Source organism: Sarcophilus harrisii, chromosome 4, assembly GCF_902635505.1.
Source record: "Sarcophilus harrisii chromosome 4, mSarHar1.11, whole genome shotgun sequence".
NCBI lineage: Eukaryota > Metazoa > Chordata > Mammalia > Dasyuromorphia > Dasyuridae > Sarcophilus > Sarcophilus harrisii.
The window spans coordinates 284,687,017-284,759,105 of record NC_045429.1 but is presented as its reverse complement, the minus strand read 5'-3'; the positions used below and the strand labels follow the sequence as shown (position 1 = coordinate 284,759,105).

Below are 72,089 nucleotides of genomic sequence, written 5' to 3'. Positions count from 1 at the left end.
TGGGATTAATTCATTAACATGTTTAAATCATCTCAAAGTTATTAGGACCTTTTTGATATTTTGCTGGTCTAGAACTGAGGAGGTTTGGATTTTTGGTGGACTTTATCATTGGATCAGAAACCTTGATAAGCAGTGCTTAGATTGCTTTCCCTGATTCACCATGTATTAATCAGGGTATGAATTTTGGTTAATAGATGATACAGTTTGTAAATTATGCTCCTTTGATCTTTGGGATGTTTTGTACATGACATTCAGGCTCCCCTTTGCAATCTTATTTCCTGCTATTACCCCTTTATACTAATAATACTTATAAACCAGACTATATTAGTCTGCCGGGGACCAGAACAGGATATAATTTTAACATGGCTCTTCTGTCTTACACCATGTAGTTCTTTTTTTCCCCCTGAGGCAATTGGGGTTAAGTGACTTGCCCAAGGTCACACAGCTAGGAAGTATTAAGTGTCTGAGACCAGATTTGAACTCAGGTGCTCCTGACTTCAGGGCAGGTGCTGTATCTACTGTGCCATCTAGCTGCTTCACACTGTAGTTCTTTACACAGCCTTCAGGTCGCTATACCTCCTAGATAACTTGTGTTGGTATTCTTCATTGTTACTTTCTATCACGGTACCTCTGCTGTTCTCTGAAGTTTTCATCAGTTTTCCAGCAGATGATATTGATCCTGTTCTGTGGCTTTCAGCCAAAAATGTCCATTGCCATCATTTCTGCAGTTTTCAGCTAATCAGAGGCCACTTCCTTAGCACCAGGGTATGATAACGCCAGAGCTGTCTTGTCTTGGCCAGAGACCCTCTGTCCTTTTGTGTCCAGTTTTAATGCAGTATCAAATGAGTAGTCATATTTTTGGATTTCTCTCTTGAGGTACACAGTATCTGCTGCCTTGGGAAGGTCCCCACTGGTGGGGAATATTCTCCCCTTCTCAATTTCCAAATAGGTAGCTCTTCATAATACCAGATTCCAAATGAATTTTATAATTTAGCATTCTCTTTCCTCCAGCTCCTGTGTACCTCACAAGCATTGCCCAAGGGTGCAAAGGCTTGATATGAAACCCTGATTTCATAGGAAAATATGGGAAAGGCAAAAGTGGGGGTGTTTATGTGTCTCTCACTCTTACAGTCCTTCCCTTTTCATCTCATGAGGTCTTCTGGAGAGGGCGGGAGGGTTGGACCAAGCATGAAATCTTTGCAGGGAGCTTTTAAAATGACTTGTTCTCATATATATATATATATATATATATATATATATATATATATTTTTTTTTTTTTTTTTTTTTTTTTTTCCCCCTAAACAGGCTCCAGTGGTACCTTCAGGATAGTCACCAGCTAGGATCCCATGACCATGTCCTCTTCCTATATTTCCTTTCTACAATAACTCTGCTTTCTGGAACTTCATCTCTCTCTTAGTGAATGGTTTCCCCCCCACCCCCACCCCCCCATTTGCCTGATGACAGATTTCTTGTTCCCATTTTGAGGCTTGAAGTAGCTATTCATCTGTCCCCTTTCTGACATTACCTGCATATCATTTCCCCATGCTGTGACTTTATCCCTATTTTCTCAGTACCTGTCCTCTATCATTGAAGTGACCCTATATCCTTCCTTGTGTTATCTCCCCCCCACTCCCTGAAACAACTTTTGGCCTCTGGTATCAGTCATTCATCAAGTCCCTCCCCCTCTTTCTTGCTCTAGCTAACTCTCTCTTTCTCTCCCCTCTTTATCAGTCTCTCAGTCTCTTTGTTTCTCTCTCATTGCCTGCAGCTCCCAGGACTTTAGCTCTGGTTTTCAGCTTCTCTTTATACATTAATCGATCTTTGAATTAATCAACAAGCAATTTTTGTAACTCACAAGTTTCAGATTCTCTAGGTTATAGTTATAACCTAGTTCTGTATAACAGTATATATAGTTCAATATAACTATACTGAAGAACCTCTGAGATTGTTTTTCTTATTTCCTATATCCATAGCTGTAGGAACAAAGGCTGAGAAACTGGGTGGGTGGGTAGAAGGAACTGAATGGAGAATGTTTAATTGTATTTGGAGCTATGATCTTTTTTCCCTCAAAATCAGAACACTATTCCATTTTTCTGAACAAGGCACAAAAATGCTTTTCTCTTAAAAACAAAAACAAAAACATCAAAAAACTATATAAATGATTGTTTTTCATATTTTCCTGTCTTCTCTTACTAGATTTCTTTTATATCTCCCTCTCTTAATGCTGAATGCCCAGTACCCCATGCTTAATAAATGATTTCTGTCCTAACACATGAATATTTGAGGCATGTTTTTCTACTCTAATCACCTTATGATCTTTATCAGACTGACAGAGGGAATATAGTGTGGTGAACAAAGAGCTGGACTTAAAATTAAGATGACCTAAATTCAAATCCTGCCTCTGATGCTCATTAGCTATGTGATCATGAGCACTTAACCTTGCTAAGCCTCAGTTTCCTCATTTGTAAAATGAAGCTGTTGGACCTGATGACCTCTAAGATCCCTTCCAGCTCTAAATCTATAATTCTAAGTTTCTCAAAACAGAAGAGATGAGCTTTGGGAAAATGGAGACTGAGAAGTGTAAAAGGGCGGGCTTCAGTTACAAAATCTTAAATTACTGCTTGACTTAAAACAGAAAACCAAAAAATCTTCCTGTCTGAGGACAAGCTTGAGGGAGTGAGGCTACAGAGTAACTGAGATTGGGGACTGAGATTAAAGAGATGCTTCCCTCAGAGAAGCGGGTAAGTCACTTTATGTTTTTGGGCCTCATTTCTCGTATCCATTAAATAAGGGCATTCAACTAGACACTCTCTTAAGATTCCTTTCATCTCTGGCATCCCCTTGTTCTCAGTTGCTGAAATTCCTTCTACTTTTGTGGCAGGAGGCCCAACACATTCTTCTTCAGCATGTCAGCTTCTTAAAATCTGGCAGCCATAGGAGGGCAGCGGAAGCATACAGAGAAACTGTGCAAATCAGCATTATTCACTAGAAGGGTGTTGTGTGTTCAGGCATTTGTCCCCTTGGACTTTTCATGATGCCATTCTCAGTTTTCTTAGCAAAAATACTGGAATGTTTGCTATTTCCTACTCCAGCTCATATGAAGAAATTGAGGCAAACAGGGTGAAGTAGTTTGCCCAGGGTTGGTTTTGAATTCAGAACGATGAGTCTTCCTGACTAGGCTCAGCACTATGTCCACTGTGCCACTTAGTTGTTCTATAATAAGCATTACACAAATGCAGAGCTATTATTGTTAGTCATAGTAATTAATCAGTCTCTTTTAAATTGATAAGATGGCTCCACAAAGATTCCAAGCAAAGGGAATGATTCTAAAGTGCTTTAATCATTATGCTATTTCAGAAAATTCTCATTTCTTCCTGACTGAATAATATGGACTTAAACTCATAAAGCAGACATTTGGAACCCAAGGTTTATGACTAAGAGAACTAAAAAGATAAAATCTCTGCAGGACTTTTAATAATAATAATAATTTAATAATAAGAATGTTCTTATTCTGTATTCTAATGGAAGTGGATATTTTCGACAAAGAGAAGATCTAACTCAGTTCCAATTGATCAATGATGGACAGAATCAGATACATCCAGAGAAGGAATACTGGGAATGAATGTAAACTGTTTGCATTTTTGTTTTTCTTCCTGGGTTATTTTTACCTTCTGAATACAATTCTCCCTGTGCAACGAGAGAACTGTTCGATTCTACACGCATATATTGTATCTAGAATATACTATAACATATTTAACATGTATAGGACTGCTTGTCACCAGAGGAGGGGGTGAAGGGAGGGAAGGGAAAAGTTGGAACAGAAGTGAGTGCAAGGGATAATGTTGTAAAAAATTACCCAGGCATATGTTCTATCAATAAAAAGTTATTAAAAAAAAAAAAGAATGTTCTTATCCTAATTGATTACTGGGAGAAGAAACAATGATGAGGAGTTTGTAGTAACACTTGCTTTCTCTTTAATTAATTTACCCCATTAATCCCCCTTTCCCTCGCCCTCCCCCCTCCAATTAGGATTAAGTGACTAGCCCAGCCTCACACAGCTAGGAAGTGTTAAGTGTCTAAGACCACATTTGAACTCAGATCCTCCTGACTTCAGGGCTGGTGTTCTATCCACTGTGCCACCTTAGCTGCCTCCCCTTCCCCCATTAGTTCTTTAAAAAAATTCTTCACTTTTACTTTTAATCTTCAGGTACCTCTCAGCCTTCCCATCTTTCTGTTTATCCTACAACCCCTCTTTTCCCCAAGTCTTTCCCTCTGTCCTTGATCTTTGATTTCTTGTCTTCTTCCTCTTTTTTATTCTCTTTTTTCATCCTTCAAAAGAGATTTGATTTCCTCCTTGTCCATTTTAACTAGTCCATTTTCCCTTTCTTTGCCTTTAAAAAGAACTTTATTTCTTTCCTCATTCTTGAACAGCTTTTTCTCAGTTTTTTTTTTTTCTCTGCTGGCTTTTTTCCCCCTTTCTTGAAAATCTTCCTCTTCAGTACAGTGGATTTTTCCTACCCCTAAGTCAATGCGTTCTTCAGTTGTTCCTTGTACCCAGATGTCTCTTTGCATTATAATTTGGGTTCTTCCAGTCAAATAACTTGCAAATATAATAAAGAAAATAATTCAGGTATGAAATATTTCTTTTCTCCTTCCATTTTTTTGGGTGAAATTGAATCCTCATACTTCTGTCTTATTCCTGAGATTAGCTAGTGGCACAATGTATATAGAGTGTTGGGCATGGAGTCAGAAAGACCTGAATTCAAATGTGGATTCAGATATTTTCTGTGACACTTTGGGCAAATCACTTAATATGTTTACCTCAGTTTTCTTAACTATAAAATGGGTATCATAATTACATTTAACCTCACAATGCTGTGAGGATCAGATGAGGTAATTAAAAAAGTTCTTAGCTCAGTGCCAGGCACAAAATAGGCACTATACATATATTCATTCCCTTTTCCCTTTCAGTACTATAAGACCCAGTTTTTCTAGGTCAAAAGACTTGTTGAAAGTAGCCTGTGCTCTCATAATCTTCTTGTTCTTGGACTTTAGTCCTCATCTTGTTATGCAAGTTTTGCCTTTTCTGAACAAACATTATTGACTGAGAAAATGAGGGAGAGAGACAGAAACATAGAGACAGACAGGAAGACAAAAAGAGACAGAGACCCAGAGAGACAGTGACACACACATACACACACATGCAGAGAAAGAGATATAGGGAGAGAGACAGACAGAGAGAAGAAATCCTTTTAACTCCTGAACTAGGGGCCACGAAAACAATAAATCTAATATTAAGATAAAGAACCTGAATTTGCCATTTAAAAAACAACTCTCCTCCCCATAAAACAAGACCTCAGATAAAATAGGTAGCCACAGAGAAATCAGAAATGGTCGCTGTATATAAGAACAACATAATTCCTAGTGAAAATTTAAGGGGGAAAGCATTAAGAAATGGGAATGTCTGTTAACGCTAAACTTCCCTCCCTCCCACCACCACTCTAGGACTGCAGTGAGGTGAAGACATTTCACATGGTTAGTGTGTGGGACAGGTGGGTTGACTCCCTTTCCTAATTAACTAATCAGAGATATCTTCAGGTACAAAGAGAAAGCATTTATTTAATCCCCGCAGGGAGAGGCCCAGACACACCCGCCACATGCTCCTGGAACCTGGCCAGCTTCCGCCTTGTCCAGGGTTTAAAAGCAAAAGACCTGAGCCTTCTCCATAGATAGACTAAAAGGACATAACCATCCTTGACCAATGGTCACCAATGTTGGCTGCCTCCCACAGGTCACATCGCTTCCTGCAACTTTCTGTATCTCCAGCTTCAAAGTTCATTCCTCCAGAAATCAATGACCTCCCAAGGTCCCAGTTCTGGTAACAAGGATCATGTGACTCAATATTGAGAAATACTTCATCAATCAGTCCCATTCATTAGCTTTGAAGGGGCAGCTCTGCATTGTAGGGTGACATTAGAGGCTTCTTATTCCAACTCATCTGAAAAGGGTACGGTAGAGGTTACTGTGTCCTTTCCCTTTCTGCAGCTATTTCCTAAGAATTGAGTATATTGAGTGTAAGGGGAATCATCCTGGTGAAAAGCATACTGATTTGATGTCAGAAACTCCCTCTATTCAAACTCACCTAAATATTTTATTTCCTGTGTGACTTTTGGATAAGTTGCTCAAATGCCCTCTCCCTCTGGTGCCTTAGTTTCTTCATCTGTAAAAGCTGTGAAATTGGATTAGATAAATTTATCTAAGGTCATTTAAATCTATAAACCCAAGATTTCATTTTAACTAAATTCCATTATTGTGTTTCATCTCATCCCTCTTGTTTGTCTCCCTCCTCTTCCTCTTTATTTGTTTCAGAATATTTTCCATTTACCTATCTACCTATTTATTTAAATTTTTCTAACAGACCTCCTTATAATGAATGAAATTCATAAGGCCATTAGAGGCATCCTAGGGTAGGATTGTTCCAAGGGTCTTTCTTCATGGTAATCACATAATTCACAGAATCAATAATTTAGGGCAATCTTATATTAAAGAGAGACAAGAGAAGCTGAGGCTTAAGCCCTGAACCTCAGAAAAGAAAAACAAGAAGGACAGAAAAAAGATCCATAGAAAGACCTAAAGACATGTAACGGACAAATAAGAAAAGGAACTTACCTGAGGAATTCAGTTAAAAGACAAATACATAGAGAGAAATCAGTGGGGGTTGTTTGGCTCAAAGAAAACAGAACTACCAGAAATAACTTTTCAGGGAAGTATATGTAGTGTAGCATTCAAAGCAAGGAACAAAGAGTCGAGGATCACTGGATGACAGAATCTGTGGAAGGGAGTAAAGTATAAGAAGCCTGGAAAAATTAGACTTTAAAGCTAAAGAAAGAATTTTATATTTGATCTTGGAGGTAATAGGGAGCACGAGTTTATTGTGTAAGGAAGATGTGTGTATATATTTATGAGTGTCGAGGTTAGACCTCTGCTTTAAGAATATCATTTTGGGGGTGCCTGGATATCCGTTAGTCCAGGCTAGTGGTGGATGAACAGAGTGGCTGTTGCTGAGTCAGCACTCATTGTTGTTTCCCTCTCCCCTTTTCCTATTTCCTTCCTCTCTCCTACCTGGCTTGGCTCCAAGGGCAATCAGAAGTCTCCTGGTGGCACAGGTGATATTTATCTGTCAAAATTAGGAAGAGAAAAACAACTTTTAGAGTAATAAAGATACTTTTTAAATTCAAGAGCCTCCTAAATGATGATATCACTGGTTCTGTGAAAAGATTTCTTCTTTCTGGAAAAAGATTTAGATGAAGAAGACAATATTTTTTTTTTCCCCAAGGGGCCTATCTGGACCAAAATTTGGACCTTGGAATGACAAAACTAGGTGTGTACAAAATTAGATGGATGAAGTATTTAATATTATTTAAAACAAGAAAGAGACTGGATGAGCTACAAGACAAATCATAGCTTTGTATATCAGCTATTGCAACAGCTTTTAGCAACAGATCTAAACTGCTTTTTATTATTTTTTATTATAGTAACTTTTTATTGATAGAATCCATGCCAGGGTAATTTTTTTTTACAACATTGTCCCTTGCACTCACTTCTGTTCCGATTTTTCCCTCCCACCTTCCACTCCCTCCCCTAGATGGCAAGTAGTCCTATATATGTTGAATATGTCCTAGTATATCCTAGATACAATGTATGTGTGCAGATCCAAACAGTTTTCTTGTTGCACAGGGAGAATTGGATTCAGAAGGTAAAAATAACCCGGGAAGAAAAACAAAAATGCAAACAGTTTACATTCATTTCCTAGTGTTTTTTCTTTGGGTGTAGCTGCTTCTGTCCATCATTGATCAATTGAAACTGAATTAGGTCTCTTTGTCAAAGAAATCCACTTCCATCAGATTACATCTTCATACAGTATCGTTGTTGACGTATATAATGATCTCTTGGTTCTGCTCATTTCACTTAGCATCAGTTCATGTAAGTCTCTCCAAGCCTCTCTGTATTCATCCTGCTGGTCATTTCTTACAGAACAATAATATTCCATAACATTCATATACCACAATTTACCAACCATTCTCCAATTGATGGGCATCCACTCAGTTTCCAGCTTCTAGCCACTACAAACAGGGCTGCCACAAACATTTTGGCACATACTGGTCCCTTTCCCTTCTTTAGTATCTCCTTGGAGTATAAGCCCAGTAGAAACACTGCTGGATCAAAGGGTATGCACAGTTTGATAACTTTTTGGGCATAATTCCAGATTACTCTCCAGAATGGTTGGATTCGTTCACAGCTCCACCAACAATGTATCAGTGTCCCAGTTTTCCCGTATCCCCTCCAACAATCATTATTTTTTCCTGTCATCTTAGCCAATCTGACAGGTGTGTAGTAGTATCTCAGAGTTGTCTTAATTTGCATTTCTCTGATTAATAATGATTTGGAACACTCTTTCATATGAGTGGTAATAATTTCAATTTCATCATCTGAAAATTGTCTATTCATATCCTTTGACCATTTATCAATTGGAGAATGGCTTGGTTTCTTATAAATTAGAGTCAGTTCTCTATATATTTTGGAAATGAGGCCTTTATCAGAACCTTTAACTGTGAAGATGTTTTCCCAGTTTGTTGCTTCCCTTCTAATCTTGTTTACATTAGTTTTGTTTGTACAGAAGCTTTTGAATTTGATGTAATCAAAATTTTCTATTTTGTGATCAATAATGGTCTCTAGTTCGTCTTTAGTCACAAATTTCTTCCTCCTCCACAAGTCTGAGAGATAAACTATCCTATGTTCCTCCAATTTGTTTATAATCTCGTTCTTTATGTCTAAATCATGGACCCATTTTGATCTTATCTTGGTATACGGTGTTAAGTATGGTAAACTGCTTTATAGACAAATGTGGGGGCATAGATAAAAAATGAAGACCATCATTTACACTTTTACTGGTGATTATCATTTCTATTGTCATGAAATATTAGACTTGATTCAGCAAACAGAGACAGTTCTGGGACAAAAAGAAAATGGAAGATTTCTGTATAATTTAATGATACATGTGTAAGTGAATATATATATGTGTATATATATGAGACTTTCAGAAGTGTTTTTTCTCAAGAAGAGGCAAGTGTTCAGTTCAAATTGGAACATTGACAAGTTCTCAATTAGCTTCTTTCACTTCACCAAAATGTTTTCTTTAATTTATTTTTAAAAGAGAAACGTCTATTTTATCATCTTCTAGGAGCCTAATTTGAAACTAAATACCTGCCAATACAGTATTTGTATATAGAATTAAACATGGATGATGTTATTTATAATTATCACAGTTTCCTATTATAAACTAGAGAGGTAGGGATTTATTGCATTAAGTTCAGGAAATGGTAAGGTATGAGTAAGGATGAGAAGTAAGAAGTACATGTAGAGAGATGAAACATTATGTAAAAAGAGCTGGTAACCATTTGATTAATGATTACAAAATATATAATTTTTCTCATGTAAAAAAATTAGGTTTTGGAAATTGCTTTCTTATATTTAAAGAGAAACTAATATTTTCAGTACTGCTACTTTCAGCTGTGACTAACGATATTCCAGTAAGCCTATTTTTTCTTGTAGTAGATTTGTGACAATATATTTTTTTAAACTTTGGGGCTATACTAGTGTACTTTCATCAATCCTAAAGCATGGTCTGGAACATTTAAGGCAGGAAATGAAATCAAAGGAAAGGAGAGCATCTATTGTTTGGGAATGATGGCTCCTACATGTGGGCACATTGCAATGTGAAACTTTCATTTCCTTCCAGTAATAGGTGAATAATGGAAATCCATAGATACTCAATTTGTTCCAGTATTTTGTCCTCAATAAAATCTCTTTTCAGAGCTACTAACTAGTAACAAAAATCACTAGTTTTGAGTTTGACAGCCTTTCTCTGCTTACCATTTAGCCTCTTGGTAGAAGTGATAATTTGCCATTAGATGGACAATAAACAATCAGCAGAACATAGAAGAAGTTCCTAGGAGCCCAAGAAATCCACAAATGGGATTATCAATACCTGAAAAATCACATGCAGCTAATGTTGAAAGTTTAACATTTTTCTTGATCTATTTTAAGTTAATGAATAATTAAAGGGAAAAATGATCCCTTTGTTCAATGAATCTAGAATGAGAAAATATTTGAGCCAGATGGGCTAGTCAACAGGTTATTGCAAAAATCTAGGTTCAAGATAATCAAGGCCTATACTAAGATGGTGGCAATGTCAGAAGAGAGAAGGAGGTATATTCGAAAGATATTTTGAAGGTAGAATCATAAGAACTTGGCAGCAATTTGGGTATGGGAGTGAGAGGGAATGAGAAGTTAAAGCTGACATATAGTTGGTGAGCCTGGATGACTGGGAGGATGGTGGTCCATGACTGTAATAGTGAAGTTAGGAAGGAGGGGTAGGCTTTTAGGGAAAGATAATAATCAATTTTAGACATGTTGAGTTAAAATATCTATGGACAAACAGCTCAAAATGTTCGAGTTGATATGTGAGACTAGAGATTAGGAGAGAGATTATGGCTGGATAAATAGATTTGAGAATCACTAGCATAGAGATAAATTAATTTATGGGAGCTAATAAGTTCCCTAAACTAAATAATATAGAAGGAGAAAAGAAGGCATCTAGGTGGTGAAGTGGATAGAGCACTGGGCTGGAAATCAGGAAGACATTTTCATGAATGCAAATCTAGCCTCGGACACTTACTAGCTGAGTGGTCCTGGACAAATCAGTTCTCCCTGTTTGTTTTAATTCTTTGTTTGTAAAATGAGCTAGAGATGGAAATGGCAAACCTTTGCCAAGGAAACTCCTAGAAGGGGTATCAAAGAGTTGGACACAACTGAAATGACAACAAAAATCCTTCATAATCAATCCAAAAACCTTTATCTTAGGGGACAGCTAGATAGTGCAATGGATAGAGTGTCAGGCCTGGAATTGGGAAGAATCATTTTCATGAGTTCAAATCTGGCCTCAGATAGTAGTTGTGTGACTCTGGGCAAGTTATGCAACCCTATTTGCCTCAGTTTCCTCATCTGTAAAGTAGGGTGGAGAAGGAAACCACTCTAGTATCTTAGCAAAAAACTCTCCAAAAGGATCATGAAAAATTGGACACAACTGAAAATGATGGGAAAAGAAGAGAAGAGGTCTCAGAACTTTGGGGCAATACCCACATAAAGTAGGGGAGATCTGGATGAAGATCTAGCAAAAAAGACTGAGAAGGATCAACTGAACACTTGGAAGGAGAGCTAAAAAAAAGAAAAGTGTCACAAAAACTTAGGAGAAGAAGTTGATCAACAATGTCAAAAATTGTAGAGAGATCAGGAAGAATGAGGACTTAGAAAAAGCCACCATATTTGGTAATTTGGAGAGAGCATTTTAGTTGAATGATAAGTTTGGAAGCCAGATTGTAAAGAATTAAAAAAAGAATAAGAAAGCAGAAAATGGAAGCACCTATTATATGCCTTTTCAAGGAGTATAACCAATTTAGGAAGGATGGACATTTTCAAGTGAGGTATTTTTGAGGATGTGGAGGCATATATATGTTTGTAGCCAGTAGACAGGGATAAATTGGAGATTAGTGAGACTGTAGGGTAGATAGGTAATCTGCTGGGACAAATGGAGTAACTTGTGCTCTTGGGGTTTCCCTTGGCAAAAAGGACCACTTCATGTGAGACAAGAAGGAAGGAGATAGTAGCAGAAAGCTTGAAGATGTATACATATAGATACGTACAAATAGATTTATTAGTTCTTTCTTCTTTATGTTAATAAATGGAGTTTCCATTTCCCCCCCCCCCCCCACAGAATCTGCAGTAACTGTATGTAATGCTGAACCTTGAATTCTTACATAGTCTGCAAATAGAAATATGAATATATGAAATAGAAATATGCTGTGAGGATAACAAAGAAAAGGCAGACAAATAACTTACCCATGACTTCCTGAGGAATAGCTAAAATATAAAACAGAGAAATAAGTGAAGAATTGCCACCCTGAAAGCAGGAACTGTCTTTTGCCTCTTTTTTGTATCCCCAGTATTTTTGTGCAGTACCTGGGACAAAATAGGAGCTTAAAAATGTTTATTGGTTGATTAGTTGGTAATATAGTAGAGTACTGGGCACTGAGTCAGATAAATCTGAATTCAAATTTGTCCTTAGGCATTTACTCTAGTAAGACTCTATGCAAGTCATTTAACCTCTGTTTGCCTCAATTTCCTCAACTGTAAAATGAGGGTTAGAATAATGCTTTCTTCCCAGGGTTGTGAGGATCAAAAGAGATAAACACTTAGCACAGTGTCTGGCACATAATAGGCACTAGATAAATATGTATTCCCTTCCCTTTCCCTGGTGAAAAGAGGACACAGCCCTCACTCATATATTGAAAAATATCAGAAATTATACTCCCAGTAGCACTAAGCATTCTGAATTAGCTGCAGTGCAGTGGGTGGAAGGCTAAATATCTCCTGATAAAATGATGCAGCTCTGGGAAGTAGGCCTACTTCAGAGGTCTCTGAGCCTAGAGAAAATGAAGAGTGAGAGCCAGCCTGGGCTAGAGGTCTCTGGCTCCCTGCTTTCCCTTTTCTCTTCCTCTCTTCCCCCCAATTCCAGTTCACTGAAACAGAGGAAAACTCTTGAGGGCAGTTTATTGAGAAGTTACTCTTGCTGCCTCTATTTTCAAATCTTATTCAGGCCTCCTGTTTTTATTCACCCTTTCAGTTCCTTTTGTTATTTTAGAACATTTTTATAGTTTGTTGATAAGGCTTCTTAATCAGCACCAAGAAATATTCCACTGTTCTTTCTTCTATATGTTAATCAAAAAGGTTTCCATTTTTGGTAGACTCAGCAATATTTTTAGGCAAGACTGGGCAATAGGGAAGATGGAGAAAGTGAGCCTCCGAGCTAATTTATCACTTGGAAACAGAAATACGCATAGTAGAGAAAGGTCCCTCTGATGCTATATTGGAGTAGAAAAGAGAGGGAAATAACTTACCAATGGCTCCGTGAGGAATATCTAAAAATGAAAACAAAACAACAACAAAAAATCCCACCTAGAAATCAATGAAAAAAACACATTTCTACCTAAAATATTTTCAAGTGAAAAATATCAGAATGGCACGTCTAATAACTCCCAAGACCTCTATATCAACTACAGTATGGAGGGTGGGGCTTAAGTGCTTATGATAATGCAGCTCTGGCACTTTCAAATCCCTTTCAGTCCAGTGCATCTGGTCATATGGGATCATTCTTTACTTTCTTCTATTGGACAAAATGAATTGAAATCATTGTGACCTATCAAAGCCTAGTATGGCTAACTGACATTTCTGTCTTTATTTCGTTCGTTCTTCCTGTTTTTAGTGTCCCTTTCTCACTTTCTATTATTTTAGAATATCCCTCATATTTACTATCAAAAAGAAATTTACCTTTTTTATTTTTATTTTTTTGGTAACTGTCTTTTTGATCCTCATCAAATGACTGACCTACAGCGAAGGAAGATGTATTTTCTTTTGGAAACGGAACTTCCACTAATGCCAATCCCTTTGTATTAGCATAGTGCAGGGTAGATGGGTGGGTTAACTATCCCCATTGATGATACAGTTGTGAGCAGAAAGGTACAATAGGCTTGAAAGCAAGGTAGGAAGGAACTACTAAGAAAACTATACTCCCACAAAAGGAAGGAGAATGAATTGCTGAGAAAGAAAACTATGCTTGCTCGAAAAGCAGTATGGGAGTTCCTTCCTAGCATGTGATTTACAGCTTAGTATGCCTTGCTTTATAGTGCCATCTGATGGTTATATTTCTTTGTCTTAAGCATTAGGGTTTTTATTTTCCTTTAGCACTCTGAGTCATGTGGAAACAGGAATTGGCAGAGCAAAGAAAGGTTCCCTGTTAACCCTAACCCTCCCCCCCCTCAAAAAAAAAACCTGAAAAAATTTATGAAAGATTATTTGTCAAGAGGATACAATTCCTAGTCATATGCTTCCTATAAAGGAATATTTAAAATAAGATTTTCAGTAACTCCTGAACTCTCTGAATCAGCTACAATTCATGGTAGTGTGTGGGACGGGAAGACCCCTACCCAAAATGACTACTCAGAGATCACTCAAAGAAGAAAGTAGAAAGTTGCTTATTGTAGCTTCTCATGAGAGGTGGGCAATCCAGCTATGAGAGATAAAAGAAAGTGAAAGTTCTCACAGCAGGAGGACCAAAAAATCAGTGAATATACACAGCATTTATAGATTTTGTTAGAAGAGATTACATCACAAGTAAGAGAACATTGAGGGGGGTGGGGGGGCATCTAATTGGTTGTTGCTATCCAGAGAGATTGGAATGGAAGGTTTCTGGCTTAGGCCTTCAGACTTTAGATAATTGAGCCGACAGTGGTCAAGCTAACAGACTAAATAAATATCGATAAATGTCAAAACACTGATAAATATCTTCAACTTAGGTTAAGTAAATATGTTGTAAGTAACTAAGGTTTAAGTAAATATACACCTGCACATACTGTACTTATGCAGGAATAATGAAAATAAAGAAAAAGAATTCACACATTACTGTAAGTTCTTCATCTTTCCATTCCACACAGTAGTAGTAGATTAAGCACCACCTGTTAAAAAGATATAGTAGGGTTATTATAAAGCCCTTCTAATTTAATGAATCTGAAAAAAGTAAGATTACAGCCAAGCCTAGAGACTTCTATCCTCTTTGTTCTCTTTCCTCTATTCACTGAGAAAAGATAGACTTTCTTGATGACATTATTGAGATTTTACTTCTGAAAACATCTCATTGCTGATTTCATCTCTCATATATTCTCATTTAGTCCTTTTTTCATTCCCTGTTATTTCAGGATATTCTTGTGGGTTGTTGACAAGCCAGCTAAATTATTACCAGGACTTATATTCATAAGTTTTTCCTTTTTTGTCAATTAACAGATTTTCCATTTAAAAAAAAATCAACAGTAAGTTAGGCTAAGACTGGGTAAGGGAGGAAGCTAGAGAAACTGAACCTCATACCCTCATGTCACCTGGAATCAGAAACAGAGTATTTATTACATTGTAAGGACACTGGAAAAACTGAATAAAAGATATAACTTCCCTAAAGTAGAGCCAAATAAATGAAGTCCTTAAGAGATTGTCTGGTAGGAGAGTATAGTTTTTATTGATATACTTTTCATAAAAGAATGGAATCCCCAGTAAATGCTCAACTTTTGTGTTAATTACAGAGCAGAGTGGGTAAGGATGATCAGTGCTGACAGAAAGGTCATTTGAAACTCCCTCTCAGACCAGTGAAATTGAAATGCATTGGGTATAATTTAGGATTGGAGTAATTTGGTTCTCCTTATTTGTGAAAAAAATTTGATGTTCTTGAGGGCAGCATTAATATCTCATTGCATGTAAACCTGCCTTTATTTCTTTCATTCTTATTTATCAGGCTAATAAGTCTAGAACTCAAAGGGACCTCAAAGACATCATCTTACAACCCTTTCATTTTACCAAGGGAGAAACTGAGGACCAGAAAGGTTAAGTAATTTGCTCAAGTTTTATTCCGTTTTCCTCTTTTTATTTTATTTCAGAACACCCTTGTTAGCTATTGATAAATTATCATTGCCACTGCCACAAGGATATGCCATTCACCTTTCTTCGTGTTAATCAAAAGGGTTTCCATTTTCTACACTCACTAATAATTAGAGAAAAGCTGTGTAATAGGGAAGCAGGAGAAATTGAGTTTAAATCCCCTGTATTGCCTGGAAACAGGAATAGGTATGGCAGAAAAGGGTCTCTTTTGTGTTGTAAAAATATCAAAGGAGAGAAAGACAAAAAATAATTTACCAATGGCTCCATGAGGAGAAGAACTAAAAAACAAAGAAACAAAAAACAGTTAAGAAATGTCCTTTCTGATAGAAGATAATCTCCACTAACATGCTTTTTTATAGCAGAATATTGAAAATGGAACCCTCAGTAACCTTAAGCCTTGACATGATATAGAAAGGTCCTCTTGACACTAATGATTATCATAATAATGAAGAAAAAGAAATAACTTACTCATTGTTCCTTGAGAAATAACTAAAAAACCCTAAACAAATCACTGAGGGATTGTTGAGCAGAAAGGCAATATGGTTCCCACTAACTTTTAGCTTTACCTTTAGCAACACTGAGCCTTCAGTATCAATTCTGTGCAAAGGGTGGGGGAGGAAGCATCCTTTGCAACAAGGATGTAGCCCTAGGCCAATTATAATATTGCTTCATGATCTTCTCAAATCAGGGAACCAGAAAAGGGTAGATTTAGCCCAGGCCAAAGGCTTTTCTTTCTTCCCTTTTTATAATACTTTAAAAAGGAATAAAATTCTTGAAGGCCCTTTCAAAATTAGCTAAATCTCTTTTCTGCCTCTGTTTCTCTCATCCCACTTGCTTTTATTCACTGCTGTTCCCAATCTTTCCTACTGTTTTTATTGGTTGTTGACAAGTCATCAACCATTGACAGAGATATTTTTGAAAGAAAAAAGTTCTTTATGTTATTCAGTGAAGTTTCCATTCTCCATAGATTCAACAATAATTTGGATAAGTGCTCATGGTATATTTTACATGTAGCATAGGAATGTTGTATGGCTTGAAGAGAGGGAGAAAAGACATCTCAATTCTCTTTCCTCTCTCCTACTCTTTAAGAGAAAATTTATTTCCTTCCAGGAGAGGAAGCAGAAGATAGGGGCCAAATTGATATTGGGGCTACTTTCCTCTAGGCTGGAATTTATTCCTTTAAATATTAGTTTAGGGGATGAATTTTTCAGGTTCAAGTTAAATCTCTGATTCTTTTCTTTCTTTCTCTTGCAATTGGGATTAAGTGACTTGTTCAGGGTCACACAGCTAGGAAGTATAAAGTGTCTGAGGTCAAATTTGAACTCAGGTCCTCCTGACTTCAGGGCTGGTACTTTATCCACTATGCCACCTAGCTGCTGCTGATCATTCTTTCTCAGTGGGGAAAGGGGAACCCAAACTTTATATCCAAGATCTGGCTTCCTTACTGCTGAATACAAATTCCACAATGAACACATGTAAATAGTAGCAAAAAAACCCATTTATATAAGTGGATAGCAAAACAAGAACCAGAGTAAATAAAGATCAAAGAATGGAAAAGATGATTCTCTTCCATTGAGAGCAAGAAAATTCTGCTTAACCAAGAACCTTGTAGCTCCCCCGCAAAAGGGGGAGTTTTTTTCAAAATTTCTAATGTAGCAAACTGAAGCAGGGACATCATGGGGACTGCCAGTTCTTCTGTTAGCTTCTTCCCATAGTCTTTTCCTTCAGCAACCTAGAGTGCAATTGGCATCTTCTATTTTCTCTCTTGAAACTAGAAGACAGAACCTCCTGAAGCTTTGAAACCTAAAGCCTGAAGAGCTCAAAGAAGCTGAAGAGATTTGAGAGCTTGTTCCTCATGCAGGTATAGGATAAGCCTTCACATGGGGCTTATCTCTAGTATCATTACCTAGATAACATTCATGGCTTTTATCTTCAGGTTTATGTGTAACATGATTTAGTCTAGTGTCTGGTCTAATAGGACGAATTCTCCCGTCACTGACAGATCTTTCCACTTCTATGCCAGAACTAGTAGTTGGTATGGACTGACCATCAAGATCATTATAGACGTACTTGTTTACACCTGACTCTTAATATGTTCAAGCTCTGTGGCTGAATCTGACCCTAAGAATCTCTGTCACGGTTTTGGGCAGGAATGGAATTGCCTCTAGATTCAGTTCTACTGCCCTGTAGTAACAAACACATTTTTCTTCACTGATGCATCACTTTCAGTGCCCACATATCAAAGTATCTTTTTCTAAGCCTTTTCCTAGACTTTTTTTAGTCCATCAGTTATCCCTACCTGTTTATTAGAAAGTCCAACTAACTCTTCTATGGGTATTGAGTGGTTGCACTCAACAGCTCTGATATGGCTCCCTCTATTCTCTGGGGCTATTTTAGAAAATAAGCAAGTTGCTTAGTCTCTCATTTACTTTGTACAATTAGCTTTTCACTGGTTGTCTAGTGAGTGCCTTGAATGCCAAATTATCTTAATTGAATTCTGTTTCCGTGTTGAAGATCTTGACACCATACCCTGATATCATAATGTGTTTTGTTTTTGTCACAGAGGTTCTGAGCTTTGTGACTAGCTGGAAGATTATCTCTCAGTTTTTCCTTGAGTAGATGCATCCCTTCCTTCATCTGAGGTACCAACACAAGCAGTGATGAGGTGCAAATGATGAGGTTATGATGAGCTAGAATTGGGGTGGGAGATCCCCTCTGGTCAGAGGCAAAGGTCCTATGTGAAAGAATTCACAAACCCGAAATCTGTGTGGCAAAAGGGATTTATTGGCATTGAGAAGCCAGCTTGCTAGGAAGACAGATTTCTTGGTGGCAAGGTCCTGTTAGGAAGATAGCAAAGGTTAACACTGAGAAGAGAATATCTTCATCAGTGGGAAAAAATCTTGGAAGGACAGCTTGCTAAGAAGACAGTTTCCTTGGCAAGCATAATCCTGTTTAGGATTTCTGCAAAGATATATGGGCATGTAGCCCTAGATATATTGGGGCTTGCTTTGATCTTTGCCCGAAGATAGGTGCCAACTCCTGAGAGACTGATTTTCAATTTGATTTAAAATTGAATGAAATTATTTAACTGGGAGTTTGAGCTACTCAATAGAGGACTATCAATTGAGATCTCCAATTGAATGAGACCACTTAACCTGGAAAGAGTGTAGTCTGGGAAACATGTGCTTTTCCCAGGGGAGAGACTGAGACCCCAAATCACCTTTTTTTCACAGATTAAAGGGGACACAGTTTCAGGGCCTCCCCCAAGGTTAAGGGGGACACAATTTACATCAACAGGGTATTTTTGGCCCACTGGGAAATGGTTTCTTCTCAGTGTAATAAACCCAATTTTTGCCACAAACCTCATCTATCAGGACTGCGAATTCTTTTGCAAGAACCTGCAACATCACACCAACCCGGGGATCTCTCACCCTCATTTCTCACATCTCAACATATTGTCTTCTTCCCATAGTCTTTTTCTTAGCAACTTCAAGTGGTGCTTCCATATATTCTCTTGAATTTAGAAGCCAGAAGTACCTGAAGCTATTGCAATGCTCAAAGCAACTTCAGTGTCCAGAGTCTGAAGAGATTCAAAGAGCCTCTCTTCTCTCCTGCTCTCACCAATCCTGTCCCCTTCTCCCACCCCCAGGTGTGGGGCATTGATCTTCACCAATAAGGAAGAAGTCCTATACAATGGGCTTTAGAACTTGGGTTATCTGGGATAAAGAGAAAACAATAGAAATTGAACCTTAAATCCCTATTTCACTTAGAGAAAGAAGCAGAAAAGATAGGGAAATATATTAACTTAGCAACAGCATTCCAAAAGCATTTAATGATGAAACTGGAAGGGGAAAAATAAACAGATAAAAGATGGAAAAATGTATAAAGATTTTTATGGCAAACTTTTTCCACAGACAGTATAGTGGATTCTAGTATTACCATCCCAGATATGCTTACAAAAGAGCTAGAAATAACTCTGAAAAGAGAAAATGTGGAAGAATTAGATGGATTAGATTAAATATACACAAAAGAGGCTTGAATTGGAGGTTACATAAATGTGAAGGCATCGAGGTATTGAGTCTCATGGCAGTTAAAAGAAAAGTAACCCAAGGCAATGAAATAAAACCTCACATTTATCCCTGCAAGATGCCTGAGAACACTAACTCCTGATTATAATGACTATTTTTTCCCTCTATATAAATTCTTTATGAAAACACTCAATCTATGCTTTAAGGGGTTTTGATCATCTTGGCTAAATTAGAAGAGAACTGATAAAATTTAAAAAGTGAAGTTCCAAAGTCAAACATAATATTCATCATAGAATTAACTGAAGTATATGAGAATTTGAGATCTCACTATATTGGTTTGTTCCCTATACAAAAACATTTAATTTGATCAACCTCTTTGAATACATTTGTCCCACAAAATAGTCTCATGTATATATCAAAATTATTCAAGAATTTTTGAAAAAAATAACAAAGCTTTGCTAAAAGGAGGGAGAATGGCTGAGCTGGGAAGTGGTAAAGTTTAACTTAAGATTTCACTGGGGAAGTGAGAAATACATTTCTCCCGAATCATGAAAAACAGACAAGAATAACTAAAAAAAAAAAAACTATGAGTTGGGAGCTATGAGCTGCAAATGAATTGGAGACAAAGAGGCAACTATGAATGAAGAGCAATTTGTAAACATTGACTTAAATGACAAAAACATTTGCAGTATTTGTAAATTTTAAACAGATAAAGAAACACTTTCCTTATGCCATTTTTGTTTTGAGCTAAATATTAAGAGTACCAAGATCTGATCTCTTTCATACCAGATCATTAAGGGGCCACAAAGAGTGTTTTGAAAAATTTCATTTGATTGATAGCAAACCAGGATTGTCCTCTACCTAAATTCTGCAAAAGCACTTATAAAGAAGTCAAAACTATATTTAGTAAAAAGATCATATGGCATGCCCAAATAAAGATGTAGAGTCTAATCCTGATCTCAGCACCCATTTTTAAATTTTAGACATGAGTCAGATACAAAATAATTACCACACTTTGATTCCCAAGTACCAAAATATTTTGCAAAATGGATAGTTGGAACAACAGTAAACATCTCAAACCATGTACAAACAATTTTGGAGCAAATTGTTTGGAGCAAATTTAGAATCTGCAAGTTTGGGGCTTGATATGTTGCAAGATCCAAGTGCCCCTTTCTGCTATAATGGTGTTTTATGGTCTTATCAGCAGCAGATTCAGAGGAAAGGAAAGAAAGCTTCTGTTTCAGACAGTAGTAACCAGAGCCAACACATTTATTATACAAGAGAACAATTGAGTTCAGTGAGTCTTGGTAGATAGAACAGCTGAATGAAAAGCTTTGCCAACAATTCTAAGAAACTTTTGAACAGCTGACATACCAACTACAAGAAAAGGATTCTTTGACTTCAGAACTCCATGTCTGACACATTGCCACCAAACAGCTAGCTACTTAGGAATTATTCCAAATTGCCATGTCTTCAAGCAGGGAAATAAGGAATGAAGTGCAACATTTTCATAAGTAGTTGAACAAGACTTAAAATATAATTAATTTGATCATATATGTACAAACTTCTAATAAATATGTTGGGAAATTGTGGTATCCCTTTGAAAACATTTGGAATCTTTTCAACAGCATTCAGTCTATTTTAAGTACAATTTTTAAAATATATTATATCCATGAAAACTAAACTAAAAACACAAACATAGTTATTATAACTTTTCTGTGTGCTTAGTGTCCATAGTTGCTAGCCATACTGAAATTGATGAGGTGCAAAGCTGAGCTTGCAGAAGGAGGAAAATAAAGAAAAATAGAGAGTGAGGCCAAGTCCAAGTGACAAGAATTCAGGAACTGAGTTATCTGTGGCAAAGAGTAGAAAAGTTTATTTCTGAATTTCACTAAGAAAAGACTCCCTTAGTGGACAAAAGTCCCTAGTACAATCAGGAGGTTTTGTGAAGGGGTTTGTTGATGGTACTTAGTTTTATAGGCAGATCCTAGAGTTTGAGACAATTGAAACTGGGCTGGATCTTCGATTTGAATAGAGATTTTTGGAATTGAATGAATGTCTCTGGACTAATCTTTATAGATTATAGATCATCTCTATAGAGAGCTTAATCAGTAGTGAGTGTTATCAATGGGGGTGGTGCCCATCTCTCAGGATAACAGAATATATATAGCTGTTTCCCTCCAGTGGGGTCCCCTCTTCAATTTCAGACTCCCCTCGTCAAAGTGAGTCAAGGAAACAACAAAAGATGAATATAGGTATCTATTATTATTTGCATTCATAGTAGCCACAGTAGAGGGAAAAGAGGATATTTTATATTTGATACATTTTCTTGGGGACTGTATCAGAGACTCCTCAAGATATATCAAGTGTTTTTCAATAACCTCTAGTACTACACTATGTTGCTGTATTCAATCAATCAACCTTTTTTTTTTTATTTTTTATTTTTTTAAGATCTTTCATGTGGAAATGATCAGCAGGATGAATACAGAGAGGCTTGGAGACACTTACATGAAGTGATGCTAAGTGAAATGAGCAGAACCAGGAGATCATTATACATTTCAACAACGATACTGTATGAGGATGTATTCTGATGGAAGTGGATTTTTTTGACAAAGAGAAGATCTAACTAAGTTTCAATTGATCAATGATGGACAGAAGCAGCTACACCCAAAGAAAGAACACTGGGAAATGAATGTAAACTGCTTGCATTTTTGTTTTTCTTCCCGGTTGTTTTTGCCTTCTGAATCCAATTCTCCCTGTGCAATAAGAGAACTGTTCGGTTCTGCTCACATATATTGTATCTAGGATATACTGTGACATATTTAACATGTATAGGACTGCTTGCCATCTTGGGGAGGGGGTGGAGGGAGGGAGGGGAAAAGTCGGAACAAAAGTGAGTGCAAGGGATAATGTTGTAAAAAAATTACCCTGGCATGGGTTCTGTCAATAAAAAGTTATAATTATTTAAAAAAAAAAGTGGTCAAATGTATATGCTTAGACATTTATTGTGATACTTTATAATTACAAATAATGGACTTGAGAAAGTGTTTTATCTAATAAAGGATTAGTGACCTGTAAAAAAAAAAAATTAACCAAAAGATCTTACATGTGCCAGTATTGTGGTAGGCACTTGGAATACATATTCAAAAAATGAATCTCTACTCTAAAAAAGCCTATTTTCTAAGATGTTTATTGTATTCATCAGAAAATAGCTTTAAATTTTCTTGCTTAAAGCTTAGCTCTCTGCTTCCAACACCAAAAACTTCCAAATTTCAGTCTCTTTCTATAATTTGCTGCTAGCTTTAATTTGCCTCTAAAGATGGGGATCTACTGATTATTACTGTATCCCTCCCCCGACTTATAAGTAATTATCTTTGTTAGGTAAGAAAACTTATTCATTGAATCTATCAAAACAACATATAACTAGGGCATGCATGCATATCTCCCCAAAACAATAAAAGTTGTATAAAAGACTTGTTCACACCCAGAGGAATTTGAATAAAAGGAGCTACCTTAGAACCAGATAGATATTCCTAAGGCCCAGAAATGAAACAGGATGGGAAATCATACAGAGTTGAGCCAAGAATTGACAGCCTTGGAGCAACCAGTGAAAGGAAAAAGAGAAAGCAAGACTGAAAATTGAGGCAAGAGAATGGGTTTGGCTTTGTAGGCTTGACTTGTGGGAAATTTCAAGAAAAGGTCACTTTCTCCCCCAACATTATGGATGACTCAATGTTCCCGAGAAATTCCCTTGAGTTGCTCATTGGAACTGTATTTATGCTACTTCTCTGAGAGTGGGATTGTGGGATATCTCCCAGCATGCTCTCTGAAATCTCCCAAACATGTGAACTCCATTGAGTACTTAGATACCTATGAGTTCTCTAAAGGAGTGAACACAAGCATTGTTTCTATCAGTATTAGCAACTTATCACCTTGTAAGGATTCACTCTAAGGTGTGAACCAATAAGCATTGTATCAAGTCTATTGAGTTAACACCAGGATTCTGACATCACCCTTGAGTTTTCACCTTGTTTCAAGTTGATTTGACACTAGGATTCCAACAATTATCTATTATCCTTTAGCAAGATATAGTCTCCTTCCTTATCTCATTTAATTATATCTACTTTTGCTTTTGCTTGATCTGAGATCATGATTGGTACCACTGCTTTTTTAGCTTCACCTGAAGCATAATAGATTCTGCTCCAGCCTTTTATCTTTACTCTGTATGTATCTCTCTGTTTTAAATGTATTTCTTGTAGACAACATATTGTAGGTTTCTGGTTTTTAATCGATAAAAGTTATTTGTTTCTGTTTTTCCATTCACATTAACAGTTAAAATAACTAATTCTGTATTTCCTGCCATCTTATTTATCCCAAGTTTTGGTTTTTTTCTTTCCTTTCCCCATTCCCTCCTCCCCAGCATTTTGCTTCTGATCACCAGCTCTCTCAAACGTTCCTCCCCCTTTAGAGCTCCTTGCACTTCATTATAAGATTAGACAAGGTTCTCTGTGAAACCAAATATGTCTGGTATTCTCTCTTTGAGCCAAATCTGATGAGAGTAAGAGTCATACAGCATTCATTTCCCCTTCCTTCTTTCCCTCAATTGTAATAGATCTTCTTTGTTTCTTTGTGAGATGTAATTTCCCTTATTTTACCTCCATTTTCCTTTTTTTTCTAGTATAATTCCCTTCTTTTTCATATTATCATAATAAAATCAAATTACACCTGCCCTCTGTAAGTATACTCATAACATAGTTCTAAAGAATTCTTTCCTTTTTACCTTTTTATGCTTCTCTTGAATTCTGTATTTGGAGATCAAATTTTTTTGTTCAGCTCTGGTCTTTTCATCAGAAATAAATGAAATTCACCTGTATCATTGAATGTCCATCTTTTCCCCTGAAAGATAATGCTCAATTTAGCTGAATAATTTATTCTTGGCTGTCGTCCAAGTTGCTTTGCCTTTAAGAATATCAGATTTCAGGCCCTTTTATCCTTTAAGCTACTAGGTCCTGGGTAATCTTCATTGTGGTTCCTCAGTATTTGAATTGTTTCTTTCTGGCTGCTTTCATTATTTTTCCCTTGGTCCAATAGTTGTGCAATGTAGCTATGATATTATTTTGAGTTTTAATTTTGGGATCTCTTTCAGGAGGTGATTGGTGAATTCTTTCAGTGGCTATTTTACTTTCTGATTCTAGGACATCAGGGCAGTTTTCCTTTATGATTTTCTGAAAGATAATGTCTAGGCTCTTTTTTTCATCATGGCTTTCAGAAAGTCCGATAAATCCTTCAATTATCTCTCCTGGATCTATTTTCCAGGTCAGTTGTTTTTTCTAGGAGGTATTTCTTTCTTTCTTTCTTTTTGGTTTTGTTTGACTGATTCTTAAAGTCTTATTGAGTCATTCACTTCCATTTGTTCAGTTCTAATTTTTATTGTATTATTTTCTTCAGTTACCTTTTTAAGCTCCTTTTGTATTTGGCCAATTGAATTGTTTTGTTCATTGTGGGTTTTTTTCCTTTTCATAAATTCTGTTTTTCAACAAATTGGTATCTTTTCCATATCTATTTTATAAGGAGTTATATGCTTTTCCCATTTCATCAAATCTATTTTTAAGCAGCTTTCTTCAGATAATTTCTGTTTTTCCTTTTCCATACCTTCTTGGAAAGATCTCGTTTCCTTTCCCCATTTTTCTTCTAACTCTCTTTTAAGATCCTTTTTGAAATCTTCCAAGAAAGTCTTGTGAAATGGGGACCAGCTCATATCTTCCTTTGGGGCTTCACCTGGAGTTGATTTGCCTTAGGAACATCAGGGTTTGCGGTCTGTTCTCTCTCTCCATAAAAGTTCCCTTCAGTAAGAGTTCTTTTTGTTTTTTTGCTCTTTTTTTTTAAAGGGTTGAAGTCTGCTCTTAAGGCAAAGGGGTGATAGCCTCTTTAGTTTTCCCTGGGGCCGGTGTTTCTGACTGAATTCTGGTTCTGGGTAATCGTGGTCAGGCCTCGAGTTCTTCTGAGACTCTGTGGCTTACAATTTGCTTTTTGTATTTGCTTTTGAGTGTTTTACAACAAATCTGCTAAATCAGCCTCTTGCAACCAGGACAGAGTAGCCTTAGAAGCTCACAGAAGATTCCCTGGTGTGGGACCTGCAAAGCTCTGACTTTCCACCTCACTTCTTTGTCCTGGGCTTTCTATCTTGTGGCCTTGGCTCAACCAACTTGCCCTGCCCGATTGAAACAGATCTGTTTTGAAGTTCTTCCAAAGTATCTTTTTCTGGAAATGTGTTGTACTCCAAATATTTGTGGTTTCAGAAACTTCTGCTGTTGGTTTGAGAGAAGGTCAGAGGAGGTGACAGAAAGCCATATCTGCTCTCCGCCTTCTTAGCTCTGCCTCCGAGCAAAATTTGGAAGCAAAAAAACCTTGGATTTTCTTAAAAGCTAATTTCATTAATCTATAGATGAAGGTGGAGCCATGATGGCAGAGAGTAAACAGGTATTTCTCTAAGCTTTTTCTGGCTTCCCTCAGAATCAACAACAGATCAAGTCTCTGAATGAGTTTTGGAGTGACAGAACCCATAAATATTTGAAGCAAAATAAATTTCCAGCAGAAGATCTTTTGGCAGAGCCTCAGGAAAGGTCTTTCTCAATCAGGCAGGGGTAGGGAGGAGGCAGCTAAAATAAACTCAAGGATATTAACATAAATATTTTATGAAAAGCAATTACATTTTCCAAACCAAAACATTTTTGAGTGATATTGTTTAACATATTTTTGCAAATTTCTTTAATGTCTGATTTAATAAAAGACAGCTAGATTTTCATATCTGCTTCTACATTCAATCTATTGCAATATGCTATTTTGGTTGAAGAAAACAGGATTTCACACAGATATGAAGTTGGAAAATAGGGGATTATTTGAATAAACAAATTTTATCTTAATATTATTATAAATTTAATTTTGACTTTTAGGGCTTTTGAAAGAATCTCAGGGACCAGACAGGAGTCATCAACCACATTTTGAGAACTGTTGTTTATGGGGGGGAAAATGAAGTCATGGTATTGAGGTATTGGGTATGTGTCCTAGTGTCACTGAAAGAATTCAGATTCAGACAGTCTCCTACCCAAGCAAAAACATTTTAGAAAATATTTCTTTCTTTCTTTTTCCTGAGGCAGTTGGGGTTAAGTGACTTGCCCAGGGTCACACAGCTAGGAAGTGGTAAGTGTCTGAGGTCAGATTTGAACTCAGGTCCTCCTGACTTCAGGGCCAGCACTCTATCCACTGTGCCATCTAGCTGCCCCAAACAAAAGCATTTTAATGAGATTTATGCGTTTCTTGGGTGGGCCAAGCTCCCTGAAAGAGTCAGAAAAGAAAGACAAGGATTTTTATAGAATAAATAGTGCTAATTATATCATAACATATATAAATTCTGAAGTTATAGGAGGAATTTGCTAACATGAGGAGATCCTGAAGTCTTGGTGGAATTGTGCATATGCTTACCTAGAATGCATACAGAAAAACCCAGTTAGGGGGTATTAATGTATGACAATGATATTATAACTAGCATAGGTTCGATCAAGGACAGCAAAGAAGGGAAAATGTGCAGGTGCTATGCTGGAGAAAAGAACTATTGAGGTTTGCCATCCAGTTTACCATTCTGCATCTTGTTGGTGCTAGTTTTTTTTTGGCTGATTTTTATTGTTATGTTTTATGGCAATCCTCATGATGATGTGGTTACAGAAAATGCTGGCCTGCTCATTGTTCTAGTAAAACCTATGATTAATGATTTCTGTGGAGCTTGGGGGTGGGGGCAAGTTTGGGCTGGGAGCAATAATCATATCAATGGGTTTGTTGTACTTGTTGGTAGAGTTAAAGAATTATTCATAAAACTGAAGAATAGCTCTTCAAACTAAAACAATTTCTAGTCATATAAAAGTTGCTCTGAATCACTATTGATCAGAGAAATGCGAAGTAAGACAACTCTGAGATACCACTGCACACCTCTCATGATGAAAAGATAATGATGAATGTTGGAGGGGATGTGGGAAAACTGGGACATTAATATCATTGGTGGAATTGTGAATGGATCCAACCATTCTGGAGAGCAATTGGGAACTATGCTCAAAAAGTTATCAAACTGTACATACTCTTTGATCCAACAGTGTTTTCACTGGGCTTGTGTTCGAAAAAAATCTTAGAGGAGGGAAAGGGACCCATATGTAAAAATGTTTGTGGCAGCCCTTTTTGTAGTTTTTGTAGTCCAATTCCAAGAAATTGGAAACTGAATGGATGCCCATCAGTTGGACAATGTCTGAATAAGTTATGATATATGAATGTTATGGAATATTATTGTTCTAAAGAAATGATCAGCAGGATAACTTTAGAGAGGCCTGGAGAGATGTTAAGTGAAATGAGAAGAACTAGGAGATCATTGTACATGGCAACAACAATATTATATGACGATCAATTCTGATGGACATAACTCCAATAATGAGATAATTGAGGCCAGTTTCAATGATCTTGTGATGAAGAAAGTCATCTGCACCCAAGAGAGAGGACTGTGGGAACTGAGTGCAGACCACAATATAGCATTTTCACTCTTTTTTTTGTTGTTTTTTATTTGTTTTCTTTTTTCCTTTTTGATCTGATTTTTCTTGTGCAGCAAAATAATTGTACAAATATGTTTACATTTATTGAATTTGGCATATTTTACCATGTATAACATATATTGGATTACTTGCCATCTAGGGAAAGGATTGGGGGGAAGTTGGGGAAAATTTGGAACAGAAGATTTTGCAAGGTTCAATATTGAAAAATGTATATGTTTTAAAAATAAAAAGCTTTAATTAAAAAAAAATAGCTCTTCAAATCCTCAGAGGACATATAGACCTCCAAAGCTAAAGGGGATAACTTCTTTATTGTGGATCCTGTGATTTACCAAACCAAACACCCCATATTCTCAGACCACATATTTCTAGAATTCTGGAAAGAAAGGTAAGACTGGGAGTCACTGTCTAATTCAGTAAAAAGAAAACAAAACAGGAGGGGAGAGGAAGAGTTATGTTACTTGCATGTCATCAAATTGCCATCTAATGGTCAAACTATATAACAACAATTCCCACTTCTGCCTCCTTTGCCCTCCAAAGCAGAACAAACAGAAAGTGACATGTAATTATATTCCAGTATTCCAACATTATGTGTATATCTAACACCTTTCTCCCCCACCCTTCCCCAACCTGAAATTGGATGATACATAAGATAGAACACGGGACCTGATGAAAAGAAGTCCTGACACCTAATTGAATTTCAGACATTTATTGTATGACCTCAGACAGATCACTATTTAGCTTGATTTCCTCAACTGTAAAATAGGGATAAAATAATACTTATAACACAATTCCAGGATGATTGTAAGGATAGGATGAGGTGAATTTGTTAAATGTTTGATACATAATAGGTGCTATATAAATGTTAATTAACATTGTTGAATAGAGAACAGAATTTAACATAAAGAATGCCTATCTTAGAATATTCTTGATTGCATTTCATAGAATTTCACATTTCAAAAGTTGGAACAGAACTACCTAACTGTATCTCACATTTCAGTTTTGAAAGGTTTTCAATTCTTAAATAAAAGCTGCAAGTCACTAATTAAATATAATAAATATATTTAATATATAATTATATGTAAATAATATATACACAATAGAATATTGTATATATATTGTATGTAATACATACTATTTATTATATATAACATGTGTTAATGATATATATTTAAATCTAGGATTTCTTCTCACAGTCATTAAAAGAATAAAGATGATAAAGTAAAGAAATGCTGTTGGAAGATAAGCTTCCACAGGGATAAAAGCTACTGGTGAAATTGAATTGCTTCAACTGTGTTATATTTCCTCTTTTTTTTTTTTTTCTTTTTTGCTGAGGCAATTAGGATTAAGTGACTTGCCCAGGGTCACACAGCTAGGAAATGTTAAGTGTCGAAAACCAGATTTGAACTCAGGTCCTTCTAACTTCAGGGCTGGTGTGCTATTCATTGCACCATCTAGCTGTCCCTTCAACTGTGCTATAAATAAGCCATTTTGAAATTATACAAGTAAAGTGATTAAAGTATTCATACTCTTTGACTCACTTATATATTAAATGTACCTCAAGAAGTCAAAGATTTATCCTGGAACCTTGTAAGGAACCCTAGCTTTAGAGTTCAGTGACCTGGGTTCTAGTGATTACTCAGTCTTCTTGTCTATAAAATGAGGGAAATGGAATAAAGTCTTGGAATTCTTTTCAAACTCTAGGTCTATGATTCCATGACAGAAAAAATAAAAAGGTTTCATGTATGCTAAACTACTGGCAGTGGCACATTTTATAATAATAACTTAAACCAATTAGATGCCAAATGAATACCCATCCATTGATTGAACAAATAACTGTATCTGAATGAAATGGATTTTGTCATGAAAATGACAACTTTGAGGAGCTTAAAGAAACATTAGAAAATTTGTATAAATTAATGAAGAGCAGTGTAAGCAGAACCAACATAACAATATATGTAATCAGAACAATATTTTTCAAAAATACTGAAAAGCAGAGAATTCTCATTAATAATTAAAATGATCAGGGCTGGAGTCAAGATGGTGGAACAACAGGAAAAAATGTAACTGAACTCTTATTCACAAAACTCCTCTCAATGGATCTACAATTTACATTTGAATAAATCCTGATGGGAAAATCCAGAAAAAAAAAATCACAGTGAGTCCTTTGTCTGACCAAGTCAGTATAGGGAGACATACAGAGAGGTCTGCTGAGGTTGGGACTGGGTTGGGACAGGAATACACACTATCTACACACTGTGCACTAGATCAAAAGGAGCTCCCTGATACATCCCAAGTCATTCTCAGACTTTTACTGGGGCACTGCAATGTGGACATGTGCCCTAAACTGGAAGCTTCATCACAATTCTGTCATCAATTTAGGGTACACTGTGCTGCAAGAAATTGATAAAGAGGATAGTTTCAGAGAAACCTAGGAAGACTTGTACAAACTGACGCAGAATGAAGTGAACAGAATCAGAACAATTTATGAAATTACAGCAATATGGTAAAGGCAAACAACTTTGAAAGAATTAGAATTAACCAGTGTAATGACCAAGAACAATTTCAAAATACTAATGATGAAACATTCCCAGCCATCTCCTAGAGACAGGTAAAGGACTCAAAGCATAGAATGAGACAATTTTAAAAAATTTGGCCAACATGTATAATTTTTTAAATTGGTGGCTATATACATGGTTATAACAGATTTTATTTTATTTTATTTTTTAGTTCCCAGTGATAGGAGCTAGGATAGGAGAATGAGAAGGCAGATTTGTAATGATTTAAAAATATATAATTAAAAATAATTTAAATGATTAATTTTATTTTTGTAACAGGTAATCAAGCCATTTCTATAGTGGAAATTTCTCCGCTCATAGTGGAGAAATAGGGGACTTGAAATTTGCATATGCTTTTAGAAACCCTAGTTGCTTTCTTTAACTTTTTTCTTTGATGCAAGGATGCTAGTAAAGTGCCATGTAAGGAAATTAATTGATATCTTTTAAAGCAACAATAAAACTTTTTTTAAAAAACTGCTGGCCGCAGTGTTACTACTGGGATTATATCCCAAAGAGATTATAAAGAAGGGAAAGGGACCTGTATGTGCACGAATGTTTGTGGCAGCCCTTTTTGTAGTGGCTAGAAACTGGAAACTGAATGGATGTCCATCAGTTGGAGAATGGCTGAATAAATTGTGGTATATGAAAATTATGGAATATTACTGTTCTGTAAGAAATGACCAACAGGATGATTTCAGAAAGGCCTGGAGAGACTTACACGAACTGATGCTGAGTGAAATGAGCAGGACCAGGAGATCATTATATACTTCTACAACAATACTAGATGATGACCAGTTCTGATGGATCAGGCCATCCTCAGCAACGAGATCAACCAAATCATTTCTAATGGAGCAGTAATGAACTGAACTAGCTATACCCAGAAAAAGAACTCTGGGAGATGACTAAAAACCATTACATTGAATTCCCAATCCCTATATTTATGCACACCTGCATTTTTGATTTCCTTCACAAGCTAATTGTACAATAATTCAGAGTCTGATTCTTTTTGTACAGCAAAATAATGTTTTGGTCATGTATACTTATTGTGTATCTAAGTTATATTTTAATATATTTAACATCTACTGGTCATCCTGACATTTAGGGGAGGGGGTGGGGGGGTAAGAGGTGAAAAATTGGAACAAGAGGTTTGGCAATTGTTAATGCTGTAAAGTTACCCATGTATATATCCTGTAAATAAAAGGCTATTAAATTAAAAAAATAAAAATAAAAAAACTGCTGGCCCATCTCTCTCTCTCTCTCTTTTTTTTTTTTAAAGGCTAGTTATCTTGTTGGTTAAAGAACATCCAGGACCTGACATAAATTAGAATTGATGTCCTTTCATGAGCCATGTCATGCTAAAATATTATTTATTATCTAGGTCAAAACTACTGACTAGAAAATCCTGAGGATGAGATTAATGTCTAAAAAAGATCCACTGAACTTCTTATTTAAAAGAATTAGCTTGCTGATTGACTCTAAATAGCATCATAAACTCCAAGCAATAGTGAAGTCCTAGAAGGCTTAGATGCCTAGGCTTTTTATCTGTAGATCCAGGTAATCAGGAATACTTACTTATTTCCCACTCAGCTACACTCATTCTGAACTTTTCTGACTTCTCCACCAGGCCGCAGGAATCTTGTCACTGGAAAATTTCATTCTGTAAGATCAGGTCTTAGTATTCATTGTTATTGTTCAGTTATTTCCAATTATTCATGACCCCATTTGGCAAATGATATTTTTTTGGCAAAGATATTGGAATGGTTGTCATTTTCTTTTCCAACTAATTTTATAGATGAAGAAACCGAGGCAAAGAGTTATGACTTGCTCATCTGATGCTGGATTTGAACTTATGAAAATGGGCTTTCTGATTTTGTCCTGGTGCTCTGTCCATTGAATCACTTAACTGCCACCTTGGTTTCATACCTCTTCAGTAATTTCTGTCCATCTGATGGGAGGGCAGAACCATGAACTCCTCAACCTCCATTTAAGGAAGGGAGCACATAATGAAAATCTCTTTATTCCTCATCCCAGGGATCAGGAAGGATGGGAGGGACAAGTAGATTCCAGGAATGTTGGGAGGCAGAATTTGAAGAAATTATACTGAATAGGATAAGTTAAAGTACATAACCCTTTGTAGAAGTGAGAAGTCTGTAAATGTGGTTTATTGCCCACATTTTTCAATCTTTTTATTATAGCTTTTTATTTACAAAGCATATGCATGGGTAATTTTTCAACATTAACCCTTGCAAAACTTTCTGTTCCAAACTTTTTCCTTCTTCTGCCCTCCCTCCCCCCCCCCCATGGCAGGTAGTCCAATACATGTCAAATATGTTAAAATATATGTTAAATCCAATATATGTATACATATTTATACAGTTATCTTGCTGCACAAGAAAAATCAGGATCTAGAAAGAAAAGAAAAAAAAAACCTGAGAAGGAAAACAAAAATGCAAGCCAACAATAACAGAAAGAGTAAAAATGCTATGTTATGGTCCACACTTAGTTCCCATAGTCCTCTCTCTGAGTGTAGATGACTCTCTTCAATACTGAACAATTGGAACTGGTTTGAAGAGAGCCATATCTATCAGAATTGATTATCATATCTTGTTGTTTCCATGTATAAAGATCTCCTAGTTCTGTTCATTTCACTCAGCATCAGTTCATGTGAGTCTCTCCAGGCCTTTCTGAAATCATCCTACTGGTCATTTTTATAGAATAATAATATTCCATAATATTCATATATCACAATTTATTCAGCCATTCTCCAATTGATGGGCATCCACTCTGTTTCCAGTTTCTAGCCACTACGAAAAGGGCTGCCACCATCATTGTTGTGCATTGTTGCCCTTTCCTTCCTTTAAGATCTCTTTGGGATATAAGCTCAGTAGTAACACTGCTGGATCAAAGGAAGGATACACACAGTTTGATAACTTTTTGAGCATAGTTACAAATTGCTCTCCAGAATGGTTGGATCTGTTCACAGTTGCACCAACAATGTATCAGTGTCCCAGTTTTCCCACATCCCCTCTACCATTTTTCATTATCTTTTCATTATGAAGAGGTGTGCAATGGTATCTCAGAGTTGTCTTAATTTGCATTCTCTGATCAATAGTGATTTAGAGTATCTTTCCATATGACTAGAAATAGCTTCAATTGCTTTGTTTGAAAATTGTCTGTTCATATCCTTTGACCATTTATCAATTGGAGAATGGCTTGATTTCTTATAAATTAGAGTCAATTCTCTATATATTTTGGAAATGAGGCTTATCAAAATTATGGACCAAAGCTTTCACACCTGAGAATCCTTTGCTCATTATCTATACAAATGGGAGACCATTGAAAAAGTTGGTAGACACAGATGTAGATAGTACAGCTATTAGAGGTGCCAGCTGGTCTAGTAATTGATTAAAGACCACAGCAAATACTTTTATGTCTGGCATAAAAGGATCTATAATAGCTAAAATTAGTGCTACCTCTTGGAAATGGGAATTTAAAGATAAGACATAAGTCTTTATTTATTTTACAGTTGAAAGATCCCCCATTAATCAGTGGGGAAGAGATTTCTTACAAAGTGAAAAAATTCAGACTTCATTAGACATAGGGCAGGAACAACTTAACCAAGGACATTTACAAGCTTCTCTAAGTCCTTGGAATTCCCCTGAATTTGTTATAAAAGAAATTTGGGGAATGGAGAATGTTTATTGATTCGAAAAAAATAAATGGACAGGTGGAGACAATGGAAGCTCTTCAGCTTGGGCTTCCATCTCTTCAATTGCTTAAGGTCTTTTTGGATTAAGAATTCTATCCCTCTAGATAAGGAGGATATGAAGTAATTTATCTTTTCAGTGCCCAGCATTAATTTAGCTGAGCCTTATAAAGGATTTGAATGGATAGCTTTGCCACAGGGTATAAAGAACAGCCCTTCTTTGTGTCAAATGCATGTGGCTGCTGACCTTTTGGAGAAAAGTATCTACAAAAATTATGTTGTTACCACCTTTAAGAGGAGACAATGCTTTAGACTCACAATGCCAACTTACAAAAGAAGTTCTAGAGGCTCTAAAAGAGATTGAATTGGCTTTATCTAATATGGCTGAAAAAATAACTCAAAAAATATTGGAAATATCAAATTTTGTTACAAAAAAGCTATCCTTCATCAAAGAGACAGTATGATGAAGTGGGTGAACCTCCCAGCACAATCAGATAAAAATTTTATTTTTTACCCAGTGCTTGTGGCTAGAATTTTAATAAAAACTATTGAGAGAGTAGTAAAATTATCTGGGACAAGATCTGGCAAAATATACACCTCTCATACCAATGCACAAATTGATGTATGTTGTGAAACCATCCCAGAGTGGAAAAATTTATTGGCTATAGCTCCAAGTCTTGCACATGGGTATGTAAAAATAATTTTTGATTCGGCTTATTCAGTAGATGTGGTACAAAGAATTGTCACAGCCCAAATAAAATATGTAGTTTTATATATATATATATATATATATATATATATATGTGTGTGTGTGTGTGTGTGTGTGTATGTATATATATATATATATATATATATATATAAACAGCTCTTTAAAGAACTTTGAGAGCCAGTGAGAGAGCACTCAGGTAAGTATTATATCCTGCATGTCCATTTTTATATGGACTTTCAAATCATATCTTTTATAATCAGGCTGCTAGAGCCTTACCTTTACAAATTGTGATAACTAAAAAGGAAGCTAGGAGCATAGCAAAAGGCTATACAGCTTACCTTTCTTTTCACTCTCCTCTGCTCCCTCCAGGACAAAACCCTTGTGGTTTGAGATTAAATGCTTTAAGGCAAATGGACATCACTCATTTTAAGAGGCAGAGCATCCATGTAAGTGTGAATATACATTCTCAATTCTTTATGGCTTCATTCCAATCTGGAGAAGCAGTCAGGCATGTGATCAGCCATCTTTCAATTGTAGGAGTTTCACATGCACTTAAGACAGGTAATGGACCAGCTTATTCATCTTTTGCCTTTAAGTCCTTTTGTATTGAATTTGGCTTTGCCCATTCCATTGGCATCCCATATAACTCTAGTGGCCAAGCCATCATTGGACAGACTATTTATACCTCCAAGATGTCTCGTCTACACGAGAGAAACGAATTTTGGGATTTGCACAAGATATGGCAACATACATACAAGTAATTGCTTGCAATTCTAAAATTCTTTGGATTTTACCCTAGCAATGCCCCCCTTGCACACTCAGAAAGCGCTTAGGGCTAACTAACAGACTAACTATCAAGGACAAGAGCCCTCTCTCCACAGTGACGTGGAAAGGGCCCAGGTTGGGTCAGGTTTTGGGGCCCCGGGTATATTCTTGTCATTTTAGATGCAGATCCAACAGCAGAGGAGTGGATCCCCATCAGAGACATTCGTGACCTGGGGATCCAAGAAGAGAAGGACCGGACGACAGCCCTGAGGGATCGGCCGGATGTCAACAGCCCTCCAGACGCTGATGGCAGCCATGTCCCTCCTGACTGTGACACCAGAGACAGCAGACACAGCTCCAGTGTAGCAGCTGCATTTGGACTGTCCTGGGTGATGTGCATCATACAGACTGATAAATGGATAATGGGCTTGTGTGCTTCTTTGGTGGCCTGTTTTCCACTTTTGGCAATGCCTTTAAATTAATGGGTGAAAAACCAACCCGCCCACCCGCCAAAGTTACTGAGGCAATGTTAAAGGGCATGACTTTGCTTATGTACATCTTTATCTGTGTTTTCTTTCAAAAGATGTATACAAGTGTAACTACAGAATTGTGACACCCTACCTCAATGACATCCTATCTCTTTGGCATTCTATCTCCCTGAGTATGACTTTATTGAATGGGTTGAACACTTGGCCACTGCTGAGCCCAGTTCTCACTGTCCTACTTTTGTTTGTTCTGTTACATCCTACCTCCTTGAGCATGATGCTCTGTGATCTCATGGATCAAGGGAACTATTGCTGATCCTAACATTAGCTTGATGAGACGAGCAGTTTCTGCTTTACAAGAGAAGGGAATTGTGAGGGCCAAGGAAAGGTCAAGCCAGTACAATCAGGATGTAAACAGAGGCCTTGAAGCCCTGAGATCCCCAGACATGATTTGCCGTGAGCAAACAGGGACCACCTTTGTGGGTGGGAACTCTGACCACATAGAAATTATGTTGTGAATGGGAATTGTCTCTATCTCTGATTGGCTGTGCGTGTGACCTCACAGACCCTATATAAGAGGTCAGGGCAGAAATGAGCAGGCAAATAAAACACCTTAAGCTTATACGTAGCTGTTCTTGAGTATGCTACCAGTTTTTAAAACTATAGTTTGTGAAACTGTAGCCAGAGACTTCTGAGGACCTCAGAATGAGGTAAACTTGGTAAAATTGATTTATACACTGCAAAAGTGTATAAAAGTGGAGAGAGGATTCTCTGAGGGCCTGGGAATTAAAAGAGCCTGGCAATGTAAAAATGCAGGGTAGTACAGGACATTCACAAATGAAGTGACTGCCCAGGGTTAAGCATTTTTTACAGAGGTCCTGTGAGACTCCAGCATTTTGGGCCTCACTATTTATCTTTTGTGTTTGTGTTGGATGTTTTATAACTTCTCTGTTGATTTACTGGCTTGCAACCAGGGCAGAGTAGCCAGTACTGGTATAGATTCCTCCCTGTAGATTCTTTGCCTGCACTGCCCTGCAGAGACTGTGCTCTGCCCCGGGTCTGCACAGCATGCACTGGCATCCATGCTCTAGTATCTATGCCTGCCTGCTTGCACCTGGCTACCTCCCTTCGTGCCGGACTGAAACAGACCTTTCCTGGTGATCTTCAAAATTATCTTATGCTGGTAATTTGCTGCACTCCCCATATTCGTGGATTCTGTCTGTCGAGAACTAATTCAGAGGCTGAATTTGCTAATTAGTTAAGGGTCATAGGAGAAGATCAGAAAGAAGCGTGTGTCCTCTCCACCATCTTGGCTCTGCTCACTCATATTTTCAGTCTTTTTCAATGAACTGATATGTTGTGTTAATTTCCTCCCCCATTTTTCTCTTTCTACTTTTTTTTGTCTTTAAAAACTATTATTTGTTTTATGAGACAACATTTTGGAAGGATGAGAGGGATGGATGTTGGTGTGGGGCAGGTATTTTACCAAAGAAAATTGTATTGATAAAAAAAGTTTTTTAAAATAAAGCTAAACAGAGTTTGGGGATTCCAACCACAGCCTTTTCCATCTTTGTGGGATGATATTCATGGCAGAGATGTTATTACTTGAGAAACTGACAATAATCTCCTCAACCCTGATTCTACTTAGTTCTTTGATAATTTGTCTAAATGGATTTCCTAAAATGACTTAAAAAGGGATGACCATAGATCAAGGGATTGATTTTAAACAATTTAGACTTACTCAGCTAATAGTTTAGAAAAAAGAATTTATTTAGCCATTTCAGTCAAACTCTTTTTGATTCTACTTGGGGTTTTCTTGACAAAGATATTGGAGTGGTTTATCATTCTTTCTCCAGATCATTTTACAGATGAGGAAACTAAGAGAAATTGGATTAAGTGGCTTTCTCAGGGTCATACAGCTAGTAAGTATCTGAGGATAGATTTGAATTCAGGAAGAAGTGTCTTCTCTTCCTGCTCTAGTAGAAAGAATTAAAAATGTAGTTCTTAGGACTTCTAGTTTTTCCTGGCTGCTCAGGTGTGTGTGACTGCAAAAAATGAGGAACTACATAACTCCAAAAATCCAGAATAGTAGATGACAATAAAGGATCAAAGAGAATTCATAGTAACAAAACACTGGCAAGATGGCAGCAGAGAGCACTGTGGCCCAGAGAAAACATATGAGAGGACCACAGTTCAGCAGAGAAAGCAGCTCTCCTGATGTTACCATTGTAGAAGAGCTGTACCAAGTTATAAAAGGGATCACTTTGACAGCTGGGCAGTATGGAAAATGTGAATTGTATTTTCACCTTTTTTTGTTGTTGTTATTGTTTGTTTGTGTTTTCTTTCCTTTCTTGTGTTTTTTTCCCCCTTTTGATCTAATTTTTTTCATGCAGCATGACAAATGTGGAAATATGTTTAGAAGAATTGAATGTGCTGTCTAGGGAAGGGGGTAGGGAAGAGGGAGGGAGAGAAAATAGAACACAAGGTTTTGCAAGGGTGAATGTTGAAAACTATCTTTGCATGGATTTTGAAAAAAAAACCCTATTATTATAATTTTTTAAACAAAACAAAACAGTGCCCTAACACTCCTTTCACATGAATATATTACCTAGAAACATTATGCAACTCAGCTTTAAAGCTTATTTGCATACTATTCTCAATTCAATCATCTTCAGTTAACTCCCCATGACCCCATTTGGGGATTTATTGGCACAGATACTAGAGTGGTTGTCCATTTCCTTTTCTAGCTCACTTTACAGATGAGAAAACTGAGGCAAACAGGATAAGCCCAGGGTGATTAAAGTCTGAGGCAAGATTTGAACTCAGATCTTCCTAACTGTAGGGCATTCTGTCTATTATGCTACTTACCTGCCCCAGCTAAGGAGGCTTAAAAATTCTAGTCACACACTTTTTCTCTAACAAGTAGAGTGCTAGATCCTACTGATTGAGGGCTATCCATTTTTCTGTTCCTTCATTCCCTTTATTCTGCCTCATTTCTGGCATAGTGTAGGTATGGGTTTCTTTTGGACAGACGTTATTATCAGATAATGACGTTGATTGTGCTGAGCCTTCCAAGATATCCTAGTAGCAAGAACAGACCGAGTAAGTTCATTCAGTTTGTCAGTGCCTGAAGTTGCTTTGGATTCCTTCCAGAGGATTTCATGATCCAGCACAAAGATGAGTGTTACTTCACCAACAGCACAGAGTGCCATTTTTATGTGAGCATATCTACAATGACCAGAAGACTGTGTGCCCCTGCAACAGCTACGTGGGAAATTGTATGGTTGTGGGTGGAAGAACTAATGCTGAGCAAAACAAGCAGAAATAAATTGTACAGTTACAGCAAGATTGTGTGATAATCATGAAAGACTTGGTTTTTCTCAGCTGCTCAGTGATCCAAGGCAATCCCAATAAACTTTGGATAGAAAAGGCCATTTGTATCCAGAGAGAGAACTATAGAGACTGAATGTAAATCAGCACATACTATGTTAACTTTTTTCCCTTTTTCTTGTTTTTTTTTTCCCCCTTTCTCTTGAGGTTTTTACTTTTTGTTCTGATTTTTCTCTCCCAACACGATTCATAAATGTGTATTTAAATAATTAATGTACAACCAGAAAGAAAGAAAACAATAAAAAAAAAAGAAAAAAAAAAAGAAAAAAATGGCCTGCTTTAGGCAAGGAAAAGAAAGAGGCATCTGACAAAAGGAGCATGGAGTTAAGACCATGGGTGTCCTGGGAGTCTTATATTGCAACTGATGGGGGTGAAGCCCCAAACTGTCTAAACTCTCCTTTGAAAGAGGCCCACTCTTTAGGGCAGTTAAGTGGTCTCATTCAATTGTGGTTGCACCCTCTATTGAGTTGAAGATTACTCCAGCATATATACATATATTGTATTTAACTTATACTTTAACATATTTAACATGTATTGGTCAACCTGCCATCTAGGGAAAGGGGTGGGGGAAAGGAGGAGGAAAATTGAAACAAAAGGTTTTCCAATTGTCAATGCTGAAAAATTACCCATGCATATATCTTGTAAATAAAAAGCTATAATAATAAAAAAAAATGGATATTCAATGAAAAAAAAAAAAGAAAAGATTAGTCCAGGACCACTCCCAATAGCAAGAACTCCCAAGATAAGTAATCTCTTTTCAATTGAAGATCTAGGCCCTGGGCATTGTCAACAATTGAGGGAATCTCATTCAATTTTGAATTGAAGCCAGAGGCTCAGATGGCTAATAAAAGACAACCCTGAACCCTGAATTTTTGCAGAAGTCCAAAACAGGATTATGTCCTACCAGGACTTTTGCCCACTGGTAAAGATATTGTCTTTTGAGACAATATCTTTTGATAATAATAAATAAATCCTTTTTACTACATAGATTTCGGGTTTGCAAATTATTTTGCATTGGACCTGCACCTCTGACCAGAGGGGATTTCCCACTCCAATTCTTGTACCTCATCACAACTACCACTGACCTCATCACAACTGGTCATGGCTTGTTCATTTTTAAATCTTATGTGGTTCTCAGCATGGTATTCTGTATAAAGCTGGTGCTTAAGAAAAAATTTTATTAAATGAAAAGTTTTTATGGGAGAGGTGCCCTGTACTATATCTGTCCTTACCCACAGCATAATAGTGGATAAAGTATCCTGAAATTGGGAAGATTCATCTTGAGATCAAATCTGGTCTCAGACACATACTAGCTATGTGATCCTGGACAAGTCACTTAACACTGTATTGTCTCCGTTTTTTCATCTGTAAAATGAGCTAGAGAAGAAAATGCTAGACCACTTCAGTGTCTTTGTCGAAAAAAAAAAAACCCTCCAAATAGGGTCATGAAGAGCCAGATACAATTGAAATAATTTCAGCAACTTTCATAATCAAATACAAAAAAATCATCCATTATGCTGTAGAATTGGGCAATGCCAGAAGATAGAATTCCAGGCTTGGAGTCAGAAACATTTATCTTCCCGAGTTCAAATATCATCTCAGACACTTATTAGCTGTGTGACCTTGGGCAAGTCACATAATCCTGCTTGCCTCCATTTCTCATCTGTAAAGCGAGCTGGAGAAGGAAATGAAAAAGTACGCTAGTATTTTTTTTTTTTTTTAACCAAATAGAATCCTACAGAATCAGCCACCACTGAAACAACCCAATAGCATTCAAGATGCGTTCATAGATTTCCAGTGGTTTGAAGTGAGTGTGACATAAATACAAAAAGTATTAAAAATAAGTAGATTCTTCCAACTGCTTAGTTCTGATGACGTGTGAGAATAGGGGATGAGAGATCCCTTCTGAATGGAGTCACAGGTTCTTTGCGAAAGAATCCACAACCAGAAGTCTGTGTGGCAAAAGGGAATTTTTATTTTTCACTAAGAAGGAAGCTTTCTTAGTGGCCAAAACTCTTGATTAGGAATTTGGCAAAGGTGGGTTAACAGATTCCTGATTATATTGTATAAATCTTGGTTGGGCACTAGGGAGCAGTTTGAGCCACTTATTAGAGAACTATTGACTGTGCCTCAGGCAAAGATCTTCAATTGAATGAGACCCATTTAATTTGAGAAGGACATTGTCTGGGAAAGGTATACTTTTCCCAGGGTTTGAGAGTCTTCTCAAAAGGAGCACAATTTACATCTGCCCCACCCCCCCAAGGTTACATAATTTCCCTCCCAAAGATCTCAGTTCCCCCCAAAGAGCTTCAGTTCCATGAACCCATCCATAGCAGACTCCAAAAGTATTGATATTAGTCAATCAACATTCATACCTAGAATCAGAAACCTGATATCCTTCCCTGGAGTTTGGGTATATAATTTACAAGGTTGGAACCTTAGAGCTTCTAGATTTGAATTAGCTGGGCCTGACGTGGTCATTCCTATCATTCCTTTGGAGTGGCAAAAAGTCAACATCTGAGACTTTTTTTAACAGCCCTGGGCTTTCTCAAGGAGTCACTCCACCTTTGTTGCCTCCAAATATCTAAGAAGGATACAAAGGTTTTATTTCTTGTTCTCCTGACACTTGCCCTGATGGAAGAGTCCTCTTTCCTATTGTTATTAGCATTTTGGATGATTTTTTGTACTGTCTCTGTTAAAAAGGATACAGTCTGCTAGAGATCAAAAAGATAAATTTGATTTTTCCCAGGGGCAGAAGTTGTCCAAAACCACATAGATTCTCTTCTCTGCTAGTTTGAAGAGCTAAACAGATAAATTCACATTAATTATTAATAAAATTATCTAGCTACTTGGCAAGAAGGCAATCACATTTTAGCAACAAGTCACCTGAGATCCTTTTGGTTTTGTTTTGGCAAAATGAAGACTAACTATTAGGTCAGGCTTCTATGTCCAGGCCTTTGTCCTAGAGCCCATGCTCTGAAATATCTTCAGTTCCACTTCCTCTCAAATAGAAAAATATCTCCTCTTTTAAAAAATATTCCACTCTGTTCTTTTCCTTCAGAATTTGTGATGATTCTTGAACTCTTTCTTGGGGTAAGGATGAGGTAAATACAATTTCCAAGGTACTTAGTTAGGAATGGCCAGTCCTGATTATATTGAATGCTTTCAGAGAAATGCATGACTGGATGTAGGAAAAGGCCTATAAAGCAGTAAGAGTGAGAAATAACTAATGAACAGTTTCCATGCTACATTAGTATGAGAACAATGACAAATTATCTAGACTTCCTTTGGAAGATGTATGGGAAGTCACATTTAAGAGTAATACAGGGTAAAAAGTCAAGGATGGATTATGATCATCATCTTTAAAGGGAACACCCACATGAATATATAAGGTACTGCTCCTTTCATATAAGGAAATTTTATATTGGGGGAAAGGAAGAAGCAGAAAAAGAATATTCAAATAAGGAAAGCAGTTACAGGAAGTTCTTTTTTATTTTATTTTTAATTTATGTAATAAAACAAGCAATCCCATAACATGGGTATAATAAAAAGATGATTGCATATAAAACTGCAAATATATTATGTACAACTTGCTATTTTAGATATATATTAACCTTTTTCTTTTTAAAATTTTTAAAATTTCTTTTTTCCCTTTTTTTCTTCTTTCCTCCCCTGCTGTAGAAATGACTACTGTTAGACACAAATGGTATATGTATATATGTGTATATCTAGATAGATAAATAGATAGGTAGATAAAGACCCAAACAATGACCAAATGAGGCTTGGCCTAGGACCTATTGGTGGCCAATTAAAATCATATTGGTTTGGGTTTAAGGCCTTTTCCTCAAGAAAGAAATCTAGCCAGTAAACCCCAAGATACCTTGGGAGAGTGCAGAGATGCAAAAGAGGAAAAAAAATGCTTTAAGAGCATCTGTAGTTATACCTCTTATAGCTTCAAAGATCTCATACAGGACCTCTATCTAATTAGGGACAACTCTAATTCAAGTTAATAAACTCAAGATCTATTGTTTTATCCTTTAAAATGCAAACAGACATTAGACAGTTTTCTTATAGTCCTCAAGAAGTTCTTTGATTTAAAAATTTTCAGCTATAATCTTCAAGGACTACTTGTAGACTACTTCTCTGCTAGCATCTTTCTTCAGGTGGTTATTAAGATTGCTTTGTATAAATCAGAACTAGACTAATTGGACTCAAGAACTTTAGTAGCAAGTTGTAGAGTACACACACACACACACATACACACACACAGCCCTAGGATCCATAGACACTTGGCTATCTCTCTGAAAAAGCATCTTGATTTGCCAAAATGAAACAGTAAGGTGAGCACTCATACTTAGCGAAGGAGACAAGGAGAGAGGGTTGAGGATTTAATGCCACACTTATGTAGTGATGACAAATTTTATCAACTATTTTTCCAACAATTTTCTCCCCTCTCCCCATCCACTTTGTCTCACTAACCCAGAGTACCGGTTTTTTGAGAGAAAAAAAGAGTCCAGGGAAAAATGGCCAAATCATCATGTAAGGGTAGCTGTGAAAATATACCAAAAACAGGTAAAGAGACCCGAAGAGGATTGATAAAATGATCCAATAGAGTTACAAAGAATTCATGATGAAAAATGCTATCCACCTTCAGAGAGAGAAAACTAATGAACTAATGAATGCAGGCTGAAGTATAATTTTTTACTGCCTTTTCTCACCTTTTATTTTGTTAATATGTCTAATATGAAAATGTGTTTTGCATGATTTCAGGGGGTATCATATTGCTTGTCTCCTCATTGGGTAAGAGTGGGTCTAAAGGGAAAAAAACTTGGAACTTTAAAATAATTTTTTGTAGACTGCTTAAAAATAAATAAATAATAATTTGAAAAAATCAATCCCTCCCTTCTTTCCCCTTGCAGAGACTATAGGGAACTTCAGATCCTTCTTAAGAGCCTTATGATTCTTCAGGTAGATGATGAACCAAAACTACCATCTTTCTGGCCAGAATTAGATCATGTTTCTTTGAAGAAGAAGAATACAGAATAAACAGTTTCTCTAGAGGCTAAGAGCTCTGAGGGGGATGAAGAGGAAAAGGAAAGAAAACAGTACAAACAAGTTTGGGAGTCCCAAATTCTGAAAATTAAGGCTCTCTCCATTTTCTGCTTCCAACCTACATTTCCATTCTTGCTATGACTCCATTTTATTTGTGCATAGAAAATTTATCTCATAATAAAAATACTTAATGGGGCTGATAGATATAAATCTAGCATTGCACCCTCTCTGGGGAAAAGAGAGGCCAGCCTTATGATCCCAATCTCCTGCTCCCATTATAGAAGTAATTAAAATTTCCCTTAGAAAAGGATGGGTGGAGAAGGCTCTGGACATACCTATTCATGCTTCCCTGTGAACCACATCTGTACAGATACATGTGTATACATAAATCCTATATAGACAACACACACAGAGAACCTACGCAGCATTTGTCTTCTCCTGAGTCCATGACCTGTGCCATGAGAAATTAGTGACTGATCATAATGTATGTTAGTTGAGCATCAGTTGGGAATTATGTTATACTGGATGTACTCTTTTGTCCAGTCATAGGAGACTGGACTTTTCCTTGAAAACAACCAAGATTACTCAAGTGAACTGTTCATTTCCTAGGCAGCCTGAGTTCCAAACAGCCTATGTTTTATATGAAGGCTACTTAAGTCTAAAAGAAGACATGGGTATCTATGGAGAATGGAGAATACTATGGAGAAATAGTATGAAAAGTTTATCATTTTGGCAGTTTTTATGCAATGGTGTCAAGGTAAGGATGTCTGTTCCTGTGGGAAACCAATTCCATTATGAAAAGATCATGTGACAAGAGCTTTGTAAATGAAACAAATTCAGGAAAGAGGTGGAGTTTTTCCAGGTGATGAAGACTCAGAACTGCTCTGATTGGGTAAATTCACAGTAACTATATCCCTTACACTGTAATTAGTGTGGCCATTCCGGGAGAAATGGAATTGGGGAATAGATCAATGTCTCCTTAATAAACCATAGAGAGATAGACATTTCTTCATCATTGGGCTCATTGAGTTCTAGATTTTAACAATTTCCAGTCTAATATGGAATTTGCCCAGTTCTTTTCTATTGAATATGATCAAAGTAATATCTAACAGTAATATCACTAGAAGGCTAAATTACTTTATTTCCCCAATTAGATAAAAGACTATGGAAAAGCACTCTGCTAGGTCACATAAGATGCTATTCTTACCCAAAAGGAATGATAACTAGTGATATGCAAGCTAATACACAATTGTTTATGTAAGGTATGGACAGGAAGTGCTGTAAGCCTTCAGATAAGTGGGACATCACAGTTACCTGGAAAGAGGTTGAATTTTATCCATTCCATGATGGATGGAGAGAATTTAAATAATGAACATGGGAAATTTCTAGCATTTCAAATATCTTCATTCATTTAACTAATAATCACTGAACAGTTAAGAGTTAGTTTCACAGGTAGTGCAGTGAATAGAATATCAGTCCTAAAGTCAGGAGGACCTGAGTTTAAATCTGGCCTCAGACACTTAATACTTTCTAAGTAAGTTATTAAAGGTTAGTGTCCTCTTAGTTGTCCTAAGCCTTAAATCATTTCTCAGACCTCTCTCCTGAATACTGAAGTATCCTTTTCATCTTCCCTCTAGATTTGTGATTCCAATTCTTCAAATATAAATGACTATTTCCTTTTAAAAAGAACAAACAAACACTTTATTTTCAATTCATGGGACAAATGAGCATTTCTATAACAGTATAATAAAAGCAATGATTGTATGTAAAACTGCAGATATATCATGTACAACTTGTTATTCCTTCCAAATATGAAATAGTTATTGTGAGAATTTGTTTTGCTTTTTTCCATCCCCTGTCTAGATAGGCTACAATTAAATAAAACTAGGCATATATATATAATTATTTTATACACACTTCTATTTTTTCAGTTCTTTCTCTAGATGCAGAGAGTGATTTTTTTTATGTATCCTTTATTTTTATTTTGTATATTTACAATAGTCAGAATGAATTAGTTGCTCAAAATTGTTCTTAAAACAAAATTGCTGTTACTATACACAGCGTCCTTTTGCCTCTGCTCACTTTGCTCATTATTTCAGGCAAGTCTTTCTATACCTTTCTAAGATGATTGAGCTCATCATTTCTTATAGCACAGCAGTATTCTATCATAACCACAGAAAATATTTTGTTCAGTATTCCCCCAACTTAGGAGGCTACCTGAAGTTTCCAGTTCTTTGCCACCACAAAAAAATCTACTTTAAACATCCCATTAACAATCACTGGGAAGGGTGAGTGAATGGGGATTGGGAAGGTGGGATAAGAGGACAAGTTAACCAGGATAGAGTAAAAAAAAGAGACTAGGAAAGAAAAAAAATAAATAAAAGTAAGATGGAGGAAAATTCACAGATAGTAATTATAACTTTGAATGTGAATGCAGTGTATAGTAGCTGTATTTCCCTGAAATCTTTTCTACTTACAGCTCAATGATTTTCAGTACAGTACACTTAGAAATAGATAGGGCCTTATAACTTCGATTTGCTACTTATAAAGATCATAGGCTCATAGATCTAGGTGGATCCTTAAAAGTCATTGAGTAAAATATGTCTTAATTTCTTGCTCCTGTCACCCCATGAAGTTTGGTTAGAAATAATTCTTTCATGTGGGGTGTGTATGTGTGTGTGTGTGTGTGTGTGTGTGTGTGTGTGTTTATTGAAGGGTAGGAGATATTATTGCCTATCTGAGTATAAACAACAACAACAAAAAAATCAGGAGGCCTGAGATCTTGTAATAAGCTGCTATTCAAGCTCTGTGAGAGTTTTTGGATGAGTGATGAGGAAGCAAAGGGTAAAGAGGGAAGCTGGTGAATGAGTGAAGATTTTGATTAGCACAAGAGGACAGTACATGAACATTTAATATACTAATTACTGAGACCAAAGCTGGATGCTCTGTTAATCTGCCATGCTCAGTTGATACTGGGATCCAGTGACATGCTTGTTGCTATTGCTCATTTCTTTCAATTATGTCTAATTCTTTGGGACCCATTTGAGGGTTTCTTGGCAAAGATATAAGAGTGGTTTGCCATTTCCTTCTCCAGATCATTTGAAAGACAAGAAAACTGAGGCAAATAGGATTAAGTGACTTATCTAGGGTCACACAACTAGGCCAGATTTGTGAGAACAGATTTGAATTCAAGAAGAGAGTATTCCTAACTTCAGGCCAATCATCTCTATCTACAATGCCCCCAGGTCCCCCCAGTGATCTGCTAGTGAATTTTTTTCTAATGAGACAAAACATTTAACCATGATGTTCTAGTCAATGCTTAACACCTGCTTCACTAGGAAAAAATGTATACCCATTATACCTTTTTAAGTGTAATTTGCATATTATTATTTTCTCCATCATTTTAAGACTAAACAATTAAAAAACCCCAATTAAATCAATCCCTGTTTAAAGTGAAACTGTGTTCCCTTTAAACTGTAAAATTATCACTCTAAAATTGTGTTCCCTTTGATCTGTAAAAGAAGGGAAATTCAGAGTCTCAGGCTCTCCTGGGAAAACTTATCTCCACAGACAAGTTAAGCATCATTATTCAATTGGAAATCTTGGTCACAAGCACTCCCATTGATCTTTTAGGGACGCCAACTTCTTCAGGAAATTCCAGATTCTGGAAAGGATCTTGGTTTGATAATCAGCTCAAACTGCCCCCAGCTCCCTGCCAAAGATCTTCTTATAAAATAGATTTCACTCATTATTTGCAGAATGTTCAAAGTAGTATGCTTTGCCTCTTTGGCATAGCTGCCAGCACTCCTGCCTGCTGTGAAAACATTCTCTTCTTAGTGCCAGCTTCCATTTCCCTAATAGGACTTTGCCACTTGCAAAGTGGCAAAACTGACTTCTCATCTAACAATAAATTTCCCTTTTTGTCATTTAATATTTCGGGTTCATGAATCCAGAAGGGGATTCCCACATCTCGACTCTGCACTGCCGCTAACCTCATCAGTAGGTGTTGGCTCTAGCATACCACTGGCAGACAACACATTGTCATACTGTTGTGGTTCAAAAGGAGACTCCAAAAGGCTGGGGTTGCAGACCAGTGTTGTGACGTGTCTCAAAAGAATTTGCAGGCTTGAACCCATTTCCAAGTCAAAGGGCAAAGTTTATTATAATTGGAACAATTGAAGCAGACTAAGTTTCAAAAAAATTTAGCAAAGAACCAGGAGCAAGAAGAAAAATTTAAAGGAAAAGACAGAGATTATGGTTCTTCATGCCACTGTTATGCTAATCTTATGATTTAAAGATAGAATTGAGGAGTGGTCTGGTAAGCATCTCACCATTTGTCTCAGAAATCCTGTTATCACTGATCAACAGATTGTTATCTGGCAGGCAGCAATGTTTGTGGAATATACTATTGATTTTCCTAAAGCCAGGAGATTTTACAATCATTGACAAATAGATTGTTAGAACAATAGCACTCTTAAGGTCTGAGGGCTTCAGGATTATTGCTACATTTCTCCTAAAAGCTCACTTACTACCAATTTGCTTACTAGTCCTGAAGAGATTTCTTTAGGAGATCCCATCTCTAAGGCTCATTGCCAGAGAAGATGAATTAAAGACTTTATCCAGAGAGGTTGTACAAGAGTTATCAGATTGTGAAACCTCTGTGAAGGAGGCTACTTCAAGACAAGAAAGTTATGATGGAGATAGAGTGGAAATTTCTGAACTTTGGAACCTTCAGAAGCTTTGGTGGGAAGCAATGAATAGGTAGGGATTTAATAAAAAGAAATCACATTCTAGAGAAAGGAGTGAGGGGGATAAAGGGTGCAGATTAGATAGTGGGTACTTGAAAATCAAGTTCATCTATACTACTATTATACTGAGAGTCATCATGTCTGCTTGTTAACTTTTTTTTGATTTGAACCCTGAACAGAAAAGTATATATATATATATATATATATATATATATATATATATATATATTTTAATATCACTAGGGTTTATTCCCCCAGTTTGAGCTCTCTGAGGAGATGCTAATTGCTCTGTAATTCTCTAGGATATCTTTCCCTGCAGCACTCAGGATTTTGGCCTTCATCTGAGAGGTACAGGAATATGGTGTGCATGGGGTGAAAATATGCCTAAAGGCAGGAAGAATATAAAGAAGTTAGAGAATTGCTTGTCACAGATTACGGAACATTTCACCCCCACAATCCCTGAAACAAGAACTTGAAAAATTGTTTTTCTGTCTCAAGATTGGATATCTTCAAACACCAAAAACAAATCAGGATCGTACTTCATCAGTTGCTAGGCAGAGGTTTCTTTTGAAGGCTCAACTTTAATACTTACAAGAGACAGGAAATCATAGAACCCTAAAGTTGGAAAGCACCTCAAAGGCTTTCATAGTACATCTTGTGACAGAAACAGGAATCTATGTCATGGAATATTATCACAATGTAAGAAATGATGAATAGGAGCAGCATTCTTCAGAAGATTATGTACCTTACATGTTTTTTAGTTGTATCCATGTGTCTGATTCTTTGTGACCCCATTTGGGGTTTTTGTGGCAAAGATACAATGCTTGCCATTTTCTTCTCCAATTCATTTTACAGATGAGGAAACTGAGGTAAAAAAGGGTAAGTGATTTTCCCAGGGTCACACAGCTAGTCTCTGAAGTAATATTTGAAGATGTTCTTCCTGAATCTAAATCCAATGTGCTGTATCACCTAGCTGCCCCTTATCTCTGCCACTCATCTCCATTACCATCTCCAATAACAGGGACCTCTCATTTCATTTCAGACAACTGTCATCATTAGAAGTGACTTTTCAAATTGAACCAACATCTTTTAAGTGGGGAATGGGTGATCATATTAGTTTTGGTTTGCTTATCTGTCATACATGACCCATTGTTGACTGTTATCAAGGTTGTAGACCATTAAAACTCTATTGAACTGTCTCCACTGACTATAGCTATAACTTTTTTTCTTTTCTTTTTTTTTTTGCCAAGGCAATTGGGTTTAAGTGACTTGCCCAGGGTCATATAGCTAGGAAGTGTTAAGTTTCTGAGAGCAGATTTGAACTCAGGTCCTCCTGACTTCAGGGCTAATGCTCTATCCTCTGTGCCACCTATCTGCCCCTAGCTATAACTTTTTAAACCAAATTATCCCTCTCTGTTTTACAATGTAAACTTCTCCAAGTCAAGGACTGCCTTTATTTTAAAAATTTGAATTTTTGAACACTTAGCACAGTGCTTGGTATAAAGCGTTTCATAAATACTTTTTCATTCATATTTTTTTCAATCAGTTAAGCACTGTGTTTTCATGCAAACAAATGTTTAATCACTTTTTAAAAAATTAATATTTTTATTTACTCCAGTTACATGAACCCCCCCCAATAGTTTTTTAACATGTTTTAAAGATTTTAAATTTCAAATTCCCTCTCTTCCTACCTACCTTCCTCCCATTGAAAAGGCACATGTGAAGTTATACAAAACATTTCTGTAAAATGTTGCAAAAGAAAACATAGATTTCCACTCCCTGTAAAAAAAAAAAGCCCTCAAGAAAAATACATTAAAAAAAAAGTGTACTTCAATTTGGATTCAGACACAATCAGTTCCTTCTCAGTGTATAAAGCCAGTGAGAGGTGGTAGGCCTCCTAGGGATAAGAGTGTGAGGAGAATGATAATGGTTGTTGGGGCTGATTTGTTTCATAGGCCTCCTAGGGATTTGATTTTGGTGGTATTTGATAGGTTGAGTGTTAGAAATGTAGTTAGAGTGGCTATGTTACAAATAGTAAGATTTAAGATAGTTTTTCATCATATTATTTAGAGTAGTTTGGGATCATTGTATTGCTGAAAATAACAAAGTCATTCACAATTCATCATCTGACAACATTGCTATTATACATTTCATTTTGCTTGAATTCATAGAGGACTTTCCAGGTTTTCCTGAGGACGTCCTGCTCATCTTTCTCATAGTACAGTAATATTCCATCATAATCACATACTTATAATTTATCCAGCCATTCCCCAATTGATAGGCATCCCCTCACTTTCCAATTTTTTGCCCTGAGAAGAAAGCTGCTATGAATATTTTTGTACATATAGTTTTTTCTTTTGTTTTTAATCTCTTTTGGGATTCACATTAAGTAGTGGTAGATCAAACAATGTGCATATTTCATAACTTTTAGTCATTTATCAATTGTTCAATTGATTCTCTGAAGTGCAGAATAAGACAACATTTATCCTAATTAAATTTCATCTTAATAGATTTGGCCCTAAATTCTAGCTTATCAGTATAATTGTTGACCCTAAATCTGTCAGTCAATATGCTACCATTTTGATTACTCTGGATTTACTTTCTCAACGAATGAGGCTGACTACATTTTCTTTCCTGAATGAAGTAGATTTTCTCTCATACTAATAACCTGAACTTCCATTCTTATGTATTCTCCCTACTGTTAACAACCAATAATGAACTACAGTGTTATATATATATTTTGCTGAGGCAATTGGGGTTAAGTGACTTGCCCAAGGTCACACAGCTAGGAAGTGTTAAGTGTCTGAGGTCAGACTTGAACTCAGGTCCTCCTGACTTCAGGGCTGGTGCTCTATACTCTGTACCTTCTAGCTGCCCCACTATAGTTATATCTTAATCCATTAACATGGAATTAGATTTTACAAAGAGGTATTTCTTCCAAAGATATGAAAACATCACAAGCACAAGCATTATCCATAATGCCTAAGGGCACATTTCTCCCAGTACCACCACTTCAGTCTTTGAGGAGAGTGGAAATAAACATGGTTCTTACATTGTATTGATCTTGTAACTTATTCAGCCATTCTCCAACTGATGGGCATCGACTCAGTTTCTAGTTCCTTGCCACTACAAAGAGGGCTGCCATAAACATTTTTGCACATATGGGTCCCTTTCCCTCTTTTAAGATCTCTTTGGGATATAAGCCCAGTAGAAACACTTCTGGGTCAAAGGATATGTACAGTTCAATAACATTTTGAATATAGTTCCAAATTGCTCTCCAGAATGGTTGGATCTGTTTACAGTTTCACCAACAATGTATCAGTGTCCCAGTTTTCCCCCATCCTTTCCAACATTTGTCCTTGTCTTTTCCTCTCATCTTAGCCAATCCAAGAGGTTAAGTATAGTGGTATCTCAGAATTGTCTTAATTTGCATTTCTCTGATCAATAGTGATTTGGAGCACTTTTTCATATGAATAGAAATAGTTTTAATTTTTTCATTTAAAAATTGTTCATATCCTTTGGCCATTTATCAATTGGACAATGGCTTGGATTCTTATAAATTAGAGTTAATTCTCTATATATTTTAGAAATGAGGCCTTTATCAGAACCCATAAATATAAAAAATGATTTCCCAATTTATTGCTTCCCTTCTGATCTTCTCTGCATTAGTTTTGTTTGTACAAAAAACTTTTTAACTTAATATAGTCAAAATTATATATCTGGTGTTCAGTTATGAGTTCCAATTCTTCTTCGGACACAAATTCCTTCCTTCTTCACAGATCTGAGAAAGAAACTATCCTATGTTCTTCTAATTTGCTTATGATATCACTCTTTATGTCTAAATCATGAACCCATTTAGATCTCATTTTGGTATATGATAGGTATGGGTTGAGTCCTAATTTCTTCCATACTAGTTTACAATTTTCCCAAAAGTTTTTGTCAACTAGTGAGTTCTTATTCCAAAAGCTGGGGTCTTTGGGTTTGTAAAACACTAGATTGCTATAGTTATTGTGTATTTTATCCTGTGATCCTAACCTATTTTACTGATTGACTACTCTATTTCTTAGCTAATTCCAAATAGTTTTAGTTCTGGCACAGCTGGACCACCTTCATTAGTATTTTTTTTTTTTTCATTAAATTCCCTTGAAATTCTTAACCTTTTCTTCTTCCACTTGAACTTTGTTACTATTTTTTTCTAGATCTGTAAAATATTTTCTTGGGAGTTTGATTGGTATGGCATATATTGTAGGATTTAGCTTTTAATCCAGTCTACTATATGCTTCCATTTTATGGGAAAGTTCATCCCATTCACATTTACAGTTAAATAACTAATTCTGTATTTTCTGCCATCTTATTTACCCTAAGTTATGCCTTTCTCTTTCCTTTCTTCCTTCCTTATTCCCCAGTATTTTGCTTTTGATGCCCACCTCCCTCAAACAGTCCTCCCTCTTTAGAGCCCCTCCTCTTTTTAATACCTTTCCCTTAATTCTTCTGTTTTCCCTTCTATTAGTCTTTCCCTTTCTTTTCCCCCTTTCCCTCCCACTTCCCTATAAAGTGAGACAAGTTTCTCTGTGAAACCAAATATGTCTGATATTCTTTCTTAGACCCAAATCTGATGAGAGTAAGATTCACACAATGCTCACTCCCCTTCCTTCTTTACCTCTATTATAATAGGTTTTCATTGACTCTTTGTGATTTGTAATTTCCCTTATTTTACCTCCTTTTTTCTCTTTTTCCAGGATGATCCCCTTTCTACCTCTAGTTTCTTTTTCATATTATCAAAATAAAATCAAATTTTACCCACATTCTCCAAGTATACTCATAACATAAATATAGCTCTCAAGAATTCTTTTCTTTTTACCTTTTTATGCTTTTCTTGAGTTCTGTGTTTGGAGATCAAATTTTTTGTTCAATTCTGGTCTTTTCATTAGAAATAGGTGAAATTCACCCATATCATTGAATGTTCATCTTCTTCAGAAGAACAGGAGCTGCTACTAGAATTCAGAAAAGATCCAGATTTCTAAGCAGAGTTATCAGAGTATGCAGAGTTAGACCATCAAGGTAGGCAAACCCTGAACTTTAGAGGCCAAATACCAAACTGCAATGTCCTTTGAGAAAGCTGAAATAGGTTAAAGAACTGGAGAAACAGATCAGAGAGACTGCCAGTCCCAAGACAGGTGTCTGATCTTGAAGATTTAAAAACGAAAAAAGGACTGTTTAAAGGATTTCCAATACCATTTGAACTAATGAAATAGGGGATTGGGCAGAAGTGCCTAAGGCAACGTGAATAACAACTAGGGGTTCTCATTCTTTCAGATATTTTTGAGAAAAATCCACCACTTTCCCTTATTCCCCATATCTCTCCCCTTTTTTCCCTTTAGGCAAATGGAATCATCCAAAGAAAAACAAATAAATTATCAAATAACCATAAATTCTGAAAGTGAAATAAAACAGACTAGTACAGAAAAGTTCCCTAAAAATCCCACAAACATAATATCAATAGTCACACAATTGTAACAGTTTCCATACAAAATCTTAAATACAGAGTAATACAGTTCCATCCCTAATTTTAAACACACAGTAATAGATGACCCAATCAGAGTTAAACAGTCATTCATCAACCATTCCCTAATTCCCCATCACTAAGTCCATTGGGGCAGGGGCAAAACTTCTCATTCAAAAGCTGTTTCATGCTGATAAGGGATGGAGACTCTCAGCCCAAGCAGGAGGATGGGTGTGGTGTGCTGGTCTCTGATCAAAGCTGATCCAGGTCCCAGAAAGCAGGTCAATATAGCACTAATTTGACCAAAATCTAGAACAAAAAACACAAATCTAACAAAAATTAGAACAGTCTGCTACAAAATATGAAAAGGCAAGGATGGCCAGTAGTTTCTCATGTAAGGAGACATGCTTGTCTCACAGGACAGGCAAATGGCTGTCAGCTGTACTCCTAATAAATATAATAGCAGTTTGGTTTCACAGACAACTGTGTTACTTGTCTTCTCATTAGTTAGAATCCTTTAAAAACCTGAATATCTACAGACACAAATATCCAGTAACAGATAGATTACCAGGCTAAATACTCATTTGCTTAAGTATTTAGGATATAATGATTACACACAATCAGATTGGAAACAGCAAGGTATGACATAATTGAATTGTATTAATAGTTCTTATTGACCAATGGCTCTGATCAGTCACAGGAGGAAAAAAATACAGGGACAAAACTATAGTATAAGCAGTCAAAACTGATCCTTCAGCACATACAGGATAAAGTAGACTTAACTCAGTTTTATTCCAGTTGATTGTCCCACTAACTGCCAGAGGATGGAGCTTTAAAACTCCCAAATAGTATTAATTACAAGCCCAAGAAATTTAACCTCCAATAATAAATCCCATTAACCAAAGTTTCAGATAAATCCCAAACAGATATTTACCATGTCTTTATATTGATAACAGTAAGAAATGTGTCCCAGTGAATTCACAACTTATCTTTCATATGTAAGTAGATAGTTTTATAAGTTGAACATTATACAAATGTATACAAATTATACAAAATTGGCTATTTAAATACCCAATAAGTAGAAAAATTCCAAATTGCATATTGTCCACAACAGAAACATTTTCAAAAGGACAAAGGAAAAAACTATTATTTTTAGAAGCCCTTTAAATAATGGTCATAACCTCAGGATGGCTCAATACAATCAGTTAAAACTTATACAGAAAATCCCAATTCCACATAAAAGAATCCAAGAAGTTCTTAAAAATATTAATCAAACTTTTAGAAATAACCCTACCAAATTATAGAACACATTTATGATCATATTCCTAAACAAGGAAACCATTATATAGCTAAAGAAACAAATATTCGGTCAATTAACCTAAAAGTAGGCCTGTCTCTTAAAATCGCAGTTTGCTCCTTTCAGATGAGAACCAGGCAGCTGCAACTTGATTAAAAAAATGGCTGAAACACACTTAGTGGTCTCGACCATCCTTCCGTCACGTGGAATCCCCCCTCCCACTTCACCTCCAAAGAGGCAGGGCGGAGGGAAGGCGTGCTAAACTGCACCCCTGGACAAAAGATTCTTTATCATTTCCCTCTCAATTTTCCCCACACAGAAATCCTTCCATTAAAAACTTTCCTCTTCTTTTTTTCCTACTTAACTCTTCTCTTTCCCTTAGCTACATGCAATTTTCTTTCTTGTCTCTTCTTCCAAATACCTTCCCTATACTTTCTCTTACTTTCTAAAATCATGGCAAACCTTTAATTGCTCCTACAAATCAATCCTTCATAAATCACTTTTATTCTCCTGTCTTTTTCTTTCAAAATTTTTAAGACTCACAATACAGTGAATAGCTAAATAACTCCATAAAATACATGTCCAGCAAAAGCATAACTTTTAATGTTAATAAATTACCTAATTTATTTCAGAAGGTAACATCAACTGAATCAAATCAAATACAGTTTTTTTTAAGTTTTTTTTTTTATTTCTTCTGCCTCAGTGTTTTCACAGTAATTAGCATCTCTCTTATCTCTAGAGCTTTTATTGCCCAGTCTAGGCCAAACCTGAATTTTATTGCTTTTTCCCCTCTCTCTAATTAGAGCAGGTTGCTTTTTGAGGGAAAAACTTTTCTGCCAGTCTTAAAATAGCCAAGTTTTTTTCTGTTTTTTTCTTTTTTAGTAATAAAGGTTAAGAAGTTAAAACCCACAAGCAATTTTTATATTAAGCACACTTGCAACATTGAAATGACCAATTCTTGATCATTATTTTTAAAACTTTAACAGAGCTCTTTAACCAACAAAATAGATAGACAAGTCACACAGAACACAGGACACAAATAACACAGACATAGATTGCACAATCACAACATTAAACAAAACATTGAACACACTAAACTAAGGACTTTTCCCCAGGAATATCCCTGAGGGAATTTTTTTTCAGCTCGAGATTCTTTCCTCCCATAATCCAAACAGAGCTTTTCTAACCTTCCAAGCCCCAGTTTGCTGCATTTCTCTGCCTTCACAGAGAATGCCCAAATATAACCAGATAGTACCCAAAGGCACCATATAGTGCCACATAGTGTTTTATTGACAGTTCCCAGAGTTGTATAGCTTGTCAGCCCAACTTTTTCTGGGGACCAGATTTGCTAGCAATCAGACCAGACAGAAAACTTACCCTGCGGGGATTTCAAACCAGATTTTCCTTTGTCCAGTAGGGGTGTTGGTGGTGAGTTCTTGCTGTGACTGGAACTGATCTCTCCATGGGATTCTGGAAGAAACCAGATGCTGGCTTCCCTAAAAGAATCCAGAGCCAACTGGCTCAAGGCTCTCCATCAAAACCTGCTGTTCTACAATCTCTAATCCTGCTCTCAGATCTCATTTTGCTGGGGTCTCCAAATGTAATGCTGATGCAACTGAGAAAAGATAGAAATTAGAGAGTTTTTAATATTTGAGAAGGAGAGATTGTGCTTGGGGGATGTTGCCCCCAGCATCCAGCAGCGAATGTGAGCTTTCAATGACATATAAATGTCTCTAAGTTTGGGTGTCTTTTTCATATCTCTTGTAGGGCATTATATGCTTTTTCCATTCCTTCTTGCAATGATTTCATTTCATTTCCCCATTTTTCTCTAACTCTCTTTTAAGATTCTTTATGCAATCTTCCATGAAAGCATTGTGAAATGGAGAGCAGCTCCTGTCTCCCTTTGGGGCTTCATTTGGGGCTTTGCCTTTAAGAACTCTCAGAGAGAACAGACTTCAGTCTGTTCTTTCCAAAAAAGCTGTTTATGATGAGAGTTCTTTTTTGTTTTTTATTCATTTTTTTTTTTTTTTAAGACTTGAGGTCTGTTCAAGATCTTTTTAAGACTTGAGGAGCGACAGCTGCTTTAATTTGCCCTTGGGCAGTTCTGCTGATTGATTTCTGATGCTGGATAATCTGGGCTAGGTCTGGTGATTTTCTGGGGCTCATTGGTTTACAATTTGCCTTTTATAAAAGGCAAATCTGCCAAACCACCTGCTTGCGACCAGGACAGAGTAGCCTAAGAGGCTCACAGAAGCTGCAATGCTCTGACTCCCAGCCCCAGCTTCGTTTTTTTTTTTTTTTAATTTGAAAAAAAATTTTTTTATTGTATTATTATTATTTTTATTTAATAGCCTTTTATTTACAGGTTACATGTATGGGTAACTTTACAGCATTGACAATTGCCAAACCTCTTGTTCCAATTTTTCCCCTCTTACCCCTCACCCCCTCCCCCAGATGGCAGGATGACCAGTAGATGTTAAATATATTAAAATATAAATTAGATACACAATAAGTATTCATGACCAAACCATTATTTTGCTGTACAAATAGAATCAAACTCTGAAATATTGTACAATTAGCTTGTGAAGGAAATCAAAAATGCAGGCAGGCAAAAAATATAGGGATTGGGAATTCAATGCAATGGTTTTTAGTCATCTCCCAGAATTCTTTCTCTGGGCATAACTGGTTCAGTTCATTACTGCTCCATTGGAAATGATTTGGTTGATCTCATTGCTGAGATCATCAGCATCATGGTCATCATCTAGTATTATTGTTGAAGTATATAATGCTCTCTTGGCCCTGCTCGTTTCACTCAGCATCAGTTTGTGTAAGTCTCTCCAGGCCTTTCTGAAATCATCCTGTTGGTCATTTCTAACAGAACAATAATATTCCATAATATTCATATACCACAATTTATTCAGCCATTCTCCAACTGATGAGCATCCACTCAGTTTCCAGTTTCTAGCCACTACAAAAAGGGCTGCCACAAACATTCGTGCACGTGCACATACAGGTCCCTTTCCCTTCTTTATGATTTCTTTGGGATATAATCCCAGTAGTAACACTGCTGGATCAAAGGGTATGCACAGTTTGATAACTTTTTGAGCATAGTTCCAAATTCCAGCCCCAGCTTCTTGCCCTGGTCTCCCTGTGCTGTGATCTGGGCTTGTCAGACTGTCCCCATGCCTATTTGAAACACACCTGTTCCTGAAGTTCTTCCAAGGTAATTTCGTCTAGAAATGTGTTGTACTCTAAATATTTGTGGATTCTTTGACTCTGAAACCAGTTTAGAGGCTTAATCTGATGTTGGTTTGAGAGAAGGTCAGAGGAAGTCCCAGAAAGTCATGTCTGTAAGGGTTAAAAAGCCTCTGGGAGCAAGGAATGGGGCTCAAAGCATGTGGGAGGACCTGAGGGATGAGAAGTACCTAGGTGCAGATGAGTCCTATGTGGAGGTGAGGCATAGCCCCAGGAGGCAGTGTCTGACCCCAGGTACCATGTCTCCCTCCTTAATGCTCTCAAAGCCTAGCATGCCTCCCTCCCTCTTTTTGGACCAATCCCATTATGCCAGGTTCTTAGAGGACCTTCCCCTTCCCCCACAAGATGTCTTTAGGGGCGTATAAATATGTGCTACCTAAGAATAAAGTTCTTTTTCATTTCACTCCTACCTCCTGGTGGTCTGTCTCTGTGGGATCTGGGTTGGTGCCCGAAGACGAGTAAGTGTGGCCTAGGCGTGCCATTGATGGATGGGCATTAAGAGTAGCTTAAAGGGGAGCTACCAGGTTAGAGTAGTCCATAGGGACATAACAAGTGGTGCCCGAACAGGGACAATTTTGGCTAGGACCTCACCTTGTAGCAGGCCTACAGATGGGAAGAGAGACAGAACTCTGTTCTAAAGTGAGTAGAAAGTTAGGAAAATGGGACAGATTGTTGTGAGGGTCCCAGACCAGGAGGTACAAGGGAAAGAAGCTTATAGAATAGTAAAATAAGCAGGATTGGAAATGAATTTAAAAACATGGGAGGTAGTAGGTAGTCAGATGGCTTTCTATGATAAGGAAACTCCAGAAGCCATCCCGGAATGGCAGCAAGTGATTGGGGGCACTTTAAGAGGTGCAAGCTGCAATTCATTAAAAGTAGATAATGAAGTGCAAAGGGAGAATCATAAAATAAATGAAGATCATAAACTGGCACTCACCAGGACCAGCCATGCCCATAAAATGGAGCCGGCGGAAATTAGCTGTGGGAAAGAATTAGGAAATAAACAGGAAGATGAAGAAGGTGTATGTGATGAAAAAGGAAGAGGTAGTGAAGAAGAAGCAGGAAGTGGATATGATGGAACAGGAAGGGGCAGGAATAAGGCAAGTAATGAGAAAGTAAACAGAGAGACATAAGACCTTGAAGTAAAGGATAGTGATAAGATGAGGGAGGAGAATGGGAACAGAGGGAAGGTTGCCTCTATCTTTGAGGCATGGCCTTCTCCCTCATCTCCCACCCTCCCTAAGGAGATATGTCTCCCATCTGCTCCCTCTGTGCCCCATTGTGAAGGTTTTGCAGATTCCCAGACAAGTTTAGGACAAATAATACAGAAAGCTGGAAAGTATGAAATGAGGATCAAATGCAATATGATGTGGCAGTGTATGCAGCTGTGTCCCAGTGTGTCCAAAGAGTATTTAGCAAAATTCAGACTTCTGGAAATCAGGAGCCCTCAATGACTAGGATTAAACAGGACCCAGATGAACCTTTTTCTGATTTTGTGGCCCACCTCAGTGGGCTGTTGAGAGGTCGGGGGGCAGAGAAGAAGCCTCCAGCCTCCTTATACAGAAATTGGCAGGGGAGAATGCTAATACTAACTGCCAGAAGGCCATGCTTACGGTAAATGGGGAGGCTGGCCTGGAAGAGATGATAAAGAGATGTGAGAATGTCAACTTCAGTGCCTTTCAAACAGATGTCCTTGTGGCTGCTATATCTAAAGGGGTTGCAGCAGAAGACATTGCCCTGGCAGTTTGCAGACAAATGGGGGATATTCCAACCCCTGGTGGTTGCAGGTCTCAGGTACAATCTATGGGGCAGGGACATATTGAAGGCTTGTGGGGCCTCAGTTTATGTACCACCTCCACAGGATTTTAAATTGGGGTCAGTGAGTGTTTGGGCACCACCTTTCATGTCACGCCCACACCATTAACATGGAAATCTAACACCTTGGTTTGGGTACCCCAATGGCCTTCCTCAGTTTGTAAATCCCAAACCTTACATGAAATTATGCAACAACAGTTTAAGGCCGGACATATAGAACCAACATGGAATAGCCATGTATTTATCATAAAGAAAAAATCTGGAAAATTCAGAATGCTAGTGGACCTTAGGGCTGTTAATGCTACTATTGAATATATGGGAGCCCTACAGCCTGACATGCCATCTCCTAATCTGGTACCCACCAGTTGGCCAGTTACAGTAACAGACATACAAGGTAGTTTCTTCTCCATCCCTCTGGCCCCAGAGGAGAAGAAAAGATTTGCTTTTACCATTCCCTCTATAAACAATGCAGGACCTGATCTGCGCTACCAATGGAAAGTTCTCTCCAGAGGGATGTGTTATAGTCCTCTTTATGTCAGGTGTACGTGTGGCTTCATGCCCTGATACTGCATTACATGGATGATATACTGTTATCAGTGAGCAGTGGGAAAGATCTCTCTGCTCTGCTTAAAGAGAAATGTTCTTGCTCCACATGGACTGGTGGTAACCCCAGAAAGGATTCAACATAGCTATCCCTTTATTTACCTGGGACTCCGCAGAGGGATTTCTGCAGTTACTAATCAGATACCTAACTTAAAATTAGACAAGGTGAATATTCTGAACCCATTTCAGAAACTAGTTGGAAAATTCAGGGGTTAAGGGCTCATGCCCCTATTCCTATTTCTTTGATGCAACCTTTATATGACATCTTAAAAGGATGTAAAAGATACCCAGAGCCCATTAACATCCTATCAGATAGCTTATGTGCTGTCCCAGTGCTCAGAGGCATTGAGGATGCTGTTCTACCTCCTCAGAACTCTCCAATTGCTGACCTCCTTGCTGACTTGCAGCTGATTTTACAGACTAGGAAATATCCCATTTATATCCTGCATGCATATTTTCACCAATGCTGTGCAGGAGGCACATTTTCAGGCAATGAGGTGCCTGACTGTGCTTTACAATGCTCCCTTCTCATAGTTGCCACACCCCCTGAACATCCCAGGATTTTCTCCACTTACCCAGTAATTCTCTACATCACCTTTATGGCCTCACCTGGGAACAAGCCCGACAGACAGGGAAGCAGTGTGCTCAGTGTGTTCAGTTTCTCCCTCCTTCACCTAGTAAAGGAGTTAATCCCAGGGGTTTATTCCCCAATGATTTGTGGCAAATGGATGTGACCCATGTGGTCCGTGTAGCCATCCAAGTTTCTATTGACACCTTTTCTATATTCCTTTGAGCCACAGTGGCCTCCTATGAGAACATTCAAACATTAAATATTTGTATAGTTGCTTCTCCTCTCACGGAGTTCCTAATACCATAAAGACCAACAATGGGCCAGCTTATACCTCTAAGCAGATGGCCACCTTCCTTGCCACATTTGCCATTAAACATGTTACAGGGATTCCCTACAACCCACAGGGTCAGGCCTCAGTGGAATGGGCCCATCATACTTTGAAGGCTCCCTTCTTAAACAGAAAAGGGGAGGAAGTAGACAGAACCCCTGATGGCCCACACAGGTGGATATGGATAAGACCTTATATACTTACAATTTTTTGTTCCTGGACAGGGATATTAGCCTCTCTCCAAGAATGACACATTTGGAACAATCTTATAGACAAGACAGAAAACTAAGCTCCATAAAAACAGCACTTCAAGTGCCAGAGAACATTCAAAAGGTCCTTTGGAAGGATGAGGAAGGACATTGGCAAGATCCGTCCTTAATATCTTGGAGAGGGCTGGGATATTTATGTCTTGCAGATCCTGATGGGGAAGGATGCTGGATTCCAGAAAGAAGGACAAGGAAAATTGCTTCTATTAAAACAGGGGCCAAAGAAGAAGAGAAGGAGAGGCCCCAAGGAGCACCCGAAACAGCACCATAGCAGAGAGATGACCACCCTTGCTGAACCAGCTTAGTAATTGGATCCAACATACTTCCTTTCCCAACTCCTTCTATTGTATCCCATGAGCTCTATGTAGCCATTTTATGTTGTTGATTCTTTTGCTTTTGCCTACTTTGCTAGGATGCTTTATACGTATTCTTAAAAAAAAATCTTTAGAGGTACTTATGAAAGAGCTTCTCATTCGTCAACATGAGGACATTGGTCTTATTAATAAAAGAGGGGGAGATGTAAGGGTTAAAAAGCCTCTGGGAGCAAGGAATGCAGCTCAAGTCATGTAGGAGGATCTGAGGGATGAGAGGTACTGAGGCTCAGGCGGGTCCTACATGGAGGTGGGGCACAGCCCCAGGAGGCGGTGTCTGACCCCAGGTACCACGTCTCCCTCTTTAGTGCTTCCAAAGCCTAGCACACCTCCCTCCCTCTTCTCAGGACAATCCCATTATACCAGGTTCCTAGAGGACCTCTCTCTTCCCCCAGATTTCAGGGGGGTATGTGCTACTAAGAATAAAGTTCTCTTTTGCTTCACCCCTACCTCCTGGTGGTCTGTCTCTGTGGGATCTGGGTTGGTGCCCAAAGACAGGTAAGTGTGGCCTAGCTGTGCCGTCAATGGACAGGCATTAAGAGTAGCTCAAAGTGGAGCTACCAGGTTAGAGTAGTCCATAGGGGTGTAACAGTGTCTGCTGTCCACCATCTTGGCTCCATCCCCGGCAGTTGGGGTTAAGTCGACCTTATCATTTTCACTGTCAAATAAGGCACCATGAAGATGTTCTAGATCCAAAAGGTAATTTATTTGAAGTTTGATGTTGCACTGGCTGGCCTCAAAACCTAGCATGGACCCATAGATATACTTGTGAAAAAAAACCCAGAAATAACAAGAGAGCCACTTTCTGGCAACTTTAGTGGGACAATAAAGACATGATACCTTTTTCCTCATTATGCATCTAGTCTTTGCCTCCTTACTTAAACATGTCAAACAGGAACAGGCAAATCAAGGTTCAAGTTTTCATTGACTAGTGTCTTTTGAATACACACCAGTTCTAACTCCAATGACAATTAAAGAGGTCCTTCTTTTCTGTGGTGATTAGTAGGTGAGAATCAGTTAAATAATGCTTGTGGACATTGTAAAGTCTACATGGGGTTGGCACCAACCAAACATTCTACATACACTCCTAAGGCTCATTGACCATTCCATCGTAAATCTAGCCACCTTTCCCAGAATACCTTCAAACAAGCCAATGATAAAAATGTTGAATGGTTTAGGTGAAAAGACAGACCAATAATGTTCCACTAGATATTTAGATCAAGAGCTCTGCCTTCAAGAGCCCAATGTTCACCTTTTACTCTAGGTTACCTCCTATAATGTGTTTCATATCATTCATCTTCCTCCCAGAGTAAGTAAGTCTCTTACTTTCTTAGCTCTTCTGGGTATTTCTATAGCAGTGTTAGGTTTCTGAGTTCCCTGGAGCTTGAATCTTCAATTTTCCCTTGAAGCTTGAATCTTCAATTTCCCTATTGGAAGGAGAAAAAATTGTAAGCAAAAAAAATAAAATAAAATAAAAATGAGGGAATAGAGGAGATAGACTGGATTAGAAGTACAAATGTAGTAATCATATAACCCTTGCAGCAGGACACTTTTAAGGTGAAGGGTTTTTCCAGGATCAGTTTTTTTTTTTTTTTTTTTTTTTTTTTTTTTTTTTTTTTACTTCCTACCAATTTTTGCCATCTCTTTTCAGACTATACTAGAGTCCCAAAGATTTCCCTGAAATTTGTCAACCCCCCTACAGAAGCTTAGAACCATCATTTCAAGCCTTAGACCAGCCATCAGTTTTAAGGACATTTATATTCTATTTCCTGCTCTCTTTCCCTTCAGTCAATATTGTAGGATCTATCAAGTTATGACTATCAGGATTCATTTTATAGTATCTGATTTATTGGCTTCTGTGAAACTTCTTTTACATAAGGATGTTTGCTTTTTAGAATTTAGTAGCTACAATTCTTCCTTTGGGGAATGTAAAAAACGATTGACATTGCATCACAGAAAATATATATAAGCATAAACACACTTATAAGAAGGCATATTAATAATTAAAGCTTTCTTCTCCATGTTAGGATCTTTGTGTATTGGAAGTTTATTTTCTTCTCTCCTAAGGGAATCTGAATTAGGATTCATCCGTTCATTTTTAATTTTTGAAGATCAGTGTCATTACATGTAGAACTTGAAGAGGAAAAGTCTTTCATTAGAGGGTCTTTAGTACTCTTTGAGAAAATGATCTAAGACCATCATTTTGGCAAGTCTCATGCCTATGTTAATTAGTTAGTATTTTGTGTGCCTATTAAGTTTTAATGATGTTCTCTTTTACTTTAATTCCTAAATCTATTTAAGAAACTTTCTTCCTCTCCCATTATTCTTATAATTTTATAAGTAAGTATTCAACTGGATCCAAATGGCCCTTAGGACTTAGGATTTAGGACTGCATCTTCCACAACTTCTTTGTTAGCCAATTTGGAGATGGAGAATGAGTACTCTTCCAGTGCTATCCTTCTCATCTTCTTCAACTAATTCAGTATCAAAGATCCGAGAGCATAGGTCTGGAAGCAGAGATAATGGATCATATATTACTTCTCTAAGCCTCATCCCAGAAATTTCTCCCCCCAAAAAAGAGCTTCCAAAATTCATGTCAGAAATGGGTCTTGTCCTATACAAGAAAAATTAGAAAACCATCTTGGGATCTTAAAACAAATTTCCTTCTACCTCCAATTCTCATAAGGCTCATGAAACATCCTTTAATAAATTTCATTTTGAAATATTAATCCTGAGTATATTTTCTCCTTTTCCCTTTATTGATACTAATGTTGAGTTACCATATAATTACTGATTTAGACATGCCTTTGTTAACAAATATAGGAATTGAGATGGTTAGTATAAATTAATCAATTCTCATTTTTAAAAATTTCTAAAATTTTTCAATTATTTATTTACATACTTTTATTTATTTATTTTTTAAAAAATTCTCCTTATTTTTAAAGCCCTAGAATTTACTCTCATTCAAATTACTGCAACAAATGGCCATAATTCATTGAAATTGGGTTGTGAAGGTGTCAGAAGCCTCTATCACTATAGGAGACAGATCTTGGAAAGAATTCATTCAAACCAACTCTATTTTAGGTATCAGATTTGGTGGTAAACTCTCAGCTACAAAGATATGTCTGTTTTAGGACCTCCAGCACAAGCCACCACAAAAACTTGTATTTCAGCTATAAATTGCTGTTTATTCTGGTGCCATTACTCCTTGATCACAAGGTTTTTTTCCTTCTTTAGGAAAGAATAGGTTATAAAAATGATTCAGATATTTCCCCTCCTATCCCTACATTTTTACCTGCTAAGGAGAAAAGTTATTTCATCCCATAAAAGTTTCTTTCTCTCAGCAACTTTCGGTGCTTTTTCATGATCCTTTCACCTGACAACAGAAGTGTCAGCACAAAAGATTTCTTTGATTGGCTGATTGTCTTTAGGCTGGATTTCCCCCAGTCCACTACAAAGTGTGTACCCCAAACCAGAGCTCCTTCTTCCCCTTGTCTCTGTCACTGTTCCACTATTTAGAGGACGTGACACTGAGATTGCAGAGAGTGCCCCAAGAAGATGATGCCCAACAAAGCTTTGATCCTAGGGACTTTCACCCTGGCCATGCTGCTGAATCCCTGGGGAGCCAGAGCCATTAAAGGTGAGTACTAAAACCTTAGTAGAGGTAAGGGATTGGATTCATCTGGTAACCTGAGAAAGAAGGTTTGGATAAAATCAAGAATATCCCTGCATGGTAGCCATAGCTACACCAGATCACCCTATTTGGACCTTACCTCCTTAACATTTCCATGAAAGTTTGATTATGATAACCAATCAGAGAATGACATATCTAACCCTTAGTATGACTTTATTGAAGGAAAAGCAAGGGGAGAAGAGCAACTGGGGGAATCACAGCCACCCTTGGGTCAGGGACACCTTTGGGAAATGGGGATATTTTAAGGCTACTATAAGAATTCTCACTACTTCTGGGAGTTTTAGGGCTCCTGAACTCTACTCGGAGGGAACCCAAGATTTCCCCAGAACCCATAGCAAATTATACCAGGACTTAGAATTTGTCAGTTCAAGTCCATAAAGGACTCTGCCTTGGTGAGTAGGTATCCCTGATCTCAGTATGCTGCTGAAGCAATGCGGTACAAAGGAAAGATTATTGGACTTGAAATTATTATTGAAAGTAGACAACTGCTTTTGAGTAACTGTGAGATCTTGGACAATTCAAGCCTCTTCTCTGGGAAAGACCTTAATTTCCTTAAATTGTATAATGAGGAGTTCGGACTAATTCACTCCCACTAATTCAGCTCTTAATCTATGATTTTATTGATCACACAGCACTTTAGCCACTGCTTAGTGACAGAGGATGCAGAATGACTGATAAAAAATAACTCAAGTCAAGGAATAGCTGCTAGTGTGATATTTAAATGCAATGATAGGACTGCATGTATGTGACTTGTTCTTTTCCATCCCATAACATTAGGTAGCAGCACAGATCATTTTGATCAAATGAAGGCGTTCTTCCCCCACTCAAATCTAGGTTCATAGCCCACTTCAAACCCTAACTCATTGATCCCTTCACAAAGTTTTTTTATTATTGATTCCACTCAGGTTAGGGAGGGTCTATGGAAATGCCTGACCCCGTGATTTTTAGATGTTTGATGTTGTTCAGTCATTACAGTCCTTTTAGCCACCCTTGTTTAGATATTGACAGCTACTAATAAGTTTTATAAAGTTTGATTTAAGGTTTTAATCTCTATTGGTGCAGATAGGTGGCGCCATGGTGCACAGAGTGCTGGGACCAAAGTAAAGAAGAAAATACAAATCCAGTCTTAGACATACTAGCTGTGTGACCCTGGGCAAGTTACTTAGCATTATTTGCCTCAGTTTCCTCATTTGTAAAAGAGCCAGGGAAGGAAATGGCAAACCACTTCAGTATTTTTGCCAAGAAAACTTCCAATCAAATCACAAAGAGGCTGAACAATAACTATATAGATTATCTCATCTGAGCCTCAGAAGAGATCTTTTATCCCTGTCATATTTACCTACAAGTATTATTCCTATTTTACAAATGAGAAAACTGAAGTTCATAGAGATCAGTGGTGAGATTTGAACTATGATCAGTCTGACTAAGTCCAGCATGCTGACCATACTGCCTCTCACTAATTTTATATGATCTTTTTTCTGAGGAACTTCTTTATTTTGATTTTTCTGTATAATTTCCTCACTTCAATACTAAGTACTATAATCTGTACACAAGGAGTAGGTCAGTGTTATTGATACTGACAGATTGATGAATGATGAGGAAAATCTGAAGTCAATTCAGAGTCCTGGATCTTATGTCAAAAATCTCATTAGTGAGGTCTTGTTAATCAGTCCTAAGATGGATAACCAGTTATTCCTGAGGGAAACTATCTATTTGTCCCTAGCCCCACATTTCCATTGTACTTTTCTAGGCACGTATGGTACATAAATAACTGCCACTTACAGGAAAGAGGAAGCTCAGCCATTTCTGTACCCATTTTTTCACCCCTCAGGGATACATAAATAATTGAAGAATTCTCTAGGCAAGTTTCCATAGTAACACTGAAGCAGTTCCCAAGACAAGAGACACAAATGTCTCCTTCTTCACTTTGGAAAAAGTACCAAATGGGCAAATGCCCCATTTTATTGATATTCTTCTTGGCACTTGTCCTGCCAGCACAGTTAATGACATTTTCCACCGGGCCACCCTGTGGTTTAACCAGCCCAAGGCCCAATGCAGCCTCATCACTGGAAGGTGACTGAGATTGCACTTGAGACTGCTGAGTTGGACCTCCCCTGAAGAAGGGAAGATTGAGAATCTAGGAGAGCAGAGGAAGGGCTCAGCTCAATTCGGGGTTCTCTTACTGAGAAGTTAAGGGGCTTATTTCTAGGAAGAAAGATTTGAGGATCATCTCTGCCATTTTTACCTGTTGGGCTTCCTACTGCAGGTAGACTTCTAGTTTGTAACTTGGATCAATTACAAAAGTCTAGAGAAATCCTTCTCTCTGCCCTTTTTGCCTCTGCATCTCCTTTCCATGACTTCTCCCTGCTTTCCTACTTCTCTTTCTTTTTCATAATGTAACATATTTCTCATGTCCTTTCTCCTTTCTCCCCTTATTTATCCTCTTTCTCTCTTGTTTTCCTCTTCATATGCTTATTCTTTCTTTTTTATTTCCCTTTGTGTCTCTCTTCTGTTTCTCTTCAAACTCCCTCATTAATATTCATATCTGGTCCCATACAGAGAATCATGTGATCATCCAAGCTGAGTTCTACCAGACCCACAACCCTTTAGGAGAGTTCATGTTTGATTTTGATGGGGATGAAATTTTCCATGTGGATTTGGACAAGAGAGAGACAGTCTGGCGTCTTCCTGACTTCAGCAAATTTGCCAGCTTTGAGGCTCAGGGTGCTCTGGCCAATCTTGCTGTGGACAAAGCCAATCTGGAAATCATGATAAAACGGTCCAACAACACTCCTGATACTAATGGTACTTGCTTTCAACTGGATCTTCAGGGCAAGAGGGAAAGGGAAGGGCTGGGGATCCATAACCTCATATCATAGGCAGTATAAGATTTTCTCCCTGCTTCAAGTGTTATAGACAATTTGCATATTTATGATTTGACATCATTCCATATCCTGAAAAATGTTGAGCTCTGGAAGCAGGAGCCCAGTTTATTCACTTGGTACATTGATCAGGACCTTTACATCTTCATGTAAAGCCCCTATTTTTCACAGTATCACATAAGCTATCATTGCCAAAGCAAATCCCTAGGAAGCTGGTCACTGGAGCCTAGCATTCTCCATGTCTTAGTGTTGACACTAAGTTGGTGGAAGGAGGCCTAAGTATAGGTGACACAAAACTGGATCAGAAGGAACAGCTCACAGGGCCCCTAAATTCTAGCAGGCTCAGGAAACAAGGTCTTAGTATAAGCACTCATTTTTGTTTTTTGTTCTTCTAGTGCCCCCTGAAGTGACAGTGTTTCCTAAGAGCCCAGCGGAGATGGACCAGCCCAATGTCCTTATCTGCTTCATTGACAAGTTCTCTCCTCCCGTACTTAATGTGACATGGCTTCGTAATGGGCAGCCCATCACTGATGGTGTGTTTGAGACTGTCTTCCTCCCCCGCCCTGATCATGCCTTCAGAAAATTCCACTACCTCACCTTCATCCCCTCTGCCAATGATTACTATGACTGTAAGGTCGATCACTGGGGACTGGAACAACCTCTTATGAAACATTGGGGTAAGTGCTAAATTCAATATTCTCCAAGCTGCTTCTTTCAAAGGACTCCATAAGCCCCTTTCCAGAAGTAAAGTGTTCTTACTCTTCAGACCATCACTTCTCCAAATGCAGACTTTCTGCCCTAGAGTCCCAAATCCTCAACAAATATTTGTCAATTTGCCACTATGTGCTGAGAACTGATTCCCATTATTATCAAGCCCAACTCCCTACCATGTTCACTATGTCTTTTAACTGTTACCTTGTTCTTTGTTTCCCTTAGAACCAGAAATACGAACCCCACTGCCAGAGACAACAGAGACTGTGGTCTGTGCCCTGGGCCTAGCCATTGGCCTAGTGGGCATCGTTGTGGGCACCATCTTGATTATCAAGGGCATGAAATCAAGCAACGCTTCCCGTGGTGGCCCTCGTGGACCCCTGTAAGTTGCTTTGATGGAAGGGAAGGGGAGGGAGTAGCAGGATGGTCAGAAGAGTAACTCATGATAGAAAATTGGTGTGTGCTTTCCTAGACTAGAACCTGATATGAACTCTGAGTACTTTCCCCTCCCTCCCTTCTCCTCTCTTCCAATCTACCAGCAGCCATATCTTTTTAGCCTTTTCTTCATTCATAAATCCAAACCATTTTCCTGGGCTATTTGAATCCAAGACAGGTTGCTCTGGAATAAATATCTAATGAAGACTCCATCAATCAATAAATATTTTTTAAGCACTTCCTATTTGCCAAGTATTGTGCTAATGACTGATGATAAAAAAAAAAGAGGCAAATATTATCCCTGCAATATAATTCTGACCATCCTGCTGCTCCCTCAGTTGTTCTCTTGGACCATTAGAGCATCAGGAGCTAAGATCAAGGGATAAAAGATGAGTAAGAGCTAAGGGAATATTATGAGTAAAAATCTAGGAAAAGAACCTTTATGCCCTTGAGCCCAGGACTCATTACTCACTTTGTATTTCTTCAACTGCAGGTGATAGCAGTTTTGATGAACAAGAATATCAGAAGATCCCATCTCCTGACTTTCCTTCCAACCCAGCTTTCATACACAACCCAATTCAACTTCTCTTCTGGATATTTGTTTAGTGACTCTTCCAATTTTCTCCCCTTGAAAACCCACTGTTGCATTTATGAATCACAGCCACAAACCAACACTTCTGAGACCCCCAAATACCACTCCCACTGCCACACACACACATCCACCTTCCTCT

At 37.4% G+C, this 72,089-nt stretch overlaps 1 protein-coding gene and 1 pseudogene across 1 annotated transcript in view; both read left to right on the top strand.

Moving 5' to 3' along the window:
• Positions 1-20,124: 20,124 nt before the first annotated feature.
• Positions 20,125-21,277, top strand: LOC100926496 (annotated as a pseudogene).
• A 45,788-nt stretch (positions 21,278-67,065) lies between these two features.
• Positions 67,066-72,089, top strand: part of LOC100923003 (HLA class II histocompatibility antigen, DR alpha chain) — a 6,052-nt gene continuing 1,028 nt past the window's right edge. Inside the window, exons 1-5 of the mRNA XM_003770652.4 lie at positions 67,066-67,276; positions 69,890-70,135; positions 70,608-70,889; positions 71,149-71,305; positions 71,852-72,089. The exon at positions 71,852-72,089 is cut by the window's right edge and continues 1,028 nt beyond it. Coding sequence (XP_003770700.1) covers positions 67,195-67,276; positions 69,890-70,135; positions 70,608-70,889; positions 71,149-71,305; positions 71,852-71,855 — 771 coding nt within the window. The 5' untranslated portion in view covers positions 67,066-67,194 and the 3' untranslated portion in view covers positions 71,856-72,089. The remainder of the gene's footprint in view (positions 67,277-69,889; positions 70,136-70,607; positions 70,890-71,148; positions 71,306-71,851) is intronic.